Source organism: Sorex araneus, chromosome 3, assembly GCF_027595985.1.
Source record: "Sorex araneus isolate mSorAra2 chromosome 3, mSorAra2.pri, whole genome shotgun sequence".
NCBI lineage: Eukaryota > Metazoa > Chordata > Mammalia > Eulipotyphla > Soricidae > Sorex > Sorex araneus.
Window position 1 is genome coordinate 224,180,521 of NC_073304.1, and position 68,699 is coordinate 224,249,219.

Below are 68,699 nucleotides of genomic sequence, written 5' to 3' on the forward strand. Positions count from 1 at the left end.
GTAGCATATTTGTACGGCAAGCTCCCCGTAGCGTATTCGATATGCTAAAACAGTAACAAGTCTCACAATGGAGATGTTACTGGTGCCCGCTCGAGCAAATCGATGAGCAACGGGAGGACAGTGCTACAGTGATACAGTGATAGTGGTCCCTTATCTATCCTAGCTGCCCTCCCCCCAGCACCACTCGAGTGGCAGGCTTCCAAGCAAGGACCAGCCCTCCTGGCCCTTGCTTCTACTGTCCCTGGGTGTTAGTCTCATACCATGAGAGACCCAGCTTTCTTCTCTTGCAGACTCCAGCTGTGGACAGAGCACAGATCTCATGGGCTGTATGTGCATCTGAAAGGGACACAAGGGGACCAGGCCCCTAATCCACCACCCTCCCACCCTCCCAGAGAGAAAACTGCTTCTGCCACTCGCAGGCCACGTGCTTGGGAAAGGTCCCAGGTAGTCCTTACTTGGAGGCAGAGAAGCAGAGAAAACGTCCCCCTTGGCCCCCCACAATCGTCACCCAGATTCCAACTGCTTCCACCCCTGGCCACGCTCATTGGGGACCGTCTGCACCCACTTCTCACTTTCGGAATGACCCAAGCACAGCCCAGTGGAGGGTTCGCTTCGCCCGCCGGCGCCACTACCTTGCCGCCAAGCTCCGAGCAGAACCCATCCTGGCCCAGGCGAGAGCCATGCGTGGCAGCTACCCAGCCTGGCTCTTCTTGCTCTGGGACTTTCGGGTGGCAGCGAACCTGAGTGGCTCCTTCCGTGTGGGGCCTCTCCGGGCCAGTAGGGACAACCCAGGAAGCTGGAGAGGGACTCTGTTGGGGAATAAGTGACCGGCTGGGCTGAGCCACAGGGCTGCGTTTCCCACCCAGGGCCAAGGAGAATTAGCAGAGGCATTGCCTGGGGGCTGGAGCCTGGGGTCAAACCAGGCCCCCCCCCAACACATATCCCAGCCCGCAATGCTGACCGATCGCCACAGCTGCTCCACTGGCATCTGCTGAGCCCGAGCTGTCTGCCAGGGCCTGGAACTGCTGAGACAAATGGGCAGCAGCCTCTGCCAGCCAGAGCTCCCGGCTCTCGGGGAACGGACGGGCACAGGGTGTATCTGACCTGGAGAATTGAATCACTCGTCCACACACAGTCTCACTTGCTGGCTCCTTCTCTGCTAGACCCGCGGGTTTCTGGGGCTTCCTCTGTCTGAAAGGTGCTTTGTGCATACGGCGCAAGGAGCATGTCCTTCCTATAAAAGATGAAGGGGACCGCAGCGATAGTCCAGCAAGGAGGCCGCTGGCCTTGCTCACAACCCACCCAGGTTCCATCTCAGGCATCCCGTATGGTCCCCTGAACACTGCCAGGAGTAATTCTTGAGCACAGAACTAGGAGTTGGCTCTGAGCATCAAGGGGTGTGCCCCTCAAACAAATAAACAAACAAACAAAAAAACTAAAAAGAGGGGTAGAGAGGGGAGGGAGCATGAATGTTCACACAACACCCCAGAGTCCAGAAGTGCCTGCCCACTCCAGCTGGTGTAAGCAGGACCCTCGGCCCGGCCTGCCACGGGGAATGAGGACCACATGGAGAGGGATTTTGCTTTTCTGCATTGCCAGGCAGAGGTCAGAGCTGCAGGGGAAGCTGAGCTGGTGTCTGCTGTTCCTGTCACCAGCCCGTGCTGGGCCGGGAAACTGGGCCTCCCCGGAGCTTTCTTGGTGGAGGAGCCACTCTCTGCATGGGGCACGTTGTTGTTTTCTTTTTGAGGGGGGCAGTTTGGGCCACATCCAAGTGCTCAGAGGACACTCCTGGCTCTGCACTCAGCCGCGGGCCCTGGCAGCGCTGAGGATAGAACCCGGGTCTGGGCTGAAGCGAGCCAGGCAGGTGCCATCCCTCTTCCCTCTCTCCGGCCTTGGGGCATCGCTTGGGGCATGTTTAGCGGCATCCCTGGCTCTACCTGCCCAACGCCATGGGCACCCACCCTTGCACTACCCAACATGGCGCCATGCTCAGCCAAATGCTTCCCAAAGGAACTCAGAGCCCAGGGAGAGAATAAAGGCTGGCTGTGCCTCAGGGGGGCAGGGGGGACTTGCGTGCCCTTCCTTCTGCTCTGCACGACTGGCTGACACCTCTCATCTGTTTGCACTTCCAGAATGTTCCAAAGGTGCCAACCCTTCTTACTCGTGTACCTTTAAAAAGTTTCCTTAAAAAAAAAATGGCCTTCCTGGCCACACTAATTAAGTGCAGAAATAGGGTAGTTATGCCCAGGACAAGGACACATTTGCCCTTGATCCAGACTTGGGGAGAGGAGGAAGGAAGGGGAAAGGTGGAAAGAGAGAGAAAGAGTGAAGGAGAGAGGGAGGAGGGCAGAAGAGAAGGAGGAGGATGAGAGGGAGGAAAGAGGAGGGAGGGGAGAGTAAAAGGGATGGGGAGTGAGAGGCTAGGGAGAGAGGAGGGGAAAGGATAAGAAGATGAGAGGTGGAGGTGAGAGGAGAAGGAAGGAAGGAGGAATGGAGGGGGAGGGAAGGAAGAGAGGAGGGAAGGATGGGGAGGGGAGAGTAGAAAAAGAGGAAGGAGGAGGGAAGGGGAGGAGAAGAGGGGGAGAGGTGAGGGAGGAGAAGGAAGGGGAGGGGAGGAGGGGAGAGGACAGGGGCTCCCTCTGGCTGTACTGCCCACACGTACCCGCTGCCACTGCCCTGCTCTGTCCCATGCTGGTGTCGCTGCCCCCAACCTGTGGGCCCAGAACACGGCGAGGCATTTCCTCTCCCGGAGTCAGGGCTCCCGCGTGTCTCGCAGAGGCTCAGCCCATATCCCAGACTCAGCATCAAGCTCTGAGCCCAGCTTCTCTCTACAGCCCCCAGTCAAGCTCCTCTGGCTTCCCAGCGGGTTAGATGAAAAAGCGCATGCCAGAGCGATGGGGGCACAGGGCCACTCAGATCGAGGTCAGCAAACACAAGACAGCAAAGCCTGACTTGCATTGTTCTTAACTCCTGGAGGCCACCCATGGATGATGGTTGTGGTGGGGACAGCAATGATGCTGATGGTGGTGATGATGGTGCTGGTGGTGATGCTGATGGTGGTGATGATGGTGCTGGTGGTGATGCTGATGGTGGTGATGATGGTGCTGGTGGTGATGATGGTTGGTGCTGGTGGTGATGCTGATGGTGGTGATGATGGTGCTGGTAGTGATGCTGATGGTGGTGATGCTGGTGCTACTGGTGATGCTGATGGTGGTGATGATGGTGCTGGTGGTGATGATGGTGCTGGTGGTGATTATGATGCTGGTAGTGATGCTGATGGTGGTGATGATGATGCTACTGGTGATGCTGATGGTGGTGATGATGGTGCTGGTGGTGATGCTGATGATGGTGATGATGGTGCTGGTGGTGATGCTGATGGTGGTGATGATGGTGCTGGTGGTGATTATGATGCTGGTAGTGATGCTGATGGTGGTGATGATGATGCTACTGGTGATGCTGATGGTGGTGATGCTGATGGTGGTGATGATGGTGCTGGTGGTGATGCTGATGATGGTGATGATGGTGCTGGTGGTGATGCTGATGGTGGTGATGATGGTGCTGGTGGTGATTATGGTGCTGGTAGTGATGGTGCTGGTGGTAATGATGGTGCTGGTAGTGATGCTGATGGTGGTGATGATGATGCTACTGGTGATGCTGGTAGTGATGCTGATGGTGGTGAGGCTGGTGATGGTGATGCTGATAGTGGTGAGGCTGGTGATGGTGGTGATGCTGATGGTGGTGTGGCTGGTGATGATGGTTGATGCTATTGGTGATGCTGATGGTGGTGATGCTGGTGCTGGGGTGATACTGATAGTGGTGATGATGGTATTGGTGGTGATGCTGATGGTGGTGATGATGGTGCTGGTGGTGATGCTGATGTTGATGATGATGGTGTTATTGGTGATGCTCGATGGTGGTGCTGGTGATCTATTAGATTTTATAATAAAAACAGCTAATACTAGGTGCCAAACACTGCGCCAAGCATTTGATACTCATTACTTTACTTCTTGAGTGCCAGAAAGCCAGGGAGTGAGGTGACAGCCCCTCTGCCTCCAGGCCCAGCGCATATCCTTTCCTTAGTAGAACCTTCCTCACTGGCCCCTGCAGAACTAAGATTCCTGCCTCTGTGCCCACAGTGTTTACCCAACCTTTAATTACTTATCTAAATGGTTATCTCCTTCCAGTCTGTGAAGAACTTGAGGGCCGGGGCCTTATTTTATTAATCTTTGTTAGCCTGACCACTCAACAGTGACTGGGGCATGGCTGCTACTCATTAAATGCTTGTTGAATGAATGTACATTCATGTACAATGAATGGCACAATTAACAGCACCCCGTGCCCATTATATAAGCTGTCCCCATCTGTGAGGCCATTTCTGACCTTAGACCACCGAAGTGTTCTAGATGGGTGCTACTCTGAGCATGATCCTTTGCAAACATCCATGTCAGACTGTGAAAGGTAAGTGCTGAACGTGAGAGGAATGCATTTTAAAATGTTTAAACGATTTGAAAAAACAGTTTTATGCTCATTGAATCCAGTGGTTTTTATTTTTAAATGGAGCCCTATTTTGGATCTTTTTTTTTCTGATAATTTATTCCCACTGCACTTTGCAATAATAGCGATCTCCAACAGATCAGAAATTTAAAAATTAAAAAAAAATAACGGCTCTTTGATCATCTGAGAAGCTTCCAGACAGTGTCCTCTGTGGCATGCCTGTGGTGAGGGCCAACGGCTCCCCACAGATAGCGGGAGGCCAAGTTCTGCCTCCCTCCTGTATCCTGAGGCACTGCTTACCCTCGCCTCTGTCTCCCCAACACTTTGGAGGACGCTTGCTCTGGTCTGCCATTTCTCCCGCCCTCCTTACTTCCCTCCTTTCTTCCAAAGCTGGCAGGAGTGAAGTCCAGGCGTGAAGGCTGACTTCTCCAGGTTAAGGCCTGGAGAAGTTTGGGGATGGCCCAGGGAGGGGGTTGGGGGAGAGAGTCTGGAAAGGGTCAGGTGAGGGCTTTTCCTGGGGAGGGAACAAAGGCTGCCTAAAGGAACCGCCCTGAGCCACCAGGCTGGCTAGCTGGTGACTGGCACAGGGGAGAGGGGAGACATGAAAGGTCTCGGGACCACCATCCTCCTGGAGCTGAGCAGAGAACAGATTCAAGAGGGTGGGAGGTGGGGCTGGAGTGATAGTACAGCCAGTAGGGCCTTTGCCTTGTGTGAGGCCAGCCTGGGTTCGATCCCTGGCTGGTCCCCTGAGCACCACCAGGAGTGGTTCCTGAGTGCAGAGCCAGGAGTAACCCCTGAGCATCGCTGGGTGTGACCCAAAAAGAAAAAAAAAAATGAAGAAGGTGGGAGGAAGCTGTTTCGGGCCAGATTGAAGGGGATACGGCCTCTTTGCAGAAGGAACTTTAAAGCACACATCTCTCCTCTAACCCCTTAAGACAGTCAAGGCTAAAACTATAAATAAGTGGGTCACAGAATAATGCAATCCACCTGCCCCATCCTGCCCCCGCGGGGAGGGGGTGAGGGGATGGAAGTCTAGAAGTCAGTGAGTTCAACCCCGACAGCAGCGGAAGGGTGCAATATGGCATCTGTAGGTGCCTCTTTAGAAAGAGAAGGTCTGAATCCCAGGCCAAAAAGCCAGGAAGAGCAAGACTTGATTACAGCCAGATCGATGGCATTAGCATATCTAAAGATCATGTCAAGGGGAAGGCAAAACTGAGCAGTGTTTATTAAGCAGAGAGTCAGTCTCTGGGAGATCCAGTCCAGGTTGGCGCAGGGCTGGGGAGTGGGGCCTCGCAGCGCCTGGGTCAACTCGAGGCCGTGGCCTCCTCCCCTCAGATTCTGGGGCCTTTGCACAGGGAATTGCCTAGAAGGAAGAACCGTGGTGTGGGCACTCTGCAGCACCCCCCCTCCCCGGCAAACCCTTCCCCCCAAACTGAGGAGGAGGATGCTGCAGCCGCTGAGTCTAGTGGACCTTCTTTAAGCCCCTGCCAGGCCAGTTACAGACATGAACCGGTCCAGCTCTCTCAGTCACCCTATGAGGGAGGACTCCCTGCCCCCATTGCAGAGATCAGAACACCGAGGCTCTCCTCACCAACGTCCCTAGGCTGGAGCCGGAGCTCCACCATGCCATGTGCACCTGGTTTGGTTTGGGCCAGTAAATCCTCAAGCTGGTTGGTGCCCACATTGCTTCCGGGTGTGCTTGGGGCGGGCGAGTCAGTGCTGACTCAGCACAGCTCTGTGTGTGTGTGTGTGTGTGTGTGTGTGTGTGTGTGTGTGTGTGTGTGTGTGTGTGTGTGGTGAAGGGGGTTCAATCTCATAAAAGATTGTGTGTCTCATCTAGAAAGTCCCACTCTGGGTGGCCAGTGCCACCCGCTGACCTGGGAAATGTCCCTCCACATTGCAGAACCCCAGGAGGTGGGGAACTGGCAGGCTGAGAGTCAGGTGTTGAAGGAGCCGGCATTCACCTACGTGCCTCAGTTTCCTCACCAGGCAACTGCGGGTTGGGGCGCAATGACCCTCTCTCTCAATGAAGGTTGTAAGGTGCTAGCTGAGGGAGTACATGGACCCCCCCCCTTTAGGCCCTGCAGGTCCGGACGGGTTCCAGGTGCCGCCAGGTGAAAGGAGTTCCCTGTGTCCCCTTCCAGCCATGGCGAAAGGAAGTGGAGGAGTCAAGTCAAACGTTCCCTCCCGCTGGGAAAGTTGAGAGGAACCCAAGGAGGGGGCCAACCCGAGGAAGGCTCCCAAGTTTGGGGCCGACCCCGGGACTCCCTCGGCCGGGAGGGGGCGCTGTGTCCCCGCCCCGCCGGCTCCCGGGGGGGCCCCCGTGGCCGCCCGCTGCGCGCCCGGCTTTGCCCCCCGCGGTGCTTAGCCGCCCTGTCGGGTCCCCTGCGCCAGAGACCCCCAGGTCCAGGCCCTTGCCGGGACCCAGCTGGCCAGCCGCTCCAGCTCCCTGCAGGAATGAGCGGCCGGACGCGCCCGAGGAAGGGAAACGAATGAATGGACGAGGAGAATCTTCTCCCCGCAGAGCTTTGGCGTCTCTCCGCGCACCGGGCGTGTCCGTGCCAAAGGCGCAGGGGGTCGGGCCCGACGCCGCGCGCGGCTGTGGCGGGGGCGGCGGCACCTGCCCGGGCGCAGTTGCCAGCTTCGCGCGGTCTCGGCAGTGGCGCGGCTGTGTGCGGGCGGCCGCGTCCCCCAGCCCGGACCGGTTGCCCTGAGCGCCCCCCGCCTCCTAGCCCCCCTGAGACTCCTTGGCACTCCCCAGCCCCGGACCTCACGCACGCGGGAGGCGGGAAGCTGCCTCCTTTCCCCGCCCCCACCCCCCATCCCCAGCTTCTCCCCCGGCTGCGGCTGCTGCAGACCTGGGCGCCGGGAAAGGGGGTCAGCGCGGCCGGGGCGCGGGAGCCGGCCGGCGAGGCAGGGAGGGAACCGAGCGGGGGGCGGCCAAGGGGCGGGCGCGGGGCGCGCGGGCAGAGGGGGTGGGGAGCCGGGCGCGGGAGCCGCGGCGGGGGCGAGGCGGGCTCCGGGCGGGGACCGGCGCTTGCGGGCCGGGCTGAGTCGGGAGGCGGCGGCCGGACTTGCCCGGGAGGTGGAGAGCGGGGCCGGCGAGCGCCCAGCCGGGCACCTGCGCGCCGAGCAGGTCCCCCCCGCGCGCCCCCCGCATACCCCCGGCCAGTCGGCCCCGCGGGGATGTCCGAGGGACCCAGGCGCCCAGCACCGTGACCGAGCGAGCCCGAGGATGGGACAGCGTCCGCAGCTCCGGCTTGTCAAGGTAAGGGCTAGCGGCCGGTGCGCAGCGCGGGCGCGGGGCGCGGGCCTGGCGGGGAAGGAGCGAGGGTCTCTGGGGAGCACCGTGCCGCGGTCGGGGGCGCCCAACTTCCTCTCCCCGGCCCTTGGAGGGGCGGCGGGGTGGGGGCAGGGGAGAGTTCGGGTGCAAAGGGAAGCCGGGGGCGCCGGCGGGGTGAGGCCCGCCCACCCGGGCCACCAGCTCTGCGGGGAGCCGCGCCGGGCTGTGCGGGGCGAAGCTGGTTCCACCTCCTGCCCCACCCCCACCCCGCAGACCCCCGGCCCGGGCTGGCACCCCCCCTTCTGGGTTGGGCCGCCCCGCACGCCCCTTCCCGGGAGCCGGCGTCCCCTCCCGCCGCGGAGAGCTGCGAGTGCGGGAGATCGTGTCCCCCGCGGTCCGGGGCCTGCGGTGGCTATCTGGGGAGACGAGGCGGTACGGTGCGGGGGCGCTGGGCAGGGTGTCTGGGACCCGCCGGCCCGCGGCATCGCGCATTGGCGGCTGCGGGCGCTGCTCGCCCGTGCCCTGGGCTGCGGGTGCCTCTCCGGTGCCCCGAGTTTAGGAAAGTAGTGCAGCCACACGTCCCGCGCCTCGACGGGCTGAAGTTTGGGGGTGGGGTGCGACAAGGGGGTTGCGGCCGTCAGTGTGCCCCCCGGGAAGGGCTGAGGGTCGCCAGCCCGGCCCGCGCCGACGACAGGCGCCGCCTCCCCGCCAGTGGTCGGGCGTGCGCGGGTGGACGCGAGCGGCCGCCGCTGGGGAGGTGGCCGGGTTGGGCGCACAGGAGGGTCGCGCCTCGCAGACTCGGGGAACCCGCCCTGGGCCCTCACCGGGACCCACGGAGAGCTGCGGCTCAGCGCATCTGAGAGTCATTGCATTCCCAGGAATCAGATGCTTTGGGGGAGGGGTGGGCTTGATCAGACTCAATGTTCCATCAGTTACTACACCAATTCGATGAGCCCCAGTTCCCAAAACATCTTAGTCCAACCCCAAGGCTTTCAGATGCAACCGTCCCGAGAGGGTACCAGTTACTCCCAGCCTCTCCCTCCCTGTCCCAAATATTTATGAGGTCGTTTTGGGGTTTTGTTTTTAATAAATGTCTGGCGGCCAGGCTGGCTGAAGCCCTCTCCTGCCCCCAACTGAGGACTGGGGGTGGACCCAGAGATTCTTTTCTGGGTGATCAAGGAGGCAGGAGGGAAAGAAAGGGATAAAAAGGAAGGTTGGAGAAATGACTAAGAGACGAGATTTTCCAGAAGGGAGGTGTGTGTGTCAAATCTAATTTGAATTCAGAAATGAAACTGAGTTGAATCTTTTAAATGGATTCCAATGATTGAACGGTTTTTTGGTCTTGTTTTTTTTTCACGTTTGTATGGTGATAGGTAAGTGTTCTTTCTCCAATCTTTCTTCCAATAGGCAAATCTCAGCATAGTGTTCCTGCATTTTCCTAAAAGAAAAAAAAAAGCACATTTTTTTCCTCTGTGTGTGTGTGTATGTGTGTGTGTGTGTGTGTGTCCTCCCACAGGGTGAGGTGAAGGCCCTTTATGTCTGGCCTAGTGAGTTCCATAGGTGCTCAAACAATGCCGAAAGACTGAGAGGCAGCAAAATGAACGTTACCTTTTACTTGGATTTACAAAGCATGTCCACTTGCTTGGCACACAGGGAAGCCTCAAGTCTTTGTAACAGCCCTAAGATGTGGAAATGAGCACGAGAGACTGGGGCTGGCCGTGTAATAGAGCCAGTGAGTGGTAGAACCAGGACCCAAACCTGGCTTCATTTGTTAGTTTGCAACCCAGAATACTCGGACTCACTTAAGTCTCACTCCAGGCCTCTGCCTGCCAAGAGCTTGGGGTGTTTGTTACCATCAAAGTATGAAGCTAAGAACCAGAGCGATAGTACAGTGTGGAGGGCATTTGTCTTGCACAGGGACTACCCAAGCTCGATCCCACGCACTTCATACAGTCCCCTGAGCACCACCAGGAGTGATCCTGAGAGCCGAGTCGGGACTAATCCCCGAGCACTGTATATATCGTTTTGAGCCATACTGTTATATATAGTTGAGTCACACAAGGCAGCTTGTGCTGGGAAGCACCGGTGGCTGGCTCTGCAGGGGTCCCAGGGCCCTGAGGGGGTGAGGGAGGGATGGGAGTTACTGTGTGCCTGCATGTGTGTGTGCATGAGAAAGTGTGTGCGTGAGGCATATGCGTGAGGAGTGTGTGCATGACTCAGGGGTGTGTGTGTGTGTGTGTGTGTGTGTGTGTGTGTGTATGTGTGTAGTTGTATGCATTCTTGGATTTGAAGGATGACAAGTGAAGTCCTGACCTCCTGCCATCCAGCATCTCTGTGTGACCTGCGTGGCAGCCATAGATCCTCTCAAGGAAAGCCAAGCGTGACTAGCCCGGTGGTGAAGGCCCGGCTAGATGAGTTTTGTTTTTAAAGAGAGAGGAGGAAAGGCTTAGGACCCCACCTTCCCCCACCGCCCCCTTTACCGCTTTAAAAACAAGCCCGCAAGCCCTCTTCCCTAACTGTCAGGTCAGGAGCCCTCTGCCCCAGACAGAGGAGGTGTCGGCAGCTGCCTGAAGCCCCGGAGTGGGCGCCTTTACCCAGGCAGGGGCACTGCGGGGCCGTCGGGCAGTTTCTTGGACAGACAGTTCGCAGCCAGGGTCTTGAGAGCAGCATTGGCCAGAACGACGAGGCGAGGAATGGTGTGAGCCCCCGCCGTGGGGCCACAGAGGCTGGGAGAGGGGGACAGCCAACCCGGCCGGAGCAGGGGCCAAGCAGGAGAGGGGCCCGGGCTGAGGGCTCAGGACTCAGCAGGACTCACCCCACGGAGAGGTCTGGCTCAGGTGCTCGAGTTCTCGAGGACAGAAAAGATTTATAGGAGATCAGGGCCCTGAGCCAGAGCTGCCAAGGACAAGCTTAGGCGGAAAGAAGGACCAATTTTCCAGTTCTCTCTCCTCTCTCTCTCCTCTCTCTTTCCCTCCCTCCCTCTCTCTCTCTCTCTCTCTCTCTCTCTCTCTCTCTCTCTCTCTTTCTCATTCCAACACTTGGCTCCCCCAAGATCCAGCACCATCAGCAGAAAGTCCAGTTTTCTGTTCTCTCTGCCTCTCTGGTCTCTGCCTCTGTCTCTCTCCTCTCTCACTCCAACACTCCGTTGCCCCAAGATCCACCACCATCAGCAGGGTTCAACTGCCCAGAAGGAGCCTGGAGGGTCCAAGTTGCCCCCGGGCGCCACTCCAAGTGCCACGGTGCTTGCTAGCTCAGGGCCCTGAGCGCCCTGTGGGTGCCAGAGATATACTCGTAATTCGAGGTCTTCGGGGATATTGGCCTAGATTGCTTGTTACCTTTCAGAACTCCCTGAGAGGAGTGGGGCGGGGGGGGGGGGGGCGGCGGGATGGGGCGGGGTGGGGGGGGAGATGCAGACTCAGTTCCCGTGGTCATCTGCTGGAAAGGCCACTAATGTGGTTTGGGGGCTGCTAAGGGTGGGGCCCCCACCCAGGACTGTCTGCAAGGGAGCAGGCTGGGCTGCTCCCAGGTTTCCTCCACGTTTCCTCCTCCGTAAAAGGGGCTGAGATTGGCCTCTCAGGAGCAGAGAAAAGAGCTAATCCCTTCCGGTGCAAAGGCCAGGTGGAGGGTTGCGCTGCAGGTTGGGATCCAAGGATGAAATCGGCTCATTACCCACGACTCCCGTCAGCAGAGGCCCGTGGAGGTCTCTCCTGCGCGCGTGCTTGTGTCGCCAATTGTCACTCTCCAGCCGCCACTGCCACCATGAGTGAGCCCGCACCACCCCCACCCTGCACGGCAAGACCAGCGAGAGAAGCGGGTGTGGGCTTGAACCCCCGGCCTCTGCTGCCACTGCTCTGAACCTCAGTTTCTTCGTCCGTGAAAGCTCCCGGGATGCGATGCGGGTGTGAGAGCAGCCCGAGGGCGCCCGGGCCTCATGCATATGAATAAGTGCTTCATAAATATTAGCTGTGTAGACACCAGAATCTTCCCCAGGAAGGCCATCAAAAGGAGGGTGGGAGGAGGGGGCTGCTAGGCATTCTGGAATCTCTTTGTCCCAGTCCCCAGGGGGAGGGGATGGGGTCACCTGTCTTCAGTGAACCTGAAAGGTCAAAGGTCAGAGCATCTGCAATTCTGAGAAACAAAAAGGGGGGGTTGGTGGTGGTGGTGCTGGTGGTGGTGAAAGCAGACCGCTTTGTCTCTGCTGGTGAGTCTGTTAAATGACAGCTTATTAACCGGTTCCTCTGGGGCAGATGGGATCTGAGCAGTGGAGGGGTAGGCTGAGAGGGACCCTCCTTCCTTTGCTGTGGGGTGGGCGGGTCGGTTTGGAGACTGATGGTCAGGGTGGTCAGTTGGGTCGGTGAGATGCCCAGGACAGCGCCTGGAGTTTCTCTCTGGGGACTGTCCCCCACGGGGCAGGTGGGGGCGTCAGGGGGTGTCCTCTGAATTCTGGCCCTGTCCTGCAGGCCCCGGGAAGGTGCTTGGGTGGTGGGACGGGGCGCTCACCTGCCTGCTCCCCCCCACAGACCTCACCAGGCTCCTAGGTCAGTGTCCAGGACAGAAACTGGCCAGACTGGTCCAGCTGCTGCCCGGGGGGAGGGGCCTGTTCTGGGCCCTCTGGGGCCCTTGGGAGGCTCAGCGCCAGTCCTGGGAGGGAGGGGCCGGCGGGAGGCCGAGCAATGGAACCTGGAACCTCCAGGGAGGTTCCCTCCCTGGAACCTGCCAGCACTGGGGGCCCGGGGCCTTCCGGGGTGGGGACAGAGGATGCTCAGCACCTGAGATGCAGGCTCAGCCTCTCCACCGGCTGTGGGGGCCCCCACTTGGCCTGTTTCCCGTCTCCTTGAGAGTGGAAGAATTTGGGCAGGGAAGTGGGGGGAAATCTTCCTGGACCAGCCCCACACCGGGGGACTGTGAGCAGAGATGGAGGTGGAGGGGGCCCCGGGATGCGGGTGGGGGCACCTGGGGAAGGGTTGGGGGAGCCCTGGACCCCACGTCCAGACAAAGGTCGTGGTCAGCTGGGAGCCTGTGGGCCAGCCCGGGCCAGTGTTAGTTTGTGTCTTGCAGCTGGAGCCTGAGACAAGGGCAAGGCCAAGGAGCGGGCAGAGACTGGCACTGTCGAAGCTGGCCCAAGGGCAGGACGGACAGAAGCATGTGGAAGAAAGAGGAAGGAGGGAGGCAGAGAAAATGGGGGTGTCGGGAAAGAAAAGGCTGTTAGCCCGCTGTTCCCGCGTGGCACATTTTCCCATTACCCCGAAGAACCCGTGTCTCCTTCTGAGGCCCGAGGGTCCGTCCTGGACCCTCCACTTCTGACAGAAACCACCCCCACCCTCACCTGCTGTGAGCAGGGGTGGAGAGTGGGGGGCAGTGAGGAGCTCCCTACCCTGCTGGGCTCCCCCAAGTTCAAATGGGCCCCAAGGGCCTCCCCCTCCTTCCCCTCTCTATTACACACACACACACACACACACACACACACACACACACACACACTCCCTTCTTTTCTATCACCCCCATTTTCTCTGCCTCCCCCTGTAAGCAGCCCGTTGGGGGTCGGAACTGGCCAGGATCCAGGTCTGGTTCCGTGGGAGTCTGGCCGCAAGCCTCTGTGAGCCACTGGCTGGGTCTGGGGCGCAGCTGAACAGAAGCAGCAAAAGCGCCCATGGCCGGGGGGCAGAGCCTCGGGCACTCCCGCACCTACCTGATCCTTGTGGGGGAGACCCTTGAGGCCCCCCGACTAAGGGTTGTGCAAGCTTTCCCTCTGGGGGCTCACCCCAAACTTGTGTGATTCAGTTTGGTTCCGTGGGGCTGCGTCTGGGGAGGGGAGGCGCCCTGGGATTTGAACCTGGGTTGGCCGCGTGCAAGGCAAATGCCCTACCCGCTATGCTATCACTCCAGCCCCATGATTCCCCATTTTTTTTTATTTGCTCTGCCTCTGCCTCGCCAGCTGGGGCCAGGGACCTCCGTGTTACCACCAGCGATGTCCTTTCTCAGCTGCTTTTAGAGGGGCGGTCAGGGGGCCCCTCACGGCCCTCTGCAGAGCCTGCCAGCCTGTCGGCAGAGGCTGGCAGGGGGCAGGGAGACCTTTTCTGTGCATAAGGGAATTCTATGAACTCATCCTTCTGTGGCTTCACCCTTGTCCCCAGCCCCTCCCCTCCCCGCCCCCCCCCCCACACACAGAGAAACTTTGCTGGCCCCTGTCACAGGACCTGGGCTGCTCCCGGCCCCAAGTCACAGGCAGCAGGCAGGGCTGAGCCTGGCAGACCCTGCCTTGTGCCCTAGGCTGGGCTGGCTACACTGCACTCCCTGCCCCCTCCTTCCCCTCCCCTGCCCCTCCTTGCCCCCCTCCCTGCCCACTCCATAGCCCCAGGATGGAAGCATTGAGATGGGTCCTTGTCCTCCATTCGAGGACCCTGCAGCATCCCCTGGGGAAGGAATCTGACAGAGCCGGGCACAGGCTTTGCTTGCAGGAAACCTGGGTTCACCCCCGAGCATCACTGGGGGTACCCAGAAATCAAAAGCAAGACAGTCCCCTGGAGAAGATTAAAAATGGGGAATCAGGGGCCGGAGTGATAACACAGCGGGTAGGGCGTTTGCCTTGCACGCGGCCGACCCGGGTTCGATCCCCGGCATCCCATATGGTCCCCCAAGCACTGCCAGGAATAATTCCTGAGTGCAAAGCCAGGAGTAGCCCCTGAGCATCGCTGGGTGTGACCCAAAAAGCAAATAAAAAAAAATGGGGAATCATGGGGCTGGAGTGATAGCATAGCGGGTAGGGCATTTGCCTTGCACGCGGCCAACCCAGGTTCAAATCCCAGCATCCCATATGGTCCCCTGAGCACCGCCAGGAGTGGTTCCTGAGTGCAGAGCCAGGAATAACCCCTGTGCATCGCCAGGTGTGACCCAAAAAGCAAAAAAAAAAAAAAAATGGGGAATCAGGCACAGCGGGTAGGGTGTCTGCCTCACACGCAGCTGACATGGGTTCAATCCCCGGCATCCCATGGGGTCCCCCAAGCACCACCTGGAGTAATTCCTGAGTGCAGAGCCAGAAGGAACCCCTGAGCATCGCTGGATGTGACTTGAAAGGCAAAAAGAAAAAAAAATAGGAAATAAAAAGTAGGGAGCCCCTAAGTATCCTCTCAGACTTCCTGGACTCTCTGTAAGGGTCTCAGGGGTGAAGCTGAGAAATAATTACTTCTCTCCAGATGCCAACCCCCTCTGGAAAAGTCTTGAGTTCATGGAATTCCCTTCTGCACAGAAAAGGCCTCCCTGCCCCCTGCCAGCCTCTGCCGACAGGCTGGCAGGCTCTGGAGTGGGCCATGAGGGGCCCCCTGACTGCCCTTTAAAAGCAGCTGAGAAAGGACATCGCTGGTGGTGACACGGAGGTCCCTGACCCCAGCTGGCAGGGAGCAGCAGAGGAGGCAGAGCCCGGGAGAGTGGCACCCGGGGCACCTCCCCTCCCCAGACGCAGCCCCACGGAACCAGGCTGGTTCCACTGCCAGCTCGGGGGCGCCAGGCTGTGCCTGATCTTGAGGTACTGGGCCCACGGATATTTGGGGGTCTCTGAGCCAGGGTGGAGGAAGCTGGGAGGAGGAGACCAGGGCTGCAGTGAAGGGGCCCTGGCAAGGAGCCAGGCTCCCGTCCGCGCGCTGTGTGCCCTGTCCCTGCCTCTGGATGTGGCGTGTGCCCGTGCCGTGTGGGTAGGAAGACACAGGCGGCCACGACTTGGGGCTGAGATGTGTGAAATGAGAGTAAGCACAAGGGCCCGGGCTGGGCGGGCCTCTGGGAACACCGGGCTGCAGAAAGGGGGTGCAGAACCCCCGAAATCCTGCCTGTGGCGGCCACCCGGGCACAGACTCTGCACAGAACAATTCCCGCTGCCTCTGTGGGACTCAGCCTCCTCCAGCCGGGCCCCAACACCGCACAGGCTGCTCTCTGGAGGGGGGCGCCCGCCCTGCTGCAGGCGGGGGCTGTGGAGGACAGACACAGCATCCCTCTCATCTGGGGGCTACAGAGATCCAAGCGCAGGGGCAGGAGGTACCCAAGGACACTGACGCTTGAGCTCTAGATACAAAACTGAGTTTTCAGGCTTGAGGGGGCGGGGACTAGGAGTGACGGAAGGACAGGCAGAGGGTCTTGGGCGCTCCAGTGGCAATGAAGGGGCAGGACATTACAAGCATGGAGAGAAACTATGGAAACCCTATGGAAACCAGGTGGGGGGGGGAGGAGGAAGGAAGGGGAGGGGAGGGAGAAAGGAAGGAAGGGAGGAAGGGAGAAAGGAAGGAAGGGAGGGAAGAAGGGAAGGAAGGAAGGAAGGAAGGAAGGAAGGAAGGAAGGAAGGAAGGAAGGAAGGAAGGAAGGAAGGAAGGAAGGAAGGAAGGAAGGAAGGGAGGGAGGGAGGGAGGGAGGAAGGAAGGAAAGGAGGAAAGAAGGGAGAAAGGAGCGAGGGAAGGAGGAAAGGGAGGGAGGGAGGGAGGAGGGAGGGAGGGAGGGAGGGAGGGAAGAAGGGAAGAAGGAAGGATGGGGAGGAAGGAAGGAAGGAGGGAGGAAAGAAGGAAGGAGGGAGGAAGAGTGGGGGAAGGAAGGGGAGGAAGGAAGGAGGGAGGGAAGGAAGGGAAGAAGGGAGTGAGGGGGAAGAAAGAAAGGAGGAAGGAAGGGAGGGAGGGGAGGAAGGAAGGAAAGGAGGAAGGGAGAAAGGAAGGAAGGGAGGGAAGAAGGAAAGGGAGGGAGGAAGGTGGAGGGAAGGAAGGGAAGAAGGGAGTGAGGGGGAAGAAAGGAAGAGGAGGAAGGAAGGGAGGGAGGGAGGAGAGGAAGAAGTGAAGGGAGGGAGGGAGGGAGGGAGGGGAGGAAGGAAGGAGGAAGGAAGGAAAGGAGGAAGGGAGAAAGGAAGGAAGGGAGGGAAGAAGGAAAGGGAGGGAGGAAGGTGGAGGGAAGGAAGGGAAGAAGGGAGTGAGGGGGAAGAAAGGAAGAGGAGGAAGGAAGGGAGGGAGGGAGGAGAGGAAGAAGTGGACGGAGGGAGGGAGGGAGGGAGGGAGGGAGGGAGGGAGGGAGGGAGGGAGGAAGGAGGGAGGGAGGGAGGGGAGGAGAGGAAGGAAGGGACTGAGCAAGGCTGAGCAAGGTGGGTTTGTGGGGTTCCGTGGACGCTGCCCACCTTTCCTTCAGCCCTGCCCTGATGGAGGCAGGGGCTGGACCAAGAAGAAGAGCTCGGGGGAGACAGGAGAGAGGGGGTGCTGTCCATCTGCCCATCCGTCCATTAGCTCCATCAGCAAGTCCATGACACGCGTGGAGCCAGCGGCATCCCCACCCCACAGGAAGCCTGGGGTCCCCGGGTCCTCACGGGCCCTGTTGGGGGGCAGGCAGGTGCCTCCTGGGATGGAGCGTGGAGCAGGGGGGGCGGGGGCCAGGAGCAGGCCCGGAGGTGGGGAGTTCCCTCCCTGCTTCTTCCACTCTGCACAACAGTGATTTAAGCTAATTAAAGGGAACAATACATGATTTCTCATCTGCCTGGAATAAGTTTCCAGCTCTCACCCACCTTGAGGGGAAGCAGAGACTCTGCCAGCAGCAGGCACCGTGACTGCCCACGAGGTGTGGCTCGGGCGGCGCCGGCGGGCAGGATGTCAGGGGCCGGGGCCACTGGGGGGGGAAGGGCACCGTCGTCCTTTGTCCCAAGTCCAGACTCATATCAGGGCATCTGTGCACGCACCCATGAAGCAGCGCTCCTGGCCCGGGGGTGCCTAACCGGACCCCGCCTCCAGCGAGCTGAGCTCTGGGCTGCCCCACCCGCCTTTTCCCTGCCCCACACCGCTGGGAACTGCAGACAGAGCCCCCAGAGGCACAGACCAGCCGGCCCCTGGGGAGCTCTTGCACACTTCTCACCCTGCAAGGCGGGTCCTCGCCCTCCCCGGCAGCGGGAGGCTCCCTTTCCAAGTGACCTTGGCGCACAAGCCCCTGGCTTCCTCTTTAGAAGGTCTTCGCTTGGCTTTGCTTGGAACAGCGTCACTGCATCGGAAGACGTGCAGCCTCCCAGCGGGAGCTGCGGCACACAGTAGTGAAGCAAGCCGTTCGGTTTTTAACACATTTGACAAAGGCCCCAATACATTGGTTTTTTGAACATAGAAGTTCCATTAGCCGGTTCCTGGGTCCGTGCTAGGGTGCGATGCCTGGTGTCTCTCGCGGTGCCCCGGGGAAATGCAAGGCAGGAGTCTGTGAGCTGAAGTGTGAGGAAGGCTGTGGGGGAGGGGGAGGGGGAAAGGGGATCTGGGGCGCTAAGGTGGGCATTATCAGTTGACAAAGACTGGGTGGGGGGGAATACAAAATTCCTCCACAAAAGGGAAGCTTAGACACAGCAAAGGATCTAGCAGCTTCCCTTGGGGGTGTCTGTCCGAAATAGATGAAATCCCCATCTTAAAGTGACCTGTGTTTAAGGTGATGTTCCCGACGGCCTTAGCATGAGGGCACCCTAAGGGCCTACCAGCTGGTGAAGGGATAAAGAAGATGCAGTGTGTTGGGGCCGGGGCAGTAGTACAGTGGGGAAGGTGTTTGCCTTGCATAGGGCTGACCCGGGCTCGATCCCCAGCACCCCATTATGGTCCCCCGGGCCTGCCAGGAGTGATCCCTGAGCACAGAGCCAGGGGTAACCCCTGAGCACTGCTGGTGTGGCCCAACCCCCCCCCAAAAGAAAAGAAGTTGCTGGGGGCTGGAGCAATAGCACAGTGGGAAGGGCATTTGCCTTTCACGCGGCCGACCCGGGTTCGATTCCTAGCATCCCATATGTTCCCCTGAGCACCGCCAGGAGTAATTCCTGAGTGCAGAGCCAGGAGTAACCCCTGAGCATCACTGGGTGTGACCCAAAAAGAAAAAAAAAAGTTGCTGTGTGTCAGTGTGAGTGTGTGTGTGTGTACGTGTGTGTACACACGCGCGCGCGCGTGTGTGTGTGTGTGTGTGCGTGAATGGCCCAGAGAACAGGGGTTTGGTTTGTTTTGATTTGGGGCCACACCCCACAGTGCTCAGGAGCTGTTTCTGGCTGTGTGCTCAGGGATCACTCCTTGAGGTGCTCAGGGGCCCACGCGGCACTGGCCTCCTGCGTACCAAGGCGTGCTATCTCCCTCGCCGCCCCCCACCCCGGTGTGGACACACATACAAACTGGAACCGCAGGAGGCGGCTTGTGCAGCAGACGTGCGCAGCACATCAAGCTCACACAAAATCTGTGTCGGTCAGGGCGGGAGCACCACGTTGGGTCTGGCACGGAGCTGTGAGGCACTGGGCACTGGGAGCCCAGGGTCCCCCAGGGGGCAGCATTGCCTTTCTTGGCCAGCAGGTGGCACTGCTCTGGGAGGACGGGGTAAATCCCCATGGAGGGGAGGAGGCCAGCAGGGGCCCCTCTAGGCTCCCTTGAGGGTGGGTCACTGTCTCCCCAGCCAGGGGACTCAGCCAGGCCCAGGCCCTGATCTACCGCAGGGCCTCCCCCGAGCGGGCACTTCTGGACCTCGGTTTCCATACCTGCACCTGATGCGGTCAGCCAGCTCAGGGCCCAGCTGCCGAGGCATTCCCGTGGGCCCCGCAGGCCTTGTGGGACCCTCTCAGCCTGCAGAGACCCCCTGGGTGCTGCCTGCCACTCCCAGGGCGCAGGAGGATCGGGGTTGGGGGTGCCCAGAATGGCCCAGCCTCTGGGGGAGATCCTGGGGGAATCTGACCCTTCCCAGTATCCCTCCCCCCACCCCCCAGGGACGCACAGGTGAGAAGCAGGGCCCCCGGGAGGAAGGTCTCGTTCTCCTTGGCCCAGGCCCCCACGAGGGGTCACTCTGGCAGTCACTGTGAGGCTGGGGGGCCAGCCCCTTTCTCGGCCTCTCAGGACTCCCCTGAGGTGGGGCCAGCCCCATGGATCTTGGGGGGGCTTTTCTCCCTTCCCCCAGTGGCCTGCAGGTTCCTCCCGGGAAGGTTAATCGCCAAATCAGGGACTGGAGCAATAGCAGAGCGGGTAGGGTGTTTGCCTTGCACGCAGCCGACCCGGGTTCAAATCCCAGCATCCCATATGGTCCCCTGAGCACCGCCAGGGGTGATTCCTGAGTGCATGAGCCAGGAGTGACCCCTGTGCATTGCTGGGTGTGACCCAAAAAAGAAAAAAAAATCACCAAATCACCCCATCAAGGAAAATGGCACTTGTGTGCTCCGAGGACCGACCAGCGGGCTCTGCATTTACTTAGGGTATACGTTGGGCCTTTCTGGGGGTGACCAATCCAGGAATGAAGATGCAGCTCCTATTCCGGCCAGGCTGGGGTGCCTGGCAGAGGGCACCGGAGCGGCCCATCCCCGTGCCTGTCCCAGGCCCCCCAGAGCCACGGTCTGAGGCTTACACTATAAGCCGTGGACCATGGGGAACAGAAGGGGGACTCATCTGGACCCCTTAGCGCCAGGGATCTGTGCTCTGGGGCGCTGGGCGGCAGCTGCACACCGGGGCCCGCCCCCCTGGACCAACTGAGTGGGGACTACCTCACCCCGATGAGACGTTAGGGGGCTCAGGGGCTGCTGCTCTGGCCATGGCTCCTGTGCACAAGGGTGTTAGTCACCGCGAGAAGTGGGAGAAGATGGTTCTCGTCTGAATCAAGCGTCGGCACAGGCAGCAGGAGGCAGTGAAGGGGAGCATCGCGCCCCCAGTGAAGAACTCGGAGGGTGGGGGAACAACACAAACTGCATCTGGGAAACTCAGGGGGCTGGCGGGGGTGGGAGCGAAGGCGCAGGGCCTGTCCTGCTGCCCAGGGACCATGACCTGGGACGCGCCTCAATGACGCCTTTCCTGACCCGTCCCCAGAGCAGGTTCGGCCGGGTGCGGAGCTAAGGGTCATTTTCCTTCGCATAATGGAGAACCAGCCCTTTGTGGCAGAAATGGCTTTGTTTGTGAATCTGTCACCTGTAAGAAGGACATCAACTACTGGCAGAGAGGACAGTCTGGGGGGACATACTGGTGACAGCAGGCCGGGGTGACAGCAGGCTGTAGTGATAGGCTGGGTGACAGGCGGACTGGGGTGACAGGATGGTGATATGCAGGTCGAGTAACAGCAAACTAGGTGACAGAGTGAGTGATGGGCTGGGTGACAGGCTCTGGTGACTGGCTAAGCGACAGGCTGTGGTGACTGGCTATGGTGACTGGTTGACAAGCTGGATGATAGACTGTGGTGATAGGCTGTGGTGACGGGATGAGTGACAGGCTGGGGTGACAGTCTGAATGACAGGCTGGGTGACAGGCTGTAGTGACTGGATGAGTGGCAGGCTGAGTGACAAGCTATGGTGACTGACTATGGTGACTGTTAGATTGACAAGCTGTGTGACAGGCTGTGGTGACTGGCTAAGTGACAGGATATGGTGACAGGCTGAGTGACAGGCTGTGGTGACTGACTATGGTGACTGGATGAGTGACAGGCTGTGTGACAGGCAGGCTGCTGAGGAGACACTGGCCTGTGCTCTTCGACATTGAGTGGGCCTTTCTGACGAGTCTACATGCTCCACGCTGTTGGGGGTCACAGGACTCTGAGGCACAGGTGACCCGCCCCCCCGCCTGTGTCTTTGCCCTTGAATTGGAGCCTTGGGGCTGAGAGGAGGGTCCCACACAGCTGAGATAGGAGTCTGCTCCTTAGGTCCAGCACAGGTGTCCTGTAGCGCGGGGGCCAGGCTGGGCTTTTGGGGATTTGGGGGAGCTGCTGGCCCGGTGAGGGGGGCTGGGACTGGTATATGAGGAGAGGGAGTGGCTGAAACTGCTGGGCAGGGCAGAGGCGTGCAGGGCGGGCCGAGGGCTCAGTGTGAGCAGATCCCACTGTGGGGGCTAAAGAGGCTCCACATGGGAAGGGCGAGGAGGCTTGTCCCGTCTCTTTCATCTGGGTGATGAACCCCACTTCCTGCTCTATATGACATGTATGTGTGTGTCACATGATATGTGTATGTCTGGGTGACTGACTCATGTGTGTGTGTGTAATTGCCTGGTGTCTGTGTCTGTGTGACTGACTCGTGCATGTATGTGTGTATGTATGTGATGTGCTGGGTGTCTGTGTGACTGACTCGTGCATGTCTGTGTGTATGTGTGTGATGTGCAGTGAGATCTCCACTGGGCTGTTGCTGACTGGCCAGGGACCAGCTGCCCCGCCCGGATGGTGCAGCAGGAGCTCTCCAGCCCTCTGGGGCTTCCCGGAAGTTTAATTACTGAGTAATAAGTGTTGGAGATTGCTCTGGCCCCAGAGATGCGCCAGTGTGTTCTAATCACCCCGAGCCCCGAGGCAGCAGTGAAACCCAGGGGGTCGGCCCAGCAGTCTGCGCGGCTGGCTCAGGATGGGGTGGGGGGCCGGGGTGCACTCAGGGCCTGGAGCTGACCCTGTAGGAACCAGAGACCCCCGGGGACAGGCCAGACGCATGCCAGGGAGGAGAGAGTGTGGCTCTGGGGGACAATGTGGGGGAGCGGGGGGGAGCACCTCCTGCAGGAGGCAGTGAGGCCCTGGGCAGCGCGAGCCTCCGTCCCTCAGAATGCAGGTTGGGGGGGGCAGAGCTGCCTGGTCAGGGGATAAGAATGCGAGGGAGGGGTGCCCGAGATGGTGGGTGTGTGTGTGTGGGGTGACATTAGTGACAGGTGAGCCCAGAAAACTCAGCCCTGGGAAGGGTGGGTCAGATCACATCTGAAGAGGGGGGTCAGTCCTGCTACCCCGAAGGGGGGGGGGGTTAGTCCAGGGCAAGGGACTCTGCATACACAGGTATGTGCATGGGCACATGTATGCACACAGATCTCAATATCGAGTGCCCGTGTCTCTGTATTGCATGCAGGTGTGCCTATAGGTAATGAGAGTGTGTGTGCACATCGGTATTACATGTGTGTGCATATATATGGGTACCTGCGTGGGCATGTGTGTGCACAGATGTATGGATACATATGTGTGTATTGGTACATGCACGTGTGTGCCTGCACCTGTGCGTGTGTGCACACACGTGTGTGAGGGGGGTGCCTTATTCAGTGGTTCCCCCCGCTCCCTGGTCCAGGAAACCTGGACTCAGCTCCCTAGCCCCCTGCACCCCTGCCCTTCCCCTCCGCCAGGCGCGTGTGGAGGGGAGGGCGCGGGCAGCTGTCCAGCGCGCCCAACTGCCATCCTTGTGCCACAGGCCCTCCTCCTCCTGGGGCTGAACCCCGCAGCGGCCTCCCTGCAAGACCAGCCCTGCGAGAGCCTGGCCCTGCCCAGCAACTTCTCCGGTGAGTCCCTCCCCTCCCCTCCCCTGCCCGGCACGAGAGCGCAGGTGCCCCGGGCCCCAAGGGCCCGGCTGCCAGGGCTGAGCCCACCCAGAGCCTGGGCTGCAGCTGGGAACCCAGAGAGCCCCCGAGCCCCCTTCCCAAGGGCTGTGCCGACAGGGGCCGTCGTGGGCACTGGGGGGGGCACGTGCCACCTGAAGCAAGTTGCCCTCCGGCTGTGCAGGGGCTGCTGGGCGGAGGGTGGGAGCAGGGCTGCGAGGGAGAGAGCTGCCGTTCCTGCTGCCGCGACTCGAGGCCTGCCACCGAGAGCCACACCAGGCGCCAGTCCTGCGGGGGTCAGGGGAACGCGAGCCCAGCTTTCACGACGGCCTTCTGAGGCCAGCCACCTCCGTCTTACACAGAAGGAACCCGAGGCCCGGAGAGCTGCTCGCGCCAGGCCCCACAGTCTGGCCCAGAAGGGTCGCGCTCCCCCAGCAGGCCCAGCCCTGCCGGCGGGGGGGGGGGGGGGGGCGCTGTGTGGCAGCAAACAGGACTGGCGCCTGCGGGACCCCATGACTGTATTGTAGAGGCTTCGGAATATCAGCCTTGTCTCACGCTCATGTGTGATTAGAGCCCAGCGGGGCACTAAAAGGAAGCCAGGAAGTGGGGGAGTGGGGGTGGGGTGTAGCCCCCTCAGGCCCCCTTCCTGTGTTTGGGCTCCTGAGGCTGGGGTCTGGCAAGGAAGGGTCTTGGCGGGGCAGGGGGATGAGTAGGGGGTGCTCTGCAGAGCGCTGGGGCGAGACTAAATGTATTCACCCTGCAGGCCCACAAGGCAGGTATCACGCGTCTCTGGGCAAAGTGAAAGGGGCGCACGGCCCAGCGAGCAGGACGCGCCGTCAGATGCACCCATGCTGCGGATTTGGCTTCCGGAGCTGGGCTAGCAGGGCAGAGGGAGCACTGCCTTGGGAAGGGAGGCCGGGCACAGGGAGCACTTCCTCTGGGGAGGCCAGGCACAGGGAGCACTTCCTCTGGGGAGGCCAGGCACAGGGAGCACTGCCTCTGGGGAGGCTGGACACAGGGAACACTGCCTCTGGGGTGGCCAGGAAGAGGGAGCACTTCCTCTGGGGAGGCCAGGAAGAGGGAGCACTGCCTCTGGGGTGGCCGGGAAGAGGGAGCACTTCCTCTGGGGAGGCCAGGCACAGGGAGCACTTACTCTGAGGAGGCTGGGAAGAGGGAGCACTTACTCTGGGGAGGCCAGGCAGAGGGAGCACTGCCTCAGCGAGGCCAGGCAGGGGGAGCACTGCCTCGGGGAGAGGCTGGAGGGGTCTGTCCTGACTCCTGACTTCACTTTGCCCAGACACACGAGATACTTGCCTCACGGGTCTGTCCGGGTTAAATACATTCAGTCTCGTGGCACTTTTGCAAACCGTGGCGTCCCTCACCACTGCTACTTTCTTCATTATTTCTTGGTAGTGTTAACAGGCTTTACACAGAGATTTCTGTGTAGCTGGAATAAGGGGATGTTACTGGTCATGGTTTATACCCCAGGGGGATGGGAAGAGTCAGTTAGGGAGGGTGTAAATCCAGAAAGGCTTCCTGGAGAAGGAGGTGAGACTCGAAGCTGATATTGGTCCAAAAGAACCGGTGCTCTGGGCCAAGGCTATTTGATTGGGTGCCAGTGAGTCCAGTTGCTGGAAGGACAGGGAAGAGGTCAGGAGGGAAAGGCAGAATCCTGGGAGCTGCTGGCACCCGGGGGCATCTGGGCCAGTCTGCGGCCTGGGGACCGGGACGTTCCTGAGCAAGAGTCCAGAGCTCTAGGGCCTCGTAAGAAGGTGCAAAAGCAGGGGCGCATGTGGAAGCCCCGGGTTCGACACCCGGCACCACGTGGTCCCCCCCGAGGGCTGCGTGAATGTGGCCTCAGAAGTAAACGGCAGCAGGAGTGAGTCCCCGAAGTGAGGCCGGGAAGGAGTCCCACCCAATCGAGAGGCCGGCTCCATTAACAGTGCTCACGCGGGAGCCCACTAGGTGTCGCCTGTCCTTGATGGACAGTGCTCCCTCCCTGTCTGTGTCCTCTGGACTCCACCCGTCCCAGCAGACAGCCCATCACCCTCCGCTACGGTCTCTGACGGGGCTATTTCTCTCCCGAAGCCGACGGCCCTGGCAGAGACAGATGGCGAGGGTGGGGGAGGGGCAGGGACAGATGGATGCGCCCGGCCGGAGCAGCTGGAGCTGAGCCCGGGCCCGGGGCCCTCCTGCACGTCTCATGCCAGGAGCAGGAGAGGCCCCTCGGGCCGCGGCTCCATCCTGCCGCAGACCGCAGACCTGGACACGCACGGAACCATGGCGGGGACATGACGGGACCCCGTCCCAGGCGGGAAGACCAGCAACACCTCAGAGCAGCAGCGTGACGGGCCCCAGGCTCAGTGGCACCTGTCCTGTCTCCCAGTGACGGCACTGATGTTGGGGGTTTCGCTAGCACACACCCTGCTGGTCCACCTCCTTAACCCTCACAGAGGGAAAGCCAAGGCTCAGAGAGGTCACCCGCACACACAGCGACTCAGCAGTGGCCCACAATTTGAGCCATGGGGGTCTGGGAAGCCCCCAGACTTCCCAGAAAGCTGAGGGGCCCAGGGCCCAGTGTGGCCAGTTTCCCCAGAGTGCAGAGTCTCCGTTGCTGCTTCTCATCTCCGAATGGTTCACACACTGTTCCCGATTTCCTCAGGGCCTACTGGGTCCTGTGCTGTACTAGGAGCTGAGAACTCAAAAGGGAAGAGGCCACAGAATCACAGGACAGGTCACCTGCTGAGCCACAGAGCAGGAGGTCATACACTGCTCCATAGAGCAGGAAATGTGCTGGTCCACAGAACCACAGAGCAAGAGGCCACGTGCTGGTCCACAAAACCACAGAGCAGGAGGACACGCCACGTGCTGGTCCACAGAACCACAGAGCAGGAGGCCATGCCATGCGCTGGTCCACGGAACCACAGAGCAGAAGGCCACATGCTGGTCCACAGAACCACAGAGCAGGAGGCCACGTGCTGGTCCACAGAACCACAGAGCAGGAGGCCACGTGCTGGTCCACAGAACCACAGAGCAGGGCATCACGTGATGGTCCACAGAACCACAGAGCAGGAGGCCATGCCACGTGCTGGTCCACAGAACCACAGAGCAGGAGGCCACACACTGGAATGTAGAACCAAGAGCAGGAGGCCACGTTCTGGTCCTGATGGACACAGACCCCACAAAGGTCTCTTTCTTCTCTACCCCAGAAGATGCAGCTCCCCGCCGAGGTGACGGGGTCCAGAGAAGGACTTCGACCTGGCCTCTGCCCCCGCCTCATGCGCTGGTACCAGCAGCCCCGTCTACATGGGCAGGCATGCCTGTGCCAGAGACTGTCCTTGCCGAGTGGCCTTGATGGAGGCCTTGCTGGGCTGAGCCAAGGCTGGGTGGGCTTCCTGCGGGGCCTCCAGGGTCTCCAAGGGGAGACCTGGGGCAGGACCATGCTCCATTGCCCTCGGGACCTGTCACGGGGTGCGGGGAGGGGCATGTGCTTGGGGAGAAATCTCAGGCCTCGCCCGCCCTGACACGCCCTGTGCAGCCTCCTGCCTGGGTCTGGGCTGTGGGTGGGCGGGGAAGTCCGGGCAGGAGCCCAGCAGCCTCCGAGAGGCGCCCAGGACACAGCAACGCCAGGACACAGCAACGCCTATAAAACAGTTGAGCTGGGGGGTCTAGGAGGCCGGCTCCCTCTTGCCCAGAGCATGACCCCGATGGGCCACCTGGAATTCTGGGTCCCACCTTTCCTTTCCTCCCTGTTTCCTCATCTGGAGACATACCTCCCCCTTCCACCTTTCCACCAGCCTCGGCACCAGGCCTGCTGCAAGTCAAGTGCCCGTCCCCCCATGCATGTCCCCTGGAGACCCCCAGGCCACCCTCAGAGGCCCTTGTATGGCACGAGCCGGGGCTCACCCACCCACCTGGCCCGCCCTTGCCTCCCTTAGCCCCAGCCCTGACTCCTTTCCCTGCCAGTGCAACCTCACCCCCTTCTCCCCCTGCAATTTGCATGAGCACCCCTGTGTAACTGGTTCAAGGGAGAGCTAGCCAGGACAAACCCAGCTGGGCACTGGGCCCCCGGACAGTCCTGAAGCACAGGCACGGTCTGAGGCAGCCGGACTACTGTGGACATGGTCCGTTGAAGCAGGAAGGGTCGTGTGGTGAGGGGGGGCACAACCCTCGCCCTTTGGAGACCAAAGCCAGCCCACCTCCGGAAGTGCCATGGCCCCCACACTCCCCACACACTCACACCCACCCCTGCACACACCCACCTGCACACTGACAGACTCAGATAGACACACTGCACACACACCTGCACACTCATGCACACATGCCTCCCAACCACCTCTGCACACACCTACCTGCACACTAACACACTCTCATACATACACGCCCTCCTTGGCACACATCCACTCTCACATCCTCCCTTGCACACACACACTCCTGCGCTCTCATACACTCACACCCATACCCTCCCCGGCATAGCCACAGGCCTGCACACTCACAGACTTGCCCCTCTGCACACTCACACACACTCACACACTCACTCTCTCACACCCACCCTCTAAAAAGTGGATTCAGGGCCGACATCTGCCAGGACCCTGGTTTCCGCTCTGCAGTTCAGATTTCTGTCCTTGGGACTCCCCACTGGGAATCTAATGAAAGCCACGGACCCATTCCCAATTCAAGTGATACATAGAAACCATCTTCTAAGACTTTTATTTCTTAATTTGATTTGAGGCCACAACAGTAGTTGCTTACTCCTGGCTCTGCAATCAGGAAGCACCCCTAACAGGCTCAGGGGGGCCATACGGGATGCTGGGATCGAACCCGGGTCAGCCAACCACTATTTCCATTTACCTCAGTCACTGTGAACCTCTAAAGCTCCCAGTGAACTAAGATTCAGAATTTCGATCTGGTGCAATGATTCTGTTTTTGTACTGAGGAAGACAAAAAGGCTGTGAGGGGCAGAGGGCAGAGGGCAGAGGTCATTGGCATGGGCTCATGAACAGCAGGTCCGGGTTCCTCTCCATGTCTAGCCCAACCCCCGGAGGGCCCTTTCTCCCCAAGAGAACGTCCACCCTGACCTCTGCCCGCTCTCTGTCCCCCTCTGCCCCGTGCCCACACTGGCTCCCGCTCGTCCCGGGTGCATGCATTTGGTCCGTGCAGGGGGGAGGGGGTGCTCTGGGGGGCTCCCGCCCTGCCTCAGTGCCGCCTCTGCCCCCCAGGTCTGCAGTGCAACGCCTCGGTGGACCTCATTGGCACGTGCTGGCCGCAGAGCCCCGCGGGGCAGCTGGTGGTGCGGCCCTGCCCTGCCTTCTTCTACGGCGTCCGCTACAACACCACGAGTGAGTGATAGAGCAGGAGCCGGGGACAGGGAGCACAGAACGCCCAGACGTCCCCGGAGGCCGTGGAGCCCTCTGCTGGCCCACCGCGGCCAAGCCTCCGCATGCGGCCGGAGAGACACACTGACCCGGGACTCGGGGCTCGGGCCCTGGGGAAACCGCTCAAGGTCACCGGCTCCTTCGGGCGTGGTTGGAGTCCGCACCCCGTGCCTGAGCCGGCGGCCAGTGCAGCGGTCCCCCTAGCTGGCCCTGAGCCCAGAGGGGCGACCTCTCCAGCCAGGCCTACCGGTGGGGGCGGGGGCTGCTCTGACACCTGATCCCAGGTAACCACCAGCCCCTCGCCTGCCTCCCAGAGGTCTGGCCCTACCTAGCGAGGGCTTTGCAGGTCCCTGTGATGCCACCTGTCACCCCAGATTTAATTCACCGTCCCCTGTCAGTGACTCACCCCGATTATCGACAAAGCCACAGCTGCAGGCCAGGGGCCCCCAGCCCCCGCAGGGGAAGGCAGGGAGCCCTGGGCGGGCCTGAGCTCAGCTCCCCGGCGGGCAATAAGGCCAAACAGATACCTGGAGGGGTCCACACCAGCCTGGGCTGTAGCACACTCCCGACACCCCACGGAAGATGGAGTGGGCGGGACGGTGTGGACGGGGCCCAGTTCCACACTCCCACCTGCCACCTCCACTGTCTCCTCCGTCGGGTAGATGGCGGGGTCAGGCTGCAGCCTGGAGACCCCTGGGGCTGGGAGGCAACTCCGTGCCTCTGCACCCCTGTCCAGGGCCCAGAAGGAAGGGGAGGCCGGCGGGGGGAGGGGGAGGGCGGGGAAGGTCAGAAGGACTCAGGAGGGTGTGAGGTGCAGGGCCCGGTGGAGTCCAGCTCAGGGGCCACTTCTCAGCGGCATGATCGGGCTGAGAAGCTGCTGGGCGCTGAGTGCAGTGCCAGGGCCGGCTCTGAGGGGGCAGCCCTCTGCTCGAAGGGCGGGAGGCCCCCGGGAGGGGGGTGCGGCAGCGGAGGCAACTCCCAGCCCGGTCATTGCACCCCGACGTGGCTCTCTACTCTGGTCCCTCTGCCGTCCATGCGGTGACACTGCCAGACGCCTCACCTTCTGCCAGGGCCATCCTGTCGGGCTGTCCCTGCCCCCCCCCCCCAAGCGGGGCTCTGGGTGGCTGCCAGCCCGCAGACACAGGGGACCGGGGCCCGCTGCCCTCCGTGGGGACAGGACCTTGGATCCTTCTGCCTCTGGCCCTCTCGGGGCTCACAGCCCCGTCTGCAGGGGGTGGCGTGAGGGGCTCTCTTCCCTGCAGCCCCGCGAGGTGGGGGCAGGGCTGGAAGACACACCCCCCCCCCCCCCCCGGCCGATCAGGAGCATGTGGGATCGGCCTGGGGGGGTGGGGGGGCCGAGGGCAGTGCCTCCTCATTAGGGCCCCGATTGACTCATTTACGGCCGAGGAGCTGCCGGGACACCCTCCCGCCGCCCCCCTCCGCTGCATTTCCAAAAATACCCTCGTTCCCGTGATCCCCCGCGCGCTCTGCTCAGCAATTAAAGACAAGGCAAACGCATCTTCCTGGCAACCAGAGCCGCCGAGGCTGGGCCCGTTCCCCGCAGGGCCTCCCCCCCCCCCGCCACCCTCCCAGCTGCCCCCCGCCCGCGTGGAAGTCCACGCACCCCGTGGACACGGTTCCGAGAGGCCATGCATGCTGCCCCACTCCCAGCAGTGGCCCCTCTGAGAGGCGCCTGGGACACGTTTTGAATGTGACCAAAGTTATGTAAATGCGCCCGAGACAATAATAACACAAAGAGCCGCACCCGCACCCCAGGGGAGCCCACCAGCCCTCCCCCGCTCCTCAGAGACGCCGCAGCCCGCGAGATCCTTCCCCCTGGCACATCCGCACGCCTTGAGGTTGCCCCAATGTCGGCACCCGCGGGTGGGGACCCTGGGAGCCCAGGCTGGGGACCTCCAGGCCGCTGCTTCTTGAGCCAGACCCACCCGTCCCGCGCCCACCTCTGTCCCCAAGTTCCTTTCCCCGGCAGAGCGCCCCAGGCCACGACTTTGCACTGCCCTAAGGTCCCCCTCTGTCCCCCACCCGTCTCCCCGTCTCCCCCGCGCCTCCCCCGCTGGGCAAGCCCCCCCCCCCCCCCCCCCCCCCCCCCCCCCCGTCCCATGGAGAGACTCCACTGGGCCTAGGCAGGTTCTGCCCAGGGGCTCAACTAGGGCTTGGCCTTGGGTCCTAGGCCTGGCTGGGGTAGGGGGAGGCGGGGGCAGCACCTGATCCCCACTCCGCACCCAGGCTGCTCCCAGGCCCGTGAGCCCGGGGTCCTTGGCAGCTGAGGCTGAATCCCGGGTGCCCAGAGCCGGGCTGAGGTGCCCACACTGGGCTCAGGGATGGAAACTAGGCCCCTCCTCTCCTCCTCCCTGCAGGGGAGGGGGGCGCAGGGCTCACTCCCCCTCCAGCCTGGAGTCACGGAAGCCCCTTTAGCGGTGCTGGTGCTGGGGTAGGGGGGTGCAGGGGACCCCCTGCTGGGACCGGAGCAAAGCTGGAGATTCAGCAGTGTCCTGGGAGGGGCGGAAGAGGGTTCGAGGGGATGGAAGGTCACGGCTGCCACCGCAGAGCTCAGACCTGGGGGAGCCTCCAGACTGTGGCTGTGGGGACCCCTTCCCGGGCTGCTGCTCCCTCCTGAGCTCCATGGGCACCAGAGACCCCCTGAATGAGTGCTGAGAGGAACAGCCCAGCCCCCCCCGACACTCCCAGACCCCTCACCCCCCAGCCCCCGTCATACTCCCGACCTGCTCTCTATGTCCCGGGAGATGGTGCGTAGACCCCCTTCCCCCATGGCCCGCTGTGAGGGGAGACCCCAGGGACCTGCCAGGAGCCCCACCCCTTGCCCATGATGCCACGTGAGGCCCCCCACAGAAAGCCCCTCGATGGCGAAACCCCATCATTTCAGGGCCCCTCAGCCTTGTACTGGGGACGGTGGGGCACGTCCTTTCCCCAGGAGACAGTCCCAGTTCTCAGAAGCCCACGCAGCACCTGAGGCTCCCAGGGAGGCAGCCCGGGGGCCGGTGAGGCCAGTCCAAGGGCCGTGGCAGTGCTGCTCAGTGGGCAGCGCCGGGGCCTGCAGACAGGTGTGGGGCTCCCCTGTGCCCCGGCCAGAGTCTGGGAAGCAGGAAGATCGCGGTCAGGGGACAGGCCTCTCCCTGGCTTCCCCATCCCCCAGGCCCAGAGAGGGGGAAGATGCCCATGGGTGGACGGGGAGGCAGCTGGACTCTCTCTTGCAGACAATGGCTACCGCCAGTGCCTGGCTAACGGCAGCTGGGCCGCCCGCATCAACTACTCCGAGTGCCAGGAGATCCTCAATGAGGAGGTGAGCGGGGGGCCGGGCAGCTGAGGTGCCGCGGTGCTGGCACTTCCCTCAGAAGCTGCGGGGCTGAGCAGGGGGCGCCCGGGCAGCAGGGCGCAGGCAATCCTGGTCCCCAAGAGTCCGGTGGTCTGACGGGGACGGGGGAGTCCCAGCTGGCAGCACCCACAGCGCGAGCCCGTGTGGGGTGTCCTGGTTCCCACCAGGACGCTGACGCTGACCTCGGGGGTATGCGAGGCCAAGAGGCCACATCTAAGGCTCATTAGTGGACTCAGGGATGGACAGACAGCCTGAGGCAAGAGGCTGGGAAGGACTTTTAGCCCCGGGCGGCTGTGCTGTGCTCAGGAGAGGCGGGGGGCCTGCAGTGGGGGGCACCCATGCCGCCTTCTCTCCCCCACAGAGGAAAAGCAAAGTGCATTACCATGCGGCCGTCATCATCAACTACCTGGGCCACTGCATCTCCCTGGTGGCCCTCCTGGTGGCCTTCATGCTCTTCCTGCGCCTCAGGTGAGACACCCCAGCCCTGAGCAGGGGGGAGGGGAGCAGCGGGTGTCCCTGGGAGAAGGCGCACCTCCAGGGGCACGGGGCTGCTGCTCCCGGACCACCGGGCTGGAGTTTTCTGGAGCCATAGCACAGCGGTAGGGCATTTGTCTTGCATGCGACTGACCCGGGTTCGATTTCTCCGTCCCTCTCGGAGAGCCCAGCAAACTACTGAGAGTATCCCGCCTGCACGGCAGAGCCTGGCAAGCTACCCGTGGCATATTCAATAAGCCAAAAACAGTAACAAGTCTCACCATGGAGACGCTACTGGTGCCCGCTCGAGCAAATCAGTGAACAACGGGACGACAGTGCTACAGTGCTGTTCTTTGGTTTGGGGCCACACCTGGTGGTACTCATGGGTTACTCCTGGCTCTGCACTCAAGGATCACTCCTGGCGGTGCTCAGGGGACCCTAGGGGATGCTGGGATCGAACCTGGGTCGGCTGCATGCAAAGCAAACACTCTCCTCACTGTACTCTCTCTGGCCCCTGGAGCTTTGATCTGGGGGTGCGAGTGGGGCTTTCCAGAAGGGCCCCAGAGGCACGGGGGGAGTCCTGTTCCCAGCCTCAGTTTCCCCACCCGCCTAACCGGTGCAAGTGAGGTCTCTCGGGCCCAGGAGCATCCGGTGCCTGAGAAACATCATCCACTGGAACCTCATCTCCGCCTTCATCCTGCGCAACGCCACGTGGTTCGTGGTGCAGCTCACCATGAGCCCGGAAGTGCATCAGAGTAATGTGGTACGTGGAAGTGGGGTCCGGGGGGCCGGGGCAGGGGCTGGGTGGTGGGGGGGGGAGCAGGCAGGGCTGCTCGGGCCCCTCCCACACACAGGCTCATCTGGCTGGGGCCGGGCCGCAGGGCTGGTGCAGGCTGGTGACCGCCGCCTACAACTACTTCCACGTCACCAACTTCTTCTGGATGTTCGCCGAGGGCTGCTACCTGCACACGGCCATCGTGCTCACCTACTCCACCGACCGGCTGCGCAAGTGGATGTTCATCTGCATCGGCTGGGGTGAGCCGCCCGCGGGGCCGGGGAGCAGAGGGCATTGAGGTTGGAAGGCGAGGCCTGGGGCCATGCGAGGGTAATGACCCCTTCCCTGCCCCCCAGGTGTGCCTTTCCCCATCATCCTGGCCTGGGTCATCGGGAAGCTGAACTACGACAATGAGAAGTAAGTCCCCTGCTTTCTCTCCCCACCCCCCGCCAGCCCGGCTAGGCGGGCCCTCTCCCGGCCCCTGGCGCCCTCCAGGGCCAGTTTCTTCATGGACACAGGGGCCCCAAGGCGTCCTGGGTGGAGGAGGTGCTCTGTCTGGGGGTGGGGGATGGACAGCGTGTCCGTGACCTTTCCTCTGCCCATGGTCCTGGGGTGCATCTGCTTCATGGCTCTGTCGCTGTGGGACTTTGTGACCTGGGACTGGCCACCACATCTCCTTGTCTGTGAAATGCATGGGGGGCTCGGGAGGTAGCATGGAGGAGAGCGCGGGCCTTGCACGGTCGAGCCCGGGGCTCCACCACCAGTGCTTTGGGCAAAGCGAGGCCTCCCGTACAGGGCACATGAGTCTGGGGCTCAGGGGGCTGTGCTGGTGTTTCCTGTTGGTGAGCACTTGAACATGAGTCCAGGCCTGCTCACTGACACCCATACCATATCAGGGCTCCTCCAGCTCTGGGGTCATGGGCTGCCGTCTGAAGGGCACGCAGTGATTCTGCCACAGTGCTCATGTTACAATCTCCCCCGTGGCTCCAAGAACTGGGTCCTGGGCTGGGGCCCCCAGAGAGTGGATGTCGTGGTCTGGGGTGTGGCCCCAGCCCTGGGAAGCTTCTCCTGGCTCGGGCACCCCTAGTGCTGGCGAGGCAGAGAACCTCTGAGGAAGGCAGCAGATAATGGGGGGCAGAGTAAGAGGCGGCACCTCCAGTATTGAATTGTTCTAGAATCTTCTAAGTGGGGTTCCGGCCACTTTCAACACCGTGTCCCCCATAATGAGGGAAGGGGGCCACCCTGTTCTGGGTCTCCACAAGGGGTCTAGAATATGATGAGCATGTTTGGACAGGGCCTCTAGACACTGATCAGCGGAGCAGGTGACAGACACTTGAGGGTGGCCTGTGTCCCCAGGCAGGGGCAGTACCTGTTCAGGTGTGAGTACCAAGGCAGTGGAAATGTGTGAGGGAAAAAGAGAAAGAATGGGAGTGTGTGCTTAAGTGTGTGTGTGTCTGTGGGTGTGTGTTCTAAGCGGTTGTGTGTGTTCTAAGCGGCTCTGGACCGCCACCTAGTGGTCATAGGCTGATACTGCAGCAGCAGAGATGCGGGTGAGACTGTCTCCTCTTTCAGACAACCTTTAAGCATTCAAGCGTTTTCACATAAAATATCCGCTTCTTGTTTGTGGGCGCATCCTAAGGTCCAGGCACCAGGTCTGCGTGGCCGTGTGGGGCATCCCTCTGTCCTCTGCCCCCTCCCGCGGAGCCCCTGTGAGAAAGTTCCAGCAGTCCTGGGGCAGAGGGCGGAGCACTGAGAATCTGAGCGCTGGCACTGGACAGGCGTGGCCTGGGCTTCCGAGGGGACACTGCATCACAGTGCACATGTGCACGGCTCCCCGATGACCCTGCTGGGCCCCCCTACTGCACCAGTGCGCATGCGCAGAGCCATCGGGTGGGGGCGGGGAGCAGAGGTGTGTGGTTAGGCCTGCTGCTCTGAGGGGTCTCTCCCGTGGCCCCCGTCATGGCACAGTGCCTGGTCCCCCTGGACCTCTCAGGATCCAGATGTTGCCCTTTCTGCAGCTGTCCAGTTCAGTCTCTCATATGTGGCTTGGGGGCCCCTCCCCGCCACTGACCCACCTCCAGACGCTGCCTTCGCCCCCCACCCCCCTTCTAGGTGCTGGTTTGGCAAAAGGCCCGGGGTGTACACCGACTACATCTACCAGGGCCCCATGATCTTGGTCCTGCTGGTACGAACCTGGGCGGGGACAGGAGGGTGGCAGGGGGGAGGAGCCGCCGGTGCCCGCTGTGCCCCCAAGGGACCTTTTGCCCAGAAAGGGGGGAGGGGGTGTGCAGGGATGGACTCGCAGTGATAAAGCTGGAGGGAGGACAGGGGCACCCCACCCAGACTTGGGGCGCCCTCTGCACCCACAGATCAACTTCATCTTCCTGTTCAACATCGTCCGCATTCTCATGACCAAGCTGCGGGCGTCCACCACGTCGGAGACCATCCAGTACAGGTAGGTGGCCGGGATGGGGGAGGGGCGCAGCCCCCCTCCCGCCCCGCCCCGCCCCGCCCCACCGCTGCGGCTCTGCCCCCCAGGAAGGCCGTGAAGGCCACGCTGGTGCTGCTCCCGCTCCTGGGCATCACCTACATGCTGTTCTTCGTGAACCCCGGCGAGGACGAGGTGTCCCGCGTGGTCTTCATCTACTTCAACTCCTTCCTGGAGTCCTTCCAGGTACGCGGCTAGCTCGGCGGTGTGTGTGGGGGGGGGTGTCCGCCCACCCCCGGCTGTCCTTGACCTGCCCTCTCCCCCCAACACCAGGGGTTCTTCGTGTCTGTCTTCTACTGTTTCCTCAACAGCGAGGTAAGGGCCCCGGGACTGGGGCTGGACCCGCCCCCCTGCCCTGCCCAGACCACTCTCCCCTCACTACACACCTGCTCGGGGTTGGGCGTGGGGGGGGGCACCTGTCTCATGAATGAATCTGTGAAGTGCATCGTTTAAGCCCCAGGAGCAGGGGCCAGGGAAGTAGCTCTGACGTAGCCTTGCACGCAAGGGCCCCGGTTCCATCCCCGGCACCGCTGAGAAGTAAACCAGACAGGAAACTGAGTCTGGGGCGGCAGTGTTGTGTGACTGTGGCCTCAGATGGATCCCAAACAGTGCTCCCCTTGTGCCCTGCCCCCCCTCCACATGCACCGTCCCCCCTGCCCCGTCCCCCCCTCCCATGCACTGTCTCCCCGCCACCCCTCACCTGTGCACTGTGCCGGTCTGGAGTCGTCCTCAGACAGGTTCTGCTGTGCCCCAGGTCCGCTCTGCCATCCGGAAAAGGTGGCACCGCTGGCAGGACAAGCACTCGATCCGCGCCCGGGTGGCCCGCGCCATGTCCATCCCCACGTCCCCCACCCGTGTCAGCTTCCACAGCATCAAGCAGTCCACGGCGGTCTGAGCTGGTGCGGGCGGCGACCCCCAGGCTCGGGGGGACCCTTCCTCCCCACACCCTGCGCCCCAGGAACAGCACCCCCTGCCACGGCCTGGCCAGCCCCTGCTGAGCAGACGCTCAAGGACGGACAGAGCCAGCGGCCGGGTGGCTCTGGGGCCCTGGTCCCTGCCCACCAGGAAGGGAGGGCGCCCCGGAGGGTCTGATCCTGGTCCCTGCAGCTGTCCTCTGTGGTGGGCGTCCACGGAACTCCCTGGGAGTTGCAGGAAGTGTGGGGGCACCCTGGCCTGAGGTGTCGGGGGTCCCTGGCAGAGTCCTGGTGACTTCCTGGTCTTCAGGGAACGCCTGCACCCCCCACCCTCCCCGGCTCCTGGCGCCACCTCAGGAGGGGCCCTGCCTCGCTGCCTTGTCCCCTGGGCTCCAGCACCCCAGCCGGTACTCCCCACCACCGGCACCCCCGCTGTGCTCATCCGCGCCCCCACCATCCTCCCGGCCCCTCCCACTCCGTGAGAAGATGGGGTGTGGGGGTGACCTGTGATCGGAGAGCAACTTGCCCTAGTCAGAGCCAGTCTGCTGGGGGTCAGTGGGGGGAGTGCGGTCACTCTCCCCGAAGGGCCCAGCCTCGGTCTCCCCGCAGGGGCAGTACATGGACAAGCAGGACAGTGGCCCGTGGGTCACCAGCCCGCAGACCGCTCACACCCCAGCGTGGACTAACCCCTCCCCCGCTCCTGGACGCTGCTGTCCAGACAGGGTTTTTTGGGGGGGTGCGGGCTGGGGGGTGAAAGGTGAAAGGTACCGATGTAAATAACACTATTTATCTTTCAACCACGTCTGTGTTGGTCTCCATCTGAGGGTGCCCAAGGGGCGCGGGGGCCGCTCAGCCTTTGGGGCCGCTGTGGGGCTGGGAAGGGGTGCTGGGTGGGCCTGGGGGATAGGATGGGTTGGGGGCAGGTGCAGAGATACCCTCACTCCGAGGACATTTGCCATCAGTGTCTGTCTGTATCTTATTCCACTCGGCACCTGGGGACACCAGAAGTCACAAAGTCTGAAATATCAGGGACCAGAACTGGGCTCAGGATGGGACTTGTGGGGAGCTCAGGGTCCTGGGACCAGGGTGTGTAGGGGGTAGGGTATGGGCTCGGGGGTGGGACTAGGGAATCTAGGGGGCTGCAGTGGGGACATCAGGGCCGGCCTGGGGATCCTGGGATCTGGGCCAGGGGATGCCAGGAGAGTAGCCATGGGCACAGACTGCCACAAACAGGTCCTAAAGTGCCACCTTTGGTGATAAGTTGCTTGGGAATCCTTTGTCCAGGGCAGTGATGCCCAAGGGGCCAGGGAGGAGGGTCCGGGCAGGCCCTGCTTGGGGTGCCCGTGTATCTGTAGCGGGGTCAGTAGTCCAGGGAGGCCTGATCCGACACGGGACGATCTGGTTTTAGGTGTAAAATGCTCAGAAGCTAGAATGGACCCGTTCAACCATGGCGGGCCCCATTAAAGACCCTCGCAAAGTCCATCTGCTATCACTTCCCATTTCCGGAACTTTCCGACCTGCATGGTGCCCTCATTCCTACTACCCAGCCACCCAGCCCTCCCTGCCCTCACACAGCTGCCTCCTGTCATCCAGACCCCAGCCCTCAGGACGGTGGAGGCTGACAGGCACGTCCTTTCAGGTCTCGCTTTTTCCCTTTCCAGAACGTTCCCCAGGCCCATTGGCACTGCAGCCATAGGGCTTACCCTCCACACAGAGATGAATACACAGACCACCCACCACCATCCTCCTGAAGGGGCCCGGGACAGGGCCAGAGGGCCCAGTTCAGGACTGGAAGAATGGATGCTTCACAAAGGATTTTCTTTCTAAAGCGTCTTTCATTCTTTGGGGTACACACCCGCAATTGCTGGGTCAAATGGTAACTCTCTGTTACCATTACTGAGGCACCCGCCCCCTACCGTTTCCTCCGAGGCTTCTCCGACTCACTCTCCTTCCAACCCAGCCATGGGGGGCTGCATCCCTCCAGGGCTTCCCCACGCTTGTCACTTGGATCCTCAACATTCATCTCTTGGTCTTTGTATTAGGCCCACACCTGGCTCTGCACTCAGGAATTACTCCTGGCAGTGCTCAGTGCTCGGGGGACCATATGGGATGCTGGGGATCAAACCAGGGTCGGCCACATGCTAGGCAAGCGCCCCCCCTGCTGTACTATTGTTCCAGCCCCTCAATGCTTGGTCTTAAAGAGCTCCGTTGGGCCAGAAAGATAGGCTAGCAGGAGGGCCCTTGCCTTGCATGAGACCCTTGTCACCCAGAGTCCCACCAGGATTAAGCCCTGAGCACCACCACTGGGTGCGGTTCCAAATTAAAACAAAAAACAAACAAAAAACTTCCCACGGATTCCTGGAGCTAGTGCTGGAGTGAAGGCATGGCCCCCACACCACGTGCGCCCCCAAGAGTGGCCAGGTACATCCCTGAAAGCCCCCAAGCACCACTAGGGCGACCCCATCTCAGCATCCTCACACTCTTGCATGGAACCACTAGCCCAGTCAGCTGAAAATCTCAGGGAGGGGTCCAGCAGTCTCCTGAGCTCGGAAGACCCCCAAATAAACAATAAGATAGAAACTCGTCTGTCAAGAGTGAGACCCTGGAGAAGGCCCCGTGGGTCGCTGGGGAGAGTCTGGTCACAGCACGGAGTGCCTGCATGCAGAGACATGCCTGTGGAGACAGTGGCAGGGCCAGGAGCTGCCTGTACCCCTGCACCCACCGTTCCTCTCACCAGCCTCTATTCCTCCAATGAGTGTCCACTCACCAGCCTCTGTTCTCCGCTGCCTTTTGGACTTACTGTGGGTGTTCTAACGTTCGATCCATGTTTGATCCACAAAAGCATGAACACCATGCTCTCATGATTGTGCAAGACCCCGAATGAGTCAACCAGGTGTGGGCAAGACGGTGGTCCAGAGTGGGATTGGACTAGACGGTCCCGAATCTTCAGGGCCAGCTGCTGGTGCTCGGTCCTGCTCGCCCCCTGCTGGCCTGTTGAATAAGAGCATGACACTGACCAAGGTGTGTCAGGTTTCACAGGAAGGAGACTTGGAAGGACCAGTGGAAAGACTAAAGTCACTTTCTATCAAAAAGTAGTTTCAGAATATGGACCTTCTCCCCAAATCACTAAAAGCATTTAAGGTACCTCCTTCTGGGGGAGGGGGCAGAGAAACTGAAGGAGGAGCCAGGTAATCAAGATTTCTAATGGATCATCTTACAAATCTTAAGGGCAAGTGCAGGTATCTCATAAACCCTCTTAAGGACATGTGGGATCTGATTGGTCGTCCTAAAAACCTTATTTGCATAAGGACTTATGCAAATAAGCATTTTACAAGCCCTCTAAAGATTATATGCAATCTAATTGGTCATCCCACAAGCACCACTAGCACCCTCATTTACATACGCTACCCCATTGGCTTTCCCAGGATAACAGGATAACCAGAAATAACTAAGGGGCAGGGCTTGTACACAGGTCACTGCAGAGCAGGGCAGATGGCAAGGAAAAGGGAGGAGGAGCCAAAAGATGACAGGAGAGGCCCCGGAGGAATTGAAGAAGTGGTGAGTAGGGAGCAGGGAAGTGCAAATGACATGGAGGAGGGAGAAAAAGAGAAGAGGAAGAGCGATTGGGGTTGCTGTCTGAGATGTGAAGGCTGGGGTTCTGGGACTGCTGGCGATTAAACCAGAGTCAGCACATAGAAAAGTGCCTTCGTGAACTGTAAGATAAAAGGCTGTGAAATAAAGGGCCGAGACATTGGCAACACCTGTGCTGGGTATGCTCACCTCAGAGAGCCGTGCCTGGCACCTGGGGGACCTGTGGCAGCTGGACACAGGAGCTGAAGGACAAGGACCAGGGGGCAGGGGAAGAAGAGAGCAGACGCCAGCAGGGGGCCTCGCTGGCTCAGGGACCTGAGTGGTCCAGGCAGCTCTAGAGATGTGCCGAAGGAGAGAATGGAGGGGCCCCGGGGCATTCTAACCCCCAGGGCATCGCCCCGTGGGATTGACCTTCCAGTCATGCGGAACCAATGGGGCCCCAGCTAGAGGGGCGATGCATAGCTACAGGCTGGAGCTCTGCGGTGACCCCTCCTTGTAGGGGTGCAGTGAGTCCGTATAGGGAGCCCAGCCTCAGTGCTCACTAGCTGCCTGGGGGCCATCCCTGTGCTGGTGCAAAGGGCCTCATTGCTCGGCAGCTAAACAGCAGCAGAGGGCAGAGGGGGCTGAGGGGCGCCTCGGTCCAGCTGAGAATCTCACCTTCCTTCAGGCACCAGCTCGGGGCGGGAGGGGGGGCGGGGGGTGCAGCCCACAGGGGGCAGGGCTGGGCATGGCTCCCACGGCCCAGCTTTGTGACTTGGTAGGTGTGGCCCCACTGCTCTGTGACAAAGAGCCACACCCTGCCTGCCGGGAAGGGACCAGGGGGTCGAGCATGCAGCAGCGGTAGGTGGCCGAGGAGGATGCCATGCCAGGGACTCCTCCCGCTCCTCCTCCTCCTCCTCCTGGCCCACACCACGGTCCGAGGGGAGTACGGCGTGGTCCACGTGGTGGCGGGGACGTGGAGCAAGGACTACTGCATCCTCTTCAGCTCCGGCCGTGTCACCCTGCCCAGGGAGCTGCGCCACGCCCCGCTCCTGCCCCTGCACGATGGCACCACCACCTCCTGGTGCCCAGGCGAGGCCGCCTCCTCCTCCTCCTCCTCCCAGGCCCTGGCCCGCGCCCCCCGGCCCCTCCACCACACCACCGCCATGGTCCTGAGAGGCAACTGCAGCTTCCACGCTAAGGGCTGGCTGGCTCAGGACCACGGCGCCCACGGGCTGCTCATCGTCAGCCGGGCCAACAGCCAGCCGTGCTCTGACACCCCCCCGACCCCCCAGGAGCCCCTGAAGGCCCCGCCCGACCTGGCCATCCCCGTGGCGGTGCTGCGCTATGCTGACATGCTGGACATCTTCAGCCACGCGTCTGGCCGCCCCGCCCCGGTCCGCGTGGCCCTCTATGCGCCCCCCGAGCCCATCCTCGACTACAACATGGTGATCATCTTCATCCTGGCCGTGGGCACCGTGGCCGTGGGTGGCTACTGGGCTGGCGTGACCGAAGCTGACCGGCTGCAACGGCACCGGGTCCACGGAGGCGGAGGCGGGGGACCCAGTGGTGACCCCCACACCGAAACCGCCGGGGCCCGGGCCGGGCCGCTGGAGGACTATGACGAAGATGCGCCCGTGGACTTCTCCCCGGCCATGACGGGCGCCGTGGTGGCCATGTCCTGCTCCATCATGCTGCTGCTCTACTTCTTCTACGACCACTTCGTCTACGTCATGATCACCATCTTCGGCCTGGGCGCGGCCACCGGCCTCTACGGCTGCCTGGCGCCCCTGGTGCGCCGCCTGCCCCTGCAGCAGTGCCTGTGGGCCCTGCCCGGCCACCGCACCTGCCTGCCGCTGCCGCTGCTGCTGCTGGCCGGCCTGTGCACCACGGTGACCGCCCTCTGGGTGACCTACCGCAATGAAGACCGCTGGGCGTGGCTGCTGCAGGACGCGCTGGGGGTGGCCTACTGCCTCCTGGTCATGCGGCGCGTGCGGCTGCCCACGCTCAGGAACTGCACCTCCTTCCTGCTGGCCCTGCTGGCCTTCGACGTCTTCTTCGTCTTCGTCACCCCGCTGTTGACCCGCACGGGCGAGAGCATCATGGTGGAGGTGGCCTCGGGCCCCGCCCACTCCCTGAGCCAGGAGCGGCTGCCCATGGTGCTGAAGGTGCCGCGGCTGCGGTTCTCGGCCCTCACGCTGTGCGACCGGCCCTTCTCCATCCTGGGCTTCGGGGACATCGTGGTCCCCGGCTTCCTGGTGGCCTACTGCCACCGCTTCGACGTGCAGACCCGCTCCCGCCAGGTCTACTTCGTGGCCTGCACCGTGGCCTATGCCGTGGGGTTGCTGGTCACCTTCCTGGCCATGCTGCACATGCAGATGGGCCAGCCCGCCCTGCTCTACCTGGTGTCCAGCACGCTGCTCACCAGCCTGGCCGTGGCCGCCTGCCGCCAAGAGTTCACGCTCTTCTGGACAGGCCAGGTCAGAGCCAAGTGCCCTGCCCGGCTCCTGCCCGGGCAGTGCCGGGTCCCTGCGGCCAGCTCGGGGCGGAGGGGCCCGGCCAGTGAGCTGGAGGGCTCTGCCGAGCACCGGCCCCTGGCTGCAGGCGACAACCGGGAGGAGGAGGAGGAGGAGGAGGAGGAGGAGGAGGAGGAAGAGGAGGAGACAGCCGAGATTATCACCATCTCCGAGGACGAAGCCAGCGGCCTGGGGAGCCCCAGTGAGAGCTCGGAGGGCTGGAGCGACACCGACCTAGACGCCGCGGCCGGGGCCTCCGACGAGCGGCTGCCGCTGGTGCCCGTGGCCATGCTGATACCGCTCGTGCCGCTGCTGCCCCCACCCTCGGAACTGGGCCACGCCCACCCACAGACCCAGGCCCGGGACACCAGCCTGCCCTGGATGGGCTTCCACAAGAGAAGGGGCCTGCACGTGAAGAGGAGCAGATCCAGCCAGGCGCCCCTGTGAGCGTGAGCGGCCGCCCCGTCACGCCCCTCGGCCCGACCCGGCGGGGAGCCACGGCGCGGAGAGAAATCGGGGCATTAAAGACATTCACTACTCCCCCTGCCCTAGCTCTTTGCTTGCCAGGCCGTCGGGAGGCCTCACCAAACACGGCCGGGCTGGCACCGTGCCCCCCAACCTGGCAGGGGCACACACAGATAGAGAGGCCCGCAGAGGGCCCGGGACCCGAACGGAACTTCAAGCCAAGTCAGGATTCGCTTCCAGAACGTAACCGGGCAGCGGATCCTTCCACGCCCACCCCAGCCCCAGCTCCCCGCCGTGGCCTTCCACAGCCCCTGCCCTGTCCTGCAGCCTCTGACCCCACTGCCCCCATGCTCACGTGGCCACGCCACCCCTGCCACACCCTTGTTCTAGAACATGCCCTCCCCTCCCCTCCCTTCCCTACACAGCCCCAGCCCAGCCTCACCACAGCTCCAGAGTGAGCGCCCCTCCCCCCTGCCGCGTGTTCCCTGCGGCCTGTTGGAGAACAGAGGACCGTGCATGTGCACATGCATGCACTTGGTGCGAGCACGTGTGAGTCTGCATGCTTGTGAGTGTGTGGGTGCAAGCGTGCAAGCATGTGTGCGGGTATTACAAGCACGTGTGTGTGTGTGTGTGTGTGTGCGCGCTAGCAAGCACTCGCGTAGGTGTGAATGTCTGTGTGCGTGTGTGTATGAGCTTCCTGGTCGCCCCCGTCATGTTAGCTGCCTTGGCAGGGAGCTCCCTGTCCCTTTCTCTGCCCAGGGGGTGGTTTTGGTGAACGCGGGAGTCATCGAGTGGGTGAATGCAGGCGATAAGGAGCAGGCGGGTGAATGCGGGAGTGAGGGAGCAGACAAATGCAGAAATAAAGGAACAGGGGCTGAAGCAATAGCACAGCGAGTAGGGCGTTTGCCTTGCTCGCGGCCAACCCGGGTTCGAATCTCAGCATCCCATATGGTCCCCTGAGCACCGCCAGGGGTGATTCCTGAGTGCAGAGCCAGGAGTAACCCCTGTGCATCGCAGGGTGTGACCCAGAAAGAAAAAAAATAAATTAATTAAAAAAAAAGAAAGAAAGAAAGAAAGAAAGAAAGAAAGAAAGAAAGAAAGAAAGAAAGAAAGAAAGAAAGAAAGAAAGAAAGAAAGGAACAGGAGGTGAATGTGGGAGTGGTAGTGAGTCTCCGTGTAAGGAAAAGGGGAGCCCACGGGCAGCAGCCCCACGGCCTGTGCCTGCCCTGTGTTCCTTGGGCGCGGGGTGTGCAGGTGAGCCCCTCAGGGCCTTGAGTCGGGGGTGGGGGGCAGGCATCCAGGCAGGACAGGCAGCCCCAGCTTGACCAGGAGACCCCGGCTGGTGGGGGCAGCGCCCCCTGCTGCCAGCGCCATCTGGCCTGGACACGGGCTTGCTGACCCTGGCACCGGACCAGTCCAGCAGCCTCCCCGTGGCTGACCTGCGTCAGTGGCCTGCGGGGGTGCTGCCACCGGACCCAGGGAGGGCTGCACAGTGCCAGGGCCTCTCCGTCCCCTGGGGCCTGGACACTGCAGGCGCCAGGGCCTCTCTGTCCTCTGGGGCCTGGACACTGCAGACGCCAGGGCCTCTCCGTCCCCCGGGGCCTGGACACTGCAGGCGCCAGGGCCTCTCTGTCCTCTGGGGCCTGGACACTGCAGACGCCAGGGCCTCTCCGTCCCCTGGGGCCTGGACACTGCAGACACCAGGGCCTCTCTGTCCTCTGGGGCCTGGACACTGCAGACACCAGGGCCTCTCCGTCCTCCCGGGACCTGGACACTGCAGGCGCCAGGGCCTCTCTGTCCCCTGGGGCCTGGACACTGCAGACGCCAGGGCCTCTCCGTCCTCTGGGGCCTGGACACTGCAGGCGCCAGGGCCTCTCTGTCCTCCCGGGACCTGGACACTGCAGACACCAGGGCCTCTCCGTCCTCCTGGGACCTGGACACTGCAGGCGCCAGGGCCTCTCCGTCCTCTGGGGCCTGGACACTGCAGGCTCCAGGGCCTCTCCGTCCTCTGGGGCCTGGACACTGCAGACGCCTCAGTCCCAGGAACTTGAAGGCCGAGAACAGGAGTCTCCTGCCTCGCAGGGGGAGCCCCGGGGAGGACAGGTCAGCCCCCGGCCTGTCCACCCAGAGCTGAGGAGTTTCCACCCCTCTCCCCTCACTTGGCCTGAACTGTGGGGGGAGCAGGAATGACCCCCCCAGGAGGGTCCTGAGATCAGACCGTGGTGGACACTGCTAAGGGAGCAGCAGGTACCAGGGTCACACTGTCCCCCAGCACAGCCCAGTCTCAGGACACTGGCCAGGACCTCTGTGCCCCATGCCAGGCCCCCAGCATGCACACGTGGACCTGAGGCACCCCCACACCCTGCACGTGCCCACACCAGCCATGTACGCAGGACTGAACCCAGCACTAGCACGTGTCCTGGGACACTCCCGCCTGACCCTCTGCCAGGCCCTGCCCAGGGCTTTCAGGGGATTGTCCCTGCCCCTGAGGCTGTGCTTTCCTATGGGTGACTTTCATCCCCAGCGAGGACCCCGGGAGAGTTTGGTCTGGAGTTTCCAGATTTCCCAGATAGTGAGAACCATCAAGAGACCCCACAGATGCCTGAGTCCACAGAGGAGACAAGGAGAGACCAGAGAGGGGTACAGGCTGCCCGAGGTCACACAGCTATGGGTCAGCAGAAGTGGAACAAGACTCTGGTCCCCGGCTGCCCAGGCCAGCTGCTGCGCCCAGGCCCTGTCCTCTCCTCCCACCCCCTGGGCATGCCCTTCCTGCAGACTGTGCCTTCCCGGGGCAGCCCAATGGGCCGTTCCTGCGAGCAGCTCTGTGTGTGAGGAAGGTCTTGCTTCAGCAAGAGGCCCGCCTCCGGATGGCGCAGGAGCCGTCACCGTAGGCTGGAGTCCAGGGGCTGTTTCTTGCACTGCGACATCAGCAATGGACACCAATATGTGGGACCAGCCCTGGGGGCGCCTCTCTCTCTCTCTCTCTCTCTCTCTCTCTCTCTCTCTCTCTCTCTCTCTCACTCACTTCCCCTGGGACCTCCGCTTCCTCTTCTGGGCTGCCGTGTGCAAGATCACACAAGGGGAGTGTTCACCAGATAGCCCTGCGGAGCACCGTCCAGACCAGGCCCCCATGAGATCATTCGCTACACTCAGGTCTGACTTAGAAACGGTTTCCAGGACAGCCCTTGGCACACCCCCTAATGCCAGCGTCCCTGCGCCTCACAGCTCCGTGGGGTTGAGCCCCCCCAAAGGTGGGATCTTTCTCTTCCCTTGGTCCCACTCATGCCCGTGGGGGTTCAGTGCCCGGGTCGTAGGGGGGCGGGGGGTGAGGAGGGCCCTGAGTCAAGGGTTTTTTTGAGTTCACCTGTACCCGGGTTTCCTGGAGGTTGTTGCGCATGCCTGTGCTGCCACCTGCTGGTCACTGGTGTCAGAGCAGGTGGGTCACTCCCTAGAGATCTGGTTAAACCTTAGGAGGGGAACTGCAGTAGGGATGATACTCAAATATATACTCCTCCAAATTTAGATCTGACACCCTAATAGCTCAGGTTGTGTCTTTAGACTGTTAGAGGGCAGAGGTGTTCTGGGAAGGGGTCTGAGAAAATTCCGGAAGTTTCTGGAAAGAAGCACAGCATCCTTCATTTTTGAAGATGATCCAGGGCCTGAAGCTCCCCCTGAGTCAGAGTTCACGGTCCTGGGCTGGGTCTGCCCAGGAGAGGGGCTCCCTGGTGGCCTGCCCTGCCTCCGGGCTCCACACAGAAACTGAGGAGCTCACAGACTCCCCACCCTCCCCACCCCGTCTGCACACACACACACTCACTCACTCACCCACTTACTCATATACACACATTCATAAACTTACAGTCACACACATACTCGCAAACTCACACATGCATACTCACACAATCACACACATTCACATTCATACTCTTACATAGTCACACCCTGCACACCCAGTCACATAGTCACAGTCACACTCACATTCATATACTTACAGAGTCACACCACACTCAGTCACACTTACAGTCACACACACATTCTCACACATGTCACATAAGTCACTCACCCTCACTCTATCTTATATAATATTGCTACACTCATACAGATGCACACACAAACACTCACACCCACTCACATACTCACACCCACATAACATTCACATACATAGTCACACACTGACGCATTTACTCACACACTTATGCACACTTACATTCATTCTCATAGTCACTCACGTTCACTCACACATATGCACACTGACATTCACTCATCCACAGTCACACACTCATCACACACACACACACAGAGCAGTGATGCCTCCTGTGGCTGCCAACAAATCCCACCCAGCACAGCTTCGATTCTCTTCTGGAGGAGCTTAGGGGGCTCTCCTGCGTGTCCTCTCGCTGAGAGCACTCCTGGGTCAGTGGGCTGAGCCCACACTCCCCCACTCCCGAGCCCACCTAGGGCAGCAGAGAGACCCAGGAAGGGGTGGCCAGGAGGGAGACTGAGGCCGCTGCTGGGAGAACCGGCGGCTCCTGAAACCCCAAGTCATTCCTCAAAGTGCCTTGAGGTGACTTCGCCGGCCTCCAGGGACTGAAATGGGAGGCCACAGCGGGGAGGGTGCTTACCTTGCACATGGACCACCCGGGCTGGATCCCCGGCATCATGTGACCCCCAAAGCCCCTTCAGGAGTGATCCCTGAATGCAGAGCCAGGAGTAAGATCTGAACACCATCACCCCCAAAAGGGGAAAGAAATGTGAAATCTTGGGGGGCAGGGAGGAAGGCAGTGGGTGCTGGATGAAGGTGCTGTCGGCGTGTCAAGCTTCCTTCCGGGACATGGCCACACAGCGGGCTGGTACCAAGAACCTGGTAGCTAACCCAGGCCCCGGGCAAAGGGGAGGCCTTTCTGGGGCCGCATCACATGCCCTAGTGTCCCCACATACTTGCTCTGAGGCAGGAGGCCCCTGGGTCAGAGGAAAGAACATCTGTGGGGAAATCTCAGCTCCTCCTCACACACATCTGCGGGGGGAAGCTTTGCCACCGCCTACATTTTTGGGGGAGGGGAGGGTGTGAGTGTGTGCATGTATTTTGGTCATGCCCAGAAGTGCTCAGGAGCTACTCCTGGCCCAGTGCTCAGAGATCACTCTCAGGTGGTGTTCAATGGACCACACAGTGTCAGAGATCCAACCTGGGGCTCCCACATCCAAAGCTCCTTTGAGCCTGAGCCACTTCCTCGACCCTGTCTGAAGTTTCTGATCAAAATAATGACATGAACCTGCATACGAGCACATACTCACACACACACACACACACACACACACACACACACACACACACACACCGCCCTATAACCTCCAGGAATCCTCATCCATCACAGCCAGCTTCCAAGATCTGAGCCTAGGGTAGGTCTGGCCACTGTCCACCCTGCCTAATCCCTAAACCTGGTCTTGTGCAATCGAATAATCCTCCCTTTCCAACCACAGCCTAATCCCCAGAACCTGCTTCCACGGAAGCAGAAACAAGGGCTTTGCAGACATGATTAAGGAGGCTGAGCGGGGCCGTTAGCCTGCGTTATTATCAAGTGGGTTTGAAGTGCCCTGAATGTAATCCCTGAGGCCCATGTAAAGGCAGAGGAGAAGGTGATGTGAAGATGAGACACAAACTGGAGGGCTGTGACCGCAAGCCAAGGACTGCGAGCAACTACCGGAAGCTAAAAGAGACAAAAATTGGATTCTCTCCAGAACATCCCCAAAGCCACTTGGCCAGCAGACTCTGGGTCTCTCAGCTCACTGGTGCCCCTGATTGCCACCAGATTGCAGCCCTCTGGCCACCAGAATCACCATGTGCTCATTATGTGTTTGTTGGGTCTGGGTGGATGAGTCACACCTGGCAGTGCTCAAAGCTTACTCCTGGCTCTGAGCTCAGGGATCACTCCTGGTGGTGCCCAGGGAACTGTATGGGATGCCAGGGATTGAACCCGGGTCAGCCGTGTGCAAGACAAGAGCCTTTCCTGCTGTTCTATCTCTGTGGTCCCCGAGCTCATTGTTCAAAGGTGTGGAGGGTGGCCAGAGCCAGCCACACAGCAGACACAGCCCCCCGACCCCCTGGCCCCATCTCCTTCCTGCAGGAGGGCAAGCGGCTCCATACCGAGGGTCAGTGAAGGACAGGCAGAAATTGGGGTCCCAGCCACAGTAGATGGTGTATGTATTCCCAATTCCAGGTGCTATATTGGGTTCTGGGGTCTTATTACTGGTCTTCCATTGTGCTTTGGAAACAAAAGAAAATAAACATTTTCTTTTAAATTTTAGTTAATTTCCATTTAGTCCTTTTTTTTCTTGCCTAGCTTTTTATTTATGTATTTCACTTACATTGTTACAACCAAATGGAACATACACCTGAGCCTTTTGCTATAAATATCCCAAGTAACCCTCCGACAAGCTGTAGTAATTATGGTCGGGCCAGCTTCATGGATGAAGGGTGTTTATCTGTCTCCTACTTTACAGAGTGTCTTTATCTGTAGGTGACTTGATCTACTTTCAGAGAGGGCTGGCATAATAGTACAAAGATTAGGGCGTTCGGGGTTGGAGTGATAGTACAGCGGGTAAAGAATTTGTCTTCCATGTGACCAACCTGGATTCAGTCGCTGGTACCCCATTCAGTCCCCTGAGCCCACCAGGAATGATCCCTGAGCACAGATCCAGGAGTAAGCCCTGAGCACGCCAGGAAGGGCCTCCAAAAAATAGTTAGGGTGCTTGCCTAGCATGTGACTGCAGCCATGATCCTCGTTCAAATCTTGGCACCACATATGGTCCCCTGAGCACAGGCAGATGTAGCCACTGAGTACAAAGTCTGGCGTTACCCTGAGTACTGACAGGTGTGGTCTAAAAGAAAAAAATGCAAGAAAAATCTAGTAATCTTATTTCTGGGAAAGTAGGAATCTAGAAATCTTTGAAGAGTATAATGAGTTTGTTAACCACTTTGTGAGTGGTGTTTGTGTGTGTGTGTGTTGTGTGTGTGTGTGTGCGCGCGCACACACTGTGAAGTCCAGGAGACTTCTTTTTTTTGCTTATTTTTTTTTATTAATGAATCACCTCACCATAAGGATAGTTACAGATTTACACATTTTCGTGCTAGTCTCATACAATGTTCGAGAACCTATCCTTCCACCAGTGCCCATTCTCCACCACCGATGAAACCAGTATCCTTCCCACCCCCCAATCCCATCCTCCCATCCCACCCCGTCTCTGTGGCAGGGCATTCACTCTTGTTCTTTCTCTCCTTTTGGGTGTTGTGGTTTGCAATAGGGGTATTGAGTGGCCATCGTGTTCAATCTATAGTCTACTTTCAGCACGCATGTCCCTTCCCAAGCGGGTTCTCCAACCACATTTTACTTGGTGTTCCCTTCTCTATCTGAGCTGCCTTTTCCCACAGCATGTGAGGCTGGCTTCCAAGCCATGGAGCCAACCTCCTGGTACTTATTTCCATTATTCTTGGGTATTAATCTCCTATTCTGTTATTTTATATTTCACAGATGAGCGCAATCTTTCTATGTTTGTCTCTCTCTTTCTGACTCATTTTACTTAGCAGGATACTTTCCATGTTGATCCACTTATATGCAAAGTTCATGACTTCATCTTTTATAATAGCTACATAGTATTACATTGTATAGATGTACCAAAATTTCTTTAACCAGTCATCTGTTCTCGGGCACTCGGGTTTTTTCCAGATTCTGGCTATTGTAAACAGTGCTGCGATGAACATACATGTGCAGATGTCTTTTCGACTATACTTTTTTGCTTCTCTGGGATATATTCCCAGAAGTGGTATTGCTGGGTCAAATGGGAGCTCAATTTCTAATTTTTTGAGAAGCATCCTACTGTTTTCCAAAAGGGCTGAACCAGTCGGCATTCCCACTAGCAGTGTAGAAGGGTCCCTTTCTCCCCACATTCTTGCCAACAGCGGTTGCTTTTGTTCTTTTGGATGTGTGCCATTCTCTGTGGTGTGAAGTGGTATCTCATAGTTGTTTTGATATGCATCTCCCTGATGATTAGTGATGAAGAGCACTTTTTCATGTGCCTTTTGGCCATTCATATCTCTTTCCTGAGAAAAGTTTCTGTTCATTTCTTCACCCCATTTCTGATGGGGTTGGATGTTTTCTTCTTGTAGAGTTCAACCAGTGCCTTATATACCCTTGATATCAACCCCTTATCTGACGGGTATTGGGTGAATATCCTTTCCCATTCTGTAGATTGTCTTTGTATTTTGATCACTGTACCTTTTGCAGGGCAGAAGCTTCTTAGTTTAATATAGTTCCATTTGTTTATCTCTGTTTCCACGTGGTTGATCAGTTGCGTGTCATCTTTGAAGATACCGTTAGCTTCAATATCGTGAGGGGTTCCAGGAGACTTCTGATCACCCCTCACCACATCCTTGCTGCTCTGGTGTGAGAGAAGACTGATCTCTGATCAACAGGAGATAATTGTGCTGGTCTCTGATCAACAGGAGGTAAATGTGTTGATATTTGATTAATAGGAGACAAACGTACTGATCTCTGATCAATAGGTAAAAGTGCTGATCTCTGATGAATAGCAGGTAAATATGCTGATCTCTGATCAACAGGGAGCTGGAATGATAGTACAGCAGGTAGAGTGTTTACTTTGCACACTGCTGAATCAGGTTCGACCCCCGGCATCCCATATGGCCCTCCAACCCTTCCAGGAGTGATCCCTGAGCACAGAACTGCTGGGTGTGGCTCAAAGACAAAAAAAAAAGTCTTTTATCAATATAAGGAAGTAATAAGAATAAACATGCTGATACCTAATCAATAACAGGTAAACACATACCGATTTCTGATTATAGGAGGTAAACATGCTGATCTCTAATCAATAGCAGGTAAACACATGACCTCTAGTCAATAGGAAGGCTGGCCTTCTCTTTCCACTCACTGGTCTATTGACAACGGTCTCTGTGTCAGTCCCATCACTGCCTCCTATCGTCCTGCACTGGGAAACTGGTTTCTTTGTCTTCCTTCTTTCCTTTTTTAATGAAGCGAGAGAGTTTTTACTGAAACATAGAAAAATGTGAGGGGGCAGAAAGAGAGGAAATACATGTGAAGAGAGAACACAGGTTTCTCTAGAGTGGAAGAAGCAGAGAGACAGAGATACAGGTTCCAAGGAGAACACGGGCTTGAAGGCAGTGGTGTTAAACTGGGTCGAGACCTCCCAAGAGGAATCACACAATGACAAGTTGTGATGCAATAAGCAAAGGGTCTTTATTGACTAGCTCAGCTTGCTCGAGCTAGGGCCCTTGTCCAGCTCACCAACACAGTGGCAACCTTCATGGAACAAGCGGCCCCCGAGTCTCAAAAGTGAGGGGCTTTTATACCGTAGCATTATGTAACAGGGACTTTCCGCCGACCACCCTTTCGGCCGAAGTCTGGGAGGCTTTACATTATTTGTACTTAGATGATTAGTTATAAGGCAGAGTTACATAAGGGGTTGCATAAGCATTACATGAGGCGTGAGGGTTATGGGGGGGGGCTTCCCTACCTGCATCTGATTGGTAACCCTTAGTTGACCTCACCATGGTTATCTCACTTCGGGGTAATCATGACTCAATTCCAGGTATCTGCGCTCAATTCTGGAATTCTGGAACCGAAACCTAGGCCTAGCTTCTTCTGGCTTCTTTATGAGCCTGTCATGGCACCTCCTTTGCTTCTCTATCTCTCAGTGGGATTCCTGGTGGTTGGGACCCAGGAGAGGCAGCTCCAAGGCTCTCAGGGAGGCAGGGTCCCCTGCACTTGTCAGAGGCCCACTGTCACATGAGGACACATGTGACCCCACAGCCTTCTGGGTGAGCACTTACCGCCCACCGTATCTTCAGATTAATCACATTAAACTGGATTAAACTTCCTTGGAGCCACAGGATTTCTGCGACCAGAGAACTTGGACTCGGTCCAAGGCAGAGTCGAATTCCTGTGCTCCTTATTCTGTAGCTGGGCACAGCTGGGCACCGGGCCTTGGCCAATGTGCACCCCCTGGAAATTGAGGTTGGGCAGCCTGAGGACAGATGCAAATGTCCAGGGGCAGGGGCTGTGTCCAGAAACCCCAAGGGTCTTCAGAGGCCACAGACACCCTGGAGAGCTGCAGAGTTTGTCCCCGCGGGTACAGCAGCGGGCGATCCGCCCAGCTGGCTGCAGATTCTTCCCATTTCTTCTAAAAGACTATTTGGAGACCTTATCCCTAATCTGGGCTCCCGGGGTCTTGTCTCTTCTCCCTCATTCCTGCCTGCTGGAAAGACTCAGAATCTCCCTCCTGCCCCGCCCCCGCCCTCTGCTTCTACAGGCGGCCGCGGAGACGCCTCGCCGAGCAAACGCCCCGGTGCTCCTGTGTGTGGCCCTGTGCCTGGGGATGGAATTTTCCCACCTCCTCATAATCCCGCCCCTTCCTTAGAACCGCCCGGGATCGGCAACAACGTTTCCGTGTAAAACCATCCCACCTGCCCCAGCGCCGGGCTCTGTCCGTGGTGCTGGCGCAGCGGCTGGGCGCAGGGCACAGCTGCCGAGCGGTCGGGGAGGGCGCAGACGGCTCCGGATGAATTAAAGCCCTTTTGGCTTCAAGGAACCAGAGCTCAGCCCGAGTGCCTTCATCCCGAAGATGAGCTTATTGGAAAGAGACAGGGTTTCTCAGAACTCGAGGGCAAACAGCCCAGCCGGGCTCCTGAGGACAGGGAAGCAGCAAGATGTCAGCAAACAGCGCTGGTGCCGCTGGACTCCCGACTGGTCCCCTGCGGTTTCTGTGGTCCTGCCGGAGGCAGAGTCCGGATGCCGCCGCGCCCCCGTATCGTTTCCTGCAACTGCAGTGACGGGCCCCTCTGCCCCAGCAAACGGAGCCTCTTAAACCCCGCCAGGCGTGGTGTGGGGCTCACTGCCTTCACCCCTCGTCCAGCGTCCTCCGGCCTGGGGTGGCGTCCTGGTCCTTCCAAGGGGCCGGAGCGGGGGGGCGGGGCAAAGAATCTGGAATGGCCTTTTACAAAAGACCCCCCCCCATTCTGCCCCCACCTGCACCTCTGCCATCATTCAGGGAATAGCAGAACCCAGCAACCTCATCTTGGCTCTGGGCATTGACAAAGACTCTCTAAAGCAGATCTCCTGTGCAGATTGTGGGGGCATCTTCTTCTTTTTGTTTTTCTAATAGGTTTTTTTTTTTTAAGTAGAAGGGAAAGGAAAAGAAACTCTCCAGCCAGGGAGGAACTTAGAACTAAACTCTCGGCGGGGAGGCGGGTGGGGAGTGGGGTGGGGTGGGGGGGCTTTTATCAAAAAGGTAGCATCTCTCTTGGAACCAAAAATTTAGGGGGTCTCCACCCTACCTCCATCCCTATCCAGGGTGATTTGCTGCTAGTCCTGAGTTGGAGCCAAAGGGAGAGAAACATCAGCGGGTACCACCACCACCCCATTACCGCAGACTGGAGGAAGGGCTCTGAGAGAGAGGGTGGGGGCCTGGGGAATTGCAGAGAACTGCGGCCCTGCCTTCTGCAGCTTCCGTCCCGCGGGGACGGGCTTCTCCACCACTGCCAGCTTGGCGATTAAGGCCGGGACTGTGGGCCAGCTGGTGTCTCTTGGGCCTCGGCAGCCCAGCCAGCCTGCTGCGAAGCCTGTGTGGAGCCAGGAAAGAGGAGAACAGCGACAAAGGCCCACCCACGCAGGGGGTGGGAGGGGTGAGTGAGCCGGCCCCTGCAGGTGTTCAGGGGAGCTCAGGACTGAAGGCCCTGGTCTTGCATGCAGCCCACCCGGGTTTGATCCTCGGCACTGTTCGGTGGTCCCTGAGCCATGCCAGAAGTGATCCCTGAGCACAGAGCCAGGAGTAAACCTGAGCACTGCCAGGCGTGGCCCCCAAACACACAAGGACAAAGTCTCTGCCTGCAGACCACCCCTCCCCCCCCAACACACACACACACACACACACACACCAGGGAAGGGGAAGCACCTGAGAAGAACTAGGCCGGCAGGAACCCGCCTCCAGGTTCAGCTGGGATCACGCCCCAGTGAGGCCACGAGGGACAGCTCAAAAAGACCCTGACAATGAGGAACCTCTGCAAAGCCTTAGAAAAAGAAAGACAAGTGATCCAAAGTGGGGGCCGGAGGGTGGGGAGCACATACAATGGGCAAAGAATCTGGAAAGGCCTTTTACAAAAGTTACACAGATGGCCCGAAAACATGCGCTAAGATGTCTCTCCAGCAAAGCGGGCACAGGAGCGGGCAGACTGCGTGGAGCTGAGCATGCGCACCCGTCTCGCTCTGCTCCCTGCGCGGGGGCTGTGCGTGTGTTAGCTCGGAGACGCGGCAGGAGGAGGGGTTGCATTTCTGACTTTCCAGTTAGCCTAAAATGCCTTTCAGATAAAAGTGGGATGTGGTAATTGCCCCAGTAGGGCACAGAAAACACAGAGATGGGAGTTGGAGTGATAGCACAGCAGATAGTGCGTTTGCCTTGCACGTGGCTGACCCGAGTTCGATTTCCAGCATCCCATATGGTCCCCGAGCAAGGCCAGGAGTAATTCCTGAGCACAAAGCCAGGAGTAAACCCTGTACATTGCTGGGTGTGACACAAAAAGAAAAAAAAGAAAAGAAAGGAAATAGAGAGATGCCAATAGATATCCCATCTATTGGTGGATGAGAACCCTAAAAGACAACAATTCAACCCCAGGGACTGTGCCCAAGGCCTTTCGGGAGCACTTTGTGGGTTTTTTTTTTTTTTGGTTTGCCAGATCTGAGCCCGATGCCCGGGGGACCATGTGATGCCAAATGGAAAGGTCTCAAAGCGAACAACAGTCTGGCCTCATTGACTCCATCCAGGACAGGCTGCATCTGGCTGGAGGCACTTCTGAGCGTCCCCGTCTGGGCTGGCCCCAAGTCAGGAGAATCGCCGACACTCCCTCACTCCTCGCTAGGAGACAGGGACTGCGGAGACAGGGGGACCATGCGTGGTAAACAGTAAGGCCACTTGAGCATTACTTGCACTGTTTTAAAGTAAGTTTTGGCGGAGGAGGCAGTGCTCAGGGGGTACAGCCAGCCCGGCCCAGGGGTGATGCTCAGGTCTGCGGATATGCTGTGGCTGTGCCCCAAGGTGCGGGGACCACCTGGGGCCACCCTAGGATGCATGGGGCCTCCAGGGCTACCCCTGGTGGTGCTAAGCAGGCCATGCAGTGCCCAATGCCACATGCTAGCGTTTGCCCTTACTAATGACTGATAATACTCGGTGGTCTCCATATTTTAAAACGGGGCTTTCATGTACCTCATTGTCCTTCTCTCAGAAGACAGAATAAAACGACACTGCCACAGCCATGATGCTGGACCCCCTGCCAGGCTCAGGGCGCCCCGAAGAGGGGCAGATGAGGCCCCTCCCCACCCCAAGGGACCCAGCCCCAGCAGCCAAACACCTCCAGATCTCAACTGCCGCCAGGCTCACGGCCGCTCTCCATACACTCGGGCCGAGCCTCACCCCCGAGTACAGCCATGCGACATCTCAATCCTCACACCACTCCTCTCCAACAGTAGTGCACCACGTTTGATGGGGTTTAAAGTAGAAGTCAACCAATCTTAGAGGCAAATATATTTTTCTAGACACACACACACACACACACACAAAGCTCAATCCTTAATAACATATTAACAATCTCACCAAAGGGCTTAATGGCCCCTGGATAAAATACAATAATCTTCACACACTCTCCTCTAAGGAAAGTTTTTATGGAGCATTTTCAGCAGTGTTTTCACAACAAACAATACAAAATAAATTATTTTGGTTCTGCTTTGGGGCAGGGGTTAGTTAGGGTTTGGGATGGGAACATCCAAAATATGGTGGTGGGAAGGTGTAATGGTGGTGGGATTGGTGTTCGAATATTAAATGTAATCAAATATTGTAAACTACCTATGAAAATAAAATTAAATTAAAATTAAACGAAAAAAATTAAAACAGGGCTTTAGGGGCCGGAGCGATAGCACAGCGGGTAGGGCGTTTGCCTTGCACGCGGCCAACCCGGGTTTGATCCCCGGCATACCATATGGTCCCCCAAGCACTGCCAGGAGCAATTCCTGAGTGCAAAGCCAGGAGTAACCCCTGAGCATCGCTGGGTGTGACCCAAAAAGCAAAATAAAATAAAATAATATAAAATAAAACAGGGCTTTACTATCTCCTGGCAAAAGAAGTAAAGAAAGAAAGAGAGAGAAAGGAGAGAAAAAGAAGGAAGGAAAAAAGGAAGGAAGGCAGTCAGGCACTTTTGAGTAGCAGGGAAATGAGGACAGAAGAAATTTGGGGGGTTGTCTTGGGGGGCCACACCTGCTTACTCTTGGCTCAGGTATCTTTCCTGGTCAGACTTGGGGACCACGTGTGGAGCCTGGAGCGGAACTCAGGTTACTGCATGCAAGGCAAGCACCCTACCCGCTGTCCTATGCTTCCGGGGGAAGAGAGACGTTTGTGGAAGAGGTGGTCTTCATTCCTGGGCTACCTACTGTGAACACTCACTTTCTTCCCTTGAAGAGACACACCCCACTCTCTTCGTGGTTGTTTAGTCCTGTTTTCCTGCTTTGATTCCATATCCCAAACCCAAAGTCACTGCCCCTAACTCACAAGAGAAAGATGTGGTTGTGGAAGGACAAGCCAAGCCGTGGCTCAAAGATCTCTTGTGGCTCACAAAGCTCTTCCATGAACCAGGAGAGGCCAGTCCAGCTCACATGCCCGAGAGAAGTGTCCAGGCGCTCTCGGGCTGCCTCGTCCACCCCGACTTGTAAACAACCAAGATGCACCCCAAACGAGCCCTTCTTTGAGCTTGCTGAGTGCTTTTAACTCAATCAAATGCTTGTTAATCAGGGGCTGGAGCGATAGCACAGCGGGTAGGGCGTTTGCCTTGCATGTGGCTGACCTGGGTTCGATTCCCAGCATCCCACACGGTCCCCTGAGCACTGCCAGATGTCATTACTGAGTGCAGAGCCAGGAGCAATCCCTGTGCATCGCCAGGTGTGACCCAAAAAGGAAAAACAAATGCCTGTTAATCAACTTCACTGCCTTTTTTTTCTCCCTCCCCCACCCCCACAACCCATGAGCTCATTTGAGCAGGCCCTGGCTGGTCTCTGTGGAAAGGTTTCTTTGGATCCACTGATTTTTGATCCTGGAATGTGGTGCTCTAGCTCAGGTTTCCCCAGAGTGGGAGATGTTGCACCCCCAAACCACAGCAGGGAGCACCAGAATGACGGGGGATGAGGGGCTGCAGATCAGTTTGGGGACTGCTGGCCGGACTGGAGGGCCATAGACCAAGCGCACACCCAAATCTCAAGGGCTTGACAAAGGTCAGCCTGTTCTCTGCTGCCCCTACGTCGTGAGGCCCAGGAGTGAGCTCAGAGCCTATTGGATCTCCCAGGGACTCCTCAAAGGAGGCTTCCTCCCCTCCGTGGGCATAGAGAATTCTGGAAATCAGATGTCCAGCCGGAAGCCATCCTTTTCTCATCTCCGTGCAAATCTTCAGACTAAGCTAGTCCCATGACCCTGGGCCCCTGCAGGGCCCGGGAATGGCTCTCCGATACCCCTCAGCCAGCAGGTCCCCAAGACTCCCTCACTCTGGGGCACACCAGGACCTGTTCAACTGGGTTCTTTTGTTTGCTTGTTTGGGTTTTTGAGCCACAGCTGGCTGCGCTCAGGGCTCACTCCTGGCATTGCCCGTATGGGGTGCCAGGGGTTGAACCAGGGTCAGCCGTGTGCAAAACAAGTGCCTACCCCCTGTACCAGTGCTCAGACCCCACCAGAGCCTCTGAAGGGAGCCCAGCTCAGATCAGATGTGAGGAGGGGTTCGGAGCAAGGCTGGCCCAGGCCCGAGGGCTCCAGAGCAGGAACGCAGCTGGCAGAGCCGAGCACGGTTGGCTCCTGTCGCCTTGCGAGGGGCTACAGTCTCCCTCCTTTGTCTCAGGCTCCTTTTCCCTTCTGGCAGAGGCCAGGGGTGCTCAGGGAGGCTCAGGGACCTCCCAATACCAGGACAGCCTCTCCCCCCCCCCGCCCCCCATCCTCAGCCTGCACGCCCCAGCCCTGTGGCTGGGCCCAAAACCCGCCAGGTCCTGCCAGATTCACATTCTGAAACCAAAATCCAAAAACAAACCTCCAAACTAAGAGAAACAGAGAGTCTGCCTGGTATCCACCACGCACAGGCGGGATCAGCCACCAGGCGCTGTTGGGACTGTGCTCGGGGTGCGGCTGTGGGACCCGGCACAGGGCGGAGAGCAGACGAGCTTCTTGAGGCGCCTGAGAAGGGCCCCAACTCTCCACACCCCAGCACGACGGCCTCCCGGGAGTGACGAGTGAATGTCTCCAGCGTCCCATGTTCTGAAGGTGAGCACTCTTGTCCTGACAGGTGATGCAGGGCGGGGTTGGGGGAACTGTCTGCTGCCCCCCCTCACCCCGACTTTGATCAAACCCTCCTTCCCACCCTCGACTCTGTCTCGGGCCCTCTGTGCTCTCACTGGGTGATGCTCCGGCTTTCTGCCCTGGGAAGGTCTTTTCTGCTACTAAGCGCTTCATTCTGCTGTTTCAAAACCAGAGGAAACTTGTATGGAAAGGAAGAGAAAGGAAACAGGGCCTGCTGGCCCAGAGCCCAGCTCTGCTCGAGCTGCTGAAGAATAAACCCGGAGCTGAACTTAAATCCAGCTTCACGCTCCAATCTCTCCGTGCCGCCCTCTTGCAAAACCTCAGTTTCCCTTTCTGCAGAATGAGGTGACTGAACAGAAAAGATGCTTGAAATCGGGATGGAACTTCTGTGGCTCTGGAGCTCGGCTCAGACATTTTCAGTCTCACTTACAGCCTCATCTGCTCCTAAACATAGTGCTGGAGTGAGGATGTGACATGGATTCTCTGCCGGGCAGGTCTGGGGACAGGCGGGCGTGGTGAGAGGGGAGGGCCCGTGGCCTGTGGGGTGGCTGGGAAAGAGGCAGATTAGGGAGGTTCCAGGCATTGGGGTCAAGAATGCCGTAAAAGAAATTGTCTGCCATAGAGGCAGGGGGAGGGTGGGACGGAGGGGGTGGGTACTGGGGACATTGGTGGTGGAGAATGTGCACTGGTGGAGGGATGGGTGTTTGATCATTGTATGATTGAAACGCAAACATGAAAGCTTTGTAACTGTATCTCATGGTGATTCGATAAATAAATAGATAAATTAATTATTAAAAAAAAGAATGACCTGAAAGGCATTTCCTAGGCTGATTCTGGGTGTCCCCATGAAAAAGCCATCTCTGACCTAAAGAATAGGAAAGAGCTGGCAAATGGTCTTTTTTTTTCCCGCTTTTTGGGTCACACCCAGCGATGCACAGGGGTTACTCCTGGCTCATGCACTATGCACTCAGGAATTACTCCTGGCGGTGCTCGGGGGACCATATGGGATGCTGGGAATCAAACCCGGGTCGGCCGCATGCAAGGTAAACGCCCTACCTGCTGTGCTATCACTCCAGCCCCGAACTGGCAAAGGGTCTTCAGAAGAGTTAAAAGGCTCACTCCGGGCAATAGAAAAAATAGCAAAGCGCCTGAGAATGGATGGTGTGTGTGTGTGTGTGTGTGTGTGTGTGTGTGTGTGTGTGTGTGTGTGTGTGTGCGAGAGCGTGTGTCTAAGAGAGTGGTCACTGTCACTGTAGTGGGGAAAGAAGCAACACAATTCCAGTTCAGTTGGAATCTGCCTGTAAATTTTAGGACACTCTCCCGGGGTTATTGGGTTTGCTGGTCTCTTGCTGGCCTCCTGCCTCCACCCCCAGCTGTAATCAGAAGATGGGGTGAGAGGCGGGAGGAAGCGACGCACACTTCCTCCTGGCCTGTCTCAGAGTCTAATGAGGCCTGGCAGTGAACTTGAAAAGGACTGAGTGCTTCTCAATCAAAGCCTGTTCAGGGGAACAATGACTCAGTGACTTTTCTGGAAGCTGGACGCCACAGGCTGGCCGGTTCCTTCCAGGGCTGGTCCCCTCTAAAGCCTTGAGGGTGTAGCTTTTCTTTTCTTTTTTTTTAAATTATTTTTTAAATTTTATTTTCATAAAGTTGTTCACAACAATTGATTACATTCAATATTTCAACACCAATCCCACCACCATTACACCTTCCCACCACCATTATCTCTATGTTTCTACCACCACTCCAGCCTGCCCCACAGGCACGCTCGATAATTTATTTTGTGTTGCTTATTATGAATAGTATAAGATATCTGTAGAAGGGTCTATCTTACAGTAATTCAACAAAAAAGCAAAAAAAAAATAGTATGAGATATCGCATGGCCACTCCTGGGATTCTGAAAATTTAAATAATTGGGGTCTGGCGCCATCCCTGCTGCTTGATTCCTAGAGTCATTTGTGAGTCTCTGGATCATGGCCATTAATGCGTCTAAACGGCACCTGGAGGCACTTTGTGGTCGTGACAAGCCAGGACCCCAGAGGGGCGGGGAGATGGGGAGCGATGGCCTAGTCCTGACCCCTTGAGGTCTGGCGTTTTCAGTCACTGGTCCTGCATGCTTGGGTTTTCCAGTGGATTTATTCTCTTGCGTGGGTGCCCATGATGAGCCTGTGAAGATCAGCCATGAGGTTGGCGGCGATCAGGTTGTGGAGGTTTGCGGCTGCCGTGGTTCATTCATCTGGTGCAGGTGGAGAGAGAGGTCGCTGGCTTCCATCTGAGATTCATTTGTGAGTCTCAGTGTAGCTTTTCTTGATCTGAGGTTGGTACTTGTTTAGGATCTTTTTCTCCCAGCCGCATCCACACTTCTTGGCACTGCTAAGGAGCTGACCATCAGGCCACACTGCCTGCCACATATAACACTGCTTCTCAAAGTTATTCCCCCGGCTTCCTGAATCGGCCTCTCAGGCATAACCCGGGCTAGGCCAAGGCATGGATGCTTCCCAGGTGACCGCCTCCCTGTGCGACACCCAGGCAGGGTACCCGGGGCGGGCCTGAGGGGAGGGGCCAGTCTCTGAACTAAGCCTTAAGGAGAGCCAGGAGCAGGCCTGGAGGAATGGTGCCGGCACTGAGGATACAGCCATGAGTTTACATTCCGGGTGCTGGGCTGGAGAGATAGCACCACAGGGAGGGTGTTTGTCTTGCACACAAACAACCTGGGTTTGATCCCCAGCATCCCCCAGCACTGCCAGGAGTGGTCCCTGAGTGCAGAGCCAAGAGTAAGCCCTGAGCACAGCCAGGTGTAGTCCCCAAACAAACAAACAAACAAATATATAAATGCCCGGATACTCTCGCCCCACCCCAGAGCTCCATCCCAGAAGCCACGTTGCTATGGTTCCAGCTCCACAGTGACCTTCCAGCCACATCACAGGAAGGGTAGGTGAGTGCCGCCAGAGAGGGAGTGACCCCAGGGCAACCAGGAAAAGAGGTATATCCCCCAGCAGGCACATGTGTAAGCAGGTCAGGAGCCACAGGGGAAAGTTCTAGAACGTGGTTCCCAGACATCCATCTCCCAGGGATCCCTGCTTTCTTTTATCAGTCCTTAGAATTTGCTGTTAGAGGAATAGTCCCAGTGGCCTCGGTGGTGTCTAATGCCAATTTTCTTTTCTTGTTCCCCATTTATGTTTAAACTGAGTTGTAGAGGGTGGAGTCCCCATAATCCCAAACCCTGCCACTCCCTGCCCCCCCAGCCCCCCACCACACAGGGCCACATCTGCTAGACGCAGGATCCGAGTTTGCTTCCACTGCCATCCACAAAGCTACACTGGTGGCTCATCCTACCACCTGCATTGGGGTTCACTAATTGGCGGTGCATATTCTGAGGGTTCTGAGCAGTTTCATCCCCTCAATGCCCCTGCATGCCACCCCCAGGCCCCCAGCCCCCAGAGCTGTACTCCCTCCATTGTTGGCCTTTTCTAGAAGGCCACGGAGTCGGTATCCTACACTGTGGGGTGTTTGCAGATGGTAGCCCTGCAAATGCTTGAGGACGCATAGGTGGGGAAGCTTCCCACAGAGGCGAAGGGACCCTTCTGTGTCTGTCCCATTTTGTCCCAGGGCCAGACCCGAGACTCTGCAGGTCTCACACGGCCTGTGTGCCGGATATCCGCCCCCGGCCCTGGGTTAGATCAATGTCAATTAGTCGCCTGCAAATCCCCTCACTGACAGCTGCCCTGACGTCTCGGCTATGTGTGTTTCCTGCGCAGAGGAGGCACCTACATGTCTGTCAAAAAGGGGGAACCACAAAAACAAACAGAGCCTGGATCACAGTGTTAGTAGGTAGAACTGTGCGCTGCTTAGGAAAAAACGATAGTTATTTACGCTGACGGTGAAAAATAAAGTTGTGGACAAATGCCAGCTGCATGCACTGTGCTCTGACCCTCCTACGCTGGGAGCTCTTAGAATGTGAACGACAGCTTCCAGAGAGGGGGTCTGGCGACTGACGGCCTGCTCGGGAGGTGATTCCCGCTCCACTCTGTCAAGTGCTGTGCTCGGGGCCTCCCTCGGCGCACTCCCTGAGTTCCCTGCCATGCCCCTAGGTAGGATAGCCAGGGGACAGGGCAAAGCCAGACCGGAGGGGAGGATGATCTCACAGCGCTAACATGCCTTGTCCCTATTTCTGGGCCCCAGGATCATCCGGGCCTGTTTTGACACTAGAGCTCGGGTGTTGAGCCATGTGCAAAGCAAGCACCCTCACGCGCCCTCAGCCCGCTCCCACAGAACCCACACTGCTCCCCTGGACTCGCTGGTCTCCCCTGAGGGCTGGCCGCACGCCTGCATTCTAACAGTGACCGTGACCGGAGCCCTCTGCAGCCTCTCAGAGAGCCTCCTCCTTCCCAGCCTCCAGCCCCCCTTCACCCGATGGACAGCAAAACTATAAGCAGCGGTGGAACCCACCCAACCTACTCCGAGAAGGCCCCCACCAGCATGGAACCGAGGCCCTCTCAGTCTGGGTCTGCCTCCTGACAGGGCTGTTTCTTCCTACAGTCTACCTTGCCTTGACCCAACAGTCTATGGTGAGGTTTCCAAACAGAGCGTCCAAATTCTGTAAGGATCTGAATCTCAGTTCCCATTTCTGCTGGGGTACGGATACATAAAGAAATGCATGACTGTGAGCGATGGTACAGCATACAGGGTGCTTGCTTTGCACACAGCCAACTTGGGTTTGATCCCCGACCCCTGAGTACTGTCAGAGTGTGGATAATTCATTGGTGTGGGACTAGGAGGAACCCCTGAGCATTACTGGGTGTGGCCCAAAGGAGGAGGAGGAGGAGGAGAAAGAGGAGGAGGAGGAGGAAGAAGAGAAGAGGAGAAGGAGGAGGAGGAAGAAGAAAAGAGGAGGAAGAGGAAGGAGGAGGAGAAGGAGGAGAAGGAGAAGGAGAAGGAGAAGGAGAAGGAGGAGGAGGAGGAGGAGGAGGAAGAGAAGGAGAAGGAGAAGGAGAAGGAGAAGGAGAAGGAGAAGGAGAAGGAGAAGGAGAAGGAGGAGGAGGAGAAGGAGGAGGAGGAGAAGGAGGAGGAGGAGGAGGAGGAGGAGGAAGAGAAGGAGAAGGAGAAGGAGAAGGAGAAGGAGAAGGAGGAAAAGGAGAAGGAGGAGGAGGAGAAGGAGGAGGAGGAGGAGGAGGAGGAGGAGAAGGAGAAGGAGAAGGAGGAGGAGAAGGAGAAGGAGAAGGAGAAGGAGAAGGAGAAGAAAAAGGAGAAGGAGAAGGAGAAGGAGGAGAAGTTATTGATGGGTTTGTCCGAGGTTAGACACAGAGGGCTTAGATGAGGATCTAACTCCTTGTTTCTGACACAGAATTGAGGATTTCCTCCCACAAAGCCCAGTCTTGCAGGGTTCTGTGTGCTGGGCTGAATGTGGCACTGAGATTTCTGTTTCAGCAAGAGGGAGGGGTGGCCTGACGTCGTGAGCCATTCGCTGTCCACACAGGGGTTCCGTGATCTGAACTGGCCGCTCCGCTCCACGTTATAGCAGTTCCCTGATCTGCTCTGGCTGCTCCTGGCATCCCTTACCTCAGTCTAAAGCAGGTAAAGGCCATCATTCAGTAGCAGGAAACCAGCCTCATCTGGTAGCTTAAAGGAGACAGCAGGGGCGATTTGGCTGGAGGAAGGATTGTTAATTTGACGGCTACAGTTTTGTATAGAGAAATTTTCAAAATGTGTAGCCAAAGGGTTGATAATGGAGATGAAATCTATACACAGATATTCGAATGAGTGTTTGCTCATTTGCCCCCATATCTAAGCAGCATGGCTGTGGTGACAGCTCTCAAAATCTCAGTGAGAATAGATATCTATATCTTCTCCATATTACATGTACTTCTCTGCATTTCCTCACTCTGGGGTGGAAGCAAGGGAAATGGGAGGAACTTGTAAAGACCCTTAGGGTTTCTGCTCAAATCCATCGACATGATGCCCATCTGTTTTAGGAGCCAAAGAGCAGGACAAGGCCAGATGAAACACGAGTGAGGCTGCAGCAGATCCCAGTGATATACAAGGACAAACAATCTCCACATAGGAAAAGGGAAGGGGAACAATTGGGAAAATAATGAAACTGAATTTTGCAAAACGCACGTTCGGATCCCTCTCCACTCCCAGCAGAAGGGGAGTAACTTTGCTCGATCTTGGAGGTTAGGAAAGAGTCTTTCCAAGTGGTGAGATCTGGGAAGGTGCTGGTAAGACCTGAGCTAAGGGCAGAAGACAGGATACCAAAGGGTGGACCAAAGAGAATACCAAAGAGCAAAGACGGGGGTTGGAGCGATAAGACAGTGAATAGGGCATCTGCCTTGTATGCGGCCCACCCGGGTTCCATCCCCGGCCTCTCAGATGGTCCCTTCAAGCACCACCAGGAGTAATTCCTGAGTACAGAGCCAGGAGCAACCCCTGAGCATTTCCAGGTGTGACCAAAAAAGCCCAAAAGAAGAAAAACAAAAAGAAAAGCAAGCAAGCATGCATGCAAAAACGTTGCAAACAGAGGAAAATGCCACGGTAGGGCTGGGGAAGCATGCCAGGCAGACAAGCTCAGCAGAGGAGAGAGATAGGAAGGGCTGGGGTTCAGACCCGGGTGGCAGGAGGGAAGTGTTGAAAGTTGGTAAGTTTGAGAGAGCAATACTCAGCTGACCTCCGTTCAATCCCTGGAATCCCATGTGGTCCCCCAAGCACTGTCAGAGGTGATTTCTTTTCTGAGTGCAGAGCCAGGAGTAAGCCCTGAGCATTGCCAGGTGTGGCTCAAAAACAAGAAAGAAAGAAAGAAAGAAAGAAAGAAAGAAAGAAAGAAAGAAAGAAAGAAAGAAAGAAAGAAAGAAAGAAAGAAAGAAAGAAAGAAAGAAAGAAAGAAAGAAAGAAAGAAAGAAAGAAAGAAAGAAAGAAAGAAAGAAAGAAAGAGGAAGGAAGGAAGATGAAGGAAGGAAGGAAGGAAGGAAGGAAGGAAGGAAGGAAGGAAGGAAGGAAGGAAGGAAGGAAGGAAGGAAGGAAGGGAGGGAGGGAGGAAGGGAGGGAATAAGGAAGGGAGGAAGGGAGAAAGGGAGGGAGGGAGGAAGGGAGGAAGGAAGGAAGGAACAAGGAAGGGAGGAAGGGAGGGAGGGAGGAAGGAAGGAAGGAAGGAAGGGAGGGAGGGAGGGAGGGAGGGAGGGAGGAAGGAAGGAAGGAAGGAAGGAAGGAAGGAAGGAAGGAAGGGAGGGAATAAGGAAGGGAGGAAGGGAGAAAGGGAGGGAGGGAGGAAGGGAGGAAGGAAGGAAGGAACAAGGAAGGGAGGAAGGGAGGAAGGGAGGGAGGGAGGGAGGAAGGGAGGGAGAAAGGGAGGAAGGAAGGAAGGGAGGAAAGAAGGGAGGAAGGGAGGGAGGGACGGAGGGAGGGACGGAGAGAGTAAGCTGATATGTTTAAGACTCAAGAGATTAAGTTTCCAGGCTGGAGCAGGAGAGATGGCACAGGAGTAAGGTACTTGACTGCACACAACCTGTCTCTCTCTGACGCCTGGTGCTAACCATGGTCCTCCGAGTACCACCAGGAGTGATCCCTGAATGCAGAGCCAGAAGTAAGCCCTGAGCAGAGCTGGGTCTGGCCTCCCTCCCCATCTCTCACCAGCCCCAAGAAAGATGAACCTCTTTCCATGCTTGGAACAGGAGCAATCAATGACGGAAAGGATTGCTCTGAAGATTGATGGGCAGGAAAGGCTGACATGGAGAGAAGCAGCAGAGAGATGAATAAGACCACATGTCCAGAATAAGCCCAGAGCCTTTAACTCAAATGGTGGCTGCGGGAACAACACAATAGCTGCAGAAAATAAACACTTTTCAGAAAATAAATAATTCCCCAAAATCCCAATCCCATGCCCCAAATGGATCCCAGTTGAATAAATATTTTATTTATTGGAAATAGAAATGTGCATTGGAAAGCAGAAGGGAAAGAAGCCCCCAGCCCGGGCCGAACTTAGTAGAGGAGTAAGTTAGAATAAAGTTTTTTAATCCCCTGCTATTGTGTGAATCTAGAACCTACATTTCCATTATTTTTTTTCTTTTTTTTTCTTTTTTGGGTCACACCCAGCGATGCTCAGGGGTTACTCCTGGCTTTGCACTCAGGAATTGCTCCTGGCAGTGCTTGGGGGACCATATGGGATGCCGGGGATGGAACCCGGGTTGGCCGCGTGCAAGGCAAACGCCCTACCCACTGTGCTATCGCTCCGGCCCCCCGTTATTTTTTTTTAAAGGATCCTAAGAGGCACATAAATTAAAGCTTCAAGACAAGTTGCTGCTCCTGAAGACAAAACAGCTGTGTCCAAGTAAATGGGACACTAAGCAAAGGCCAGAGTCGGAGAGCGTGAATGTGGAATGTGTCACCCACGGAGAGATGCTTAGAAATTCAGACCTCAAGGGGCTGGAGTACAACAGGGAGGGCGTTTGCCTTGCCTTGCACCAGGTGGACCAGGGTGCAATCACTAGTATTCCATATGGTTGCCAGAGCACCGCCAGGAGTGATTCTTGAGTGCAGAGCCAAGAGTAACCCCTGAGCTCTGCCAGTGTGGCCCCAAAATTGAATAAAAAAAGGAAAGGAACTTAGACCTCAAGCTGTCCTTACAGTTAAACGTTTCCACGAAAGAGACTAAAATAACTCCATGTGAAAATGTTCTGAAATGTAGTAAGTGCAACTTGGAGCTTCGCCTAACTGAAGATTTTATTCTAAGGTCACTCTGTGTGTGTGTGTGTGGTGTGTGGTGTGTGTGTGTGTGGTGTGGTGTGTGTGTGTGTGTGTGTGTGTGTATTAGAATGTCCCTTGGAGTGTGGGGAGGAGGGGAGAGCCGGACTGGGCAGGTAAACCAGGTAAGCCAGGGGTCCATCCCTGGCACCTCCTGGTCCCTCCAGCAGCGCTGGGTGTGGCCATTGGGGGGGGGGGGTCAGAGAGGAACCAGAGCATCTTTGGGCAGCAACGAACCATTCACCCTGCAAAGCGGTACTCCAAGCATCTCCCTGAGCTTGCTGGGAACACGCTGCCTTCTCCTCCGCCCCAGCCTCCACCCCCTAGGAAAGAGTCGATGTATTTTAAGAGAATTTGCTAAGCGAGGAATTCACCTTATCCAGTAACAAAAACAGTGTGAAAAAGATGTAAAAAAAAAAAAAAAAAGCAGGTTGTCAGGAGGGGGCTTCAGAGGAGCGTCGACAGAAGGAACTATTTCGGGAGAGTCGGGAGCGGGGGAGCGCAGCGGGGGGGGGGGGGGTGCCGGGCGCGGCGGCGCGGCGGCCTGGGATGGGGTGGGCGCCCTAGGGCGGGGGGCGCGTCCGTCCATCCGCCGGACACCAGCCGGC

The 68,699-nt window shown here is 58.6% G+C and overlaps 2 protein-coding genes across 3 annotated transcripts; both read left to right on the plus strand.

Moving 5' to 3' along the window:
- Positions 1–6,825: 6,825 nt before the first annotated feature.
- On the plus strand, positions 6,826–37,206 carry CRHR1 (corticotropin releasing hormone receptor 1). 2 transcript variants are annotated; one of them, XM_012934868.2, is made up of 13 exons: positions 6,826–7,762; positions 22,902–22,989; positions 28,245–28,364; positions 31,637–31,722; positions 32,117–32,223; positions 32,872–32,992; positions 33,111–33,264; positions 33,361–33,421; positions 35,117–35,189; positions 35,374–35,459; positions 35,543–35,678; positions 35,766–35,807; positions 36,247–37,206. In XM_012934868.2, the coding sequence occupies exons 1-13, from the start codon at positions 7,730–7,732 to the stop codon at positions 36,385–36,387; spliced, it is 1,248 nt and encodes a 415-aa protein (XP_012790322.1). In that variant the 5' UTR covers positions 6,826–7,729; the 3' UTR covers positions 36,388–37,206. The 2 variants fall into 2 exon arrangements, with proteins under 2 accessions (XP_012790322.1, XP_054987390.1); XM_055131415.1 differs by having other exon boundaries at positions 6,830–7,762; positions 32,853–32,992.
- Positions 37,207–40,854: 3,648 nt separating this feature from the next.
- SPPL2C (signal peptide peptidase like 2C) lies at positions 40,855–43,360 on the plus strand. Its single transcript, XM_004617976.2, has one exon. The coding sequence runs from the start codon at positions 40,855–40,857 to the stop codon at positions 42,937–42,939; it is 2,085 nt and encodes a 694-aa protein (XP_004618033.2). The 3' UTR covers positions 42,940–43,360.
- The last annotated feature ends 25,339 nt before the right edge of the window (positions 43,361–68,699 follow it).

Coding starts and splice junctions, on each gene's coding strand:
- CRHR1 (XM_012934868.2), top strand. CDS start 7,730: ATGGGACAGCGTCCGCAGCTCCGGCTTGTCAAG. Junction 33,422..35,116: donor CTGAACTACGACAATGAGAA/GTAAGTCCCCTG, acceptor CCCCCCTTCTAG/GTGCTGGTTTGGCAAAAGGC. Junction 35,190..35,373: donor CCATGATCTTGGTCCTGCTG/GTACGAACCTGG, acceptor CTGCACCCACAG/ATCAACTTCATCTTCCTGTT.
- SPPL2C (XM_004617976.2), top strand. CDS start 40,855: ATGCCATGCCAGGGACTCCTCCCGCTCCTCCTCCTCCTCCTCCTGGCC.